At 44.5% G+C, this 60,948-nt stretch overlaps 4 protein-coding genes across 5 annotated transcripts in view; 1 reads left to right on the forward strand and 3 right to left on the reverse strand.

The window, feature by feature from the left end:
- si:ch1073-358c10.1 (peptide methionine sulfoxide reductase MsrA 1) overlaps positions 1 to 8,043 on the reverse strand; it is a 53,379-nt gene extending 45,336 nt beyond the window's left edge. Inside the window, exon 1 of the mRNA XM_042094137.1 lies at positions 7,527 to 8,043. Coding sequence (XP_041950071.1) covers positions 7,527 to 7,773 — 247 coding nt within the window. The 5' untranslated portion in view covers positions 7,774 to 8,043. The remainder of the gene's footprint in view (positions 1 to 7,526) is intronic.
- Positions 8,044 to 27,315: 19,272 nt separating this feature from the next.
- Positions 27,316 to 35,542, reverse strand: ythdf2 (YTH N(6)-methyladenosine RNA binding protein 2). The gene is made up of 6 exons (XM_042101719.1): positions 35,330 to 35,542; positions 35,080 to 35,104; positions 33,985 to 34,064; positions 31,527 to 33,197; positions 29,492 to 29,554; positions 27,316 to 28,612 (listed from the first exon to the last, which is right to left on the reverse strand). Exons 1-6 carry the CDS (start codon positions 35,354 to 35,356, stop codon positions 28,589 to 28,591), a joined length of 1,890 nt encoding a protein of 629 aa, XP_041957653.1. The 5' UTR covers positions 35,357 to 35,542; the 3' UTR covers positions 27,316 to 28,588.
- A 3,117-nt stretch (positions 35,543 to 38,659) lies between these two features.
- On the reverse strand, positions 38,660 to 42,750 carry taf9 (TAF9 RNA polymerase II, TATA box binding protein (TBP)-associated factor). The gene is made up of 7 exons (XM_042108870.1): positions 42,618 to 42,750; positions 42,091 to 42,172; positions 41,839 to 41,975; positions 41,237 to 41,371; positions 40,686 to 40,767; positions 39,773 to 39,883; positions 38,660 to 39,057 (listed from the first exon to the last, which is right to left on the reverse strand). The coding sequence occupies exons 1-7, from the start codon at positions 42,651 to 42,653 to the stop codon at positions 38,894 to 38,896; spliced, it is 747 nt and encodes a 248-aa protein (XP_041964804.1). The 5' UTR covers positions 42,654 to 42,750; the 3' UTR covers positions 38,660 to 38,893.
- A 10,327-nt stretch (positions 42,751 to 53,077) lies between these two features.
- On the forward strand, positions 53,078 to 59,632 carry vgll2b (vestigial-like family member 2b). 2 transcript variants are annotated; one of them, XM_042110235.1, is made up of 4 exons: positions 53,083 to 53,392; positions 54,022 to 54,373; positions 57,934 to 58,374; positions 59,448 to 59,632. In XM_042110235.1, the coding sequence occupies exons 1-4, from the start codon at positions 53,306 to 53,308 to the stop codon at positions 59,489 to 59,491; spliced, it is 924 nt and encodes a 307-aa protein (XP_041966169.1). In that variant the 5' UTR covers positions 53,083 to 53,305; the 3' UTR covers positions 59,492 to 59,632. The 2 variants fall into 2 exon arrangements, with proteins under 2 accessions (XP_041966159.1, XP_041966169.1); XM_042110225.1 differs by having other exon boundaries at positions 53,078 to 53,392; positions 57,934 to 59,632.
- Positions 59,633 to 60,948: the final 1,316 nt, after the last annotated feature.

A 60,948-nucleotide genomic window follows, 5' to 3' on the forward strand; every position in this document is an offset into this window, starting at 1 on the left:
CACACACACACACACACACACACACACGCACACACACAGGGCTAAGGACGAAGAGTGGCCACTTGTCTTCACACACACACACACACACACACACACACACACACACACACACGCACACACACACACACACACACAGGGCTAAGGACGAAGAGTGGCCACTTGTCTTCACTGGGGCAACGCGAACGTAAACAAATGTTCGGACAGAAACAAACTCAGTGGATGGAAGGTCTGAGGGGCACCAGATACCCCCGATGGCTGCCATGCATGGAAAACACACACACACACACACACACACACACACACACACACACACACATTTGCTGGCACGCGCCAGCTAAGGATATCAGGACAGAAATCACAGCAAGGAGAAACAAACTGACAAACACACACACACACACACACACACACACACACACACACACACACACACAGACACACACACTTTCACACACACGCACGTACACATACAGCATCCTGGGCACCTCACACCCTGTGCCAGCTCACTCCATGTCCGAGCGCACCAGCTGGCACTGGGGTTGGCATGGCGTTGGCACGGCGTTGGCACGGCACTTTGTGGCATGTGCCAATGCAACTTTTTCCTTCTCTTGTTTCGAGACGATTACAATCACAAAGGAAAAAGTTAATGAAACACAGAGACAGAGTGGAAGGGGCAGAGTGTGTTTATGTGTGTGTGTGTGTGTGTGTGTGTGTGTGCACGCGTGTGTGAACGTGTGCGTGTGCGTGTGTGTGTGTGTGTGTGTGTGTGTTTATGTGTGTGTGTGTGTGTGTGTGTGTTTATGTGTGTGTGTGTGCGTGTGTGTGTGTGTGTGCGTGTGTGTGTGCGTGTGTGCGATAAGCAACAGATGACGGAAGCAAAGGAACAGAGCGGCTCGTTTGGTGCTCACACGGCGATGCCTTTGGGCGGCAGATGAACTCTCCATCAGCCCATCCAAAAAAGCGAGAGGAGGAGAGGAAACACAAACAAACGGAGAGAAGGAAAGAGGGAGGAGAGAGGAGAGTGAGAGAGGAGAGTGGGAGCGAGAATGAAAGAAAAGAGGGAGGAGGAGAGAGGAGAGGAGAGGAGAGAGGGAGAGAGAGAGAACGAAGGGAAAAATAATTCTGTCCAAGAACACGCCGACACATCGCAGCATAAACAGAAACCAGATCCATGCCAACCTGCTGGATCCAACCTGCTCTCTCTCTCCCTCCCTCCTTCTCTCGCTCTCTCTCTCTCTTATTCATTCTTTATCTCTCTCATTCTCTCTCGCTCACTCACTCTCTTTGTCTCCCATCATGCACATACACAGACAGACACACACACACACACACACACACACACACACACACACACACACACTTGCCGACCTCTACTGTGGGTATGTCCCCTGCTGAGCGGGAGTGTGAGCGCGATTGCTGGCGTTGGTCCAGACCGTGCCAGGCTGGCGTTGTCCTTTCAGCCCACTCTTCCCCTGCCAGGCTGCGCCACCCTCGTCAACACACACCTTACAAACCGCTCCGCCAGAACGCGCCGTCGCTGAATGACCACACAAATAAAGGAAGGGGAGGACGAGAGGAGGAGTGACCGCGTCCAACTAACTGAGGAAGGAAAAGAACAAAAGTGCGGGAAAATAAAGAACGGGTCGGATTTTTCTTCTTTTTTTTTGTTGTGTTCGTTTTCTTTCTCGGGCTGCAAGTTCGGCGCTACAAAAAGGCGTGAGTGTGTGTCGCTCCGTGCCGTCTGGGCTTTGTGCCGTCCCAGTGGAGGAGGGAGGACGAGAAGCAGGCAAGTATCCACATTCAAAACACCTTTTGTTGGCTTCGTTTCTGAAGCATAAAGGGACCACAACCGACCTGCCCAACTCTAGCACACAGCTGCCCCAAACAGCCTGCAAATGACCAGCTCCCGCCACTGGTCCCGCCGCGGCTTGCGTTTTGTCTATACGCTATTTCCTGGATCGGGTTTTGGCAGCGGAGCGACAGCTTCTGTGTTGGCTCCGAACAGGTCCCGCTCATCGCTGGGCGTCCGCCATCTTGCTTTCTGGCTGTTCTCGGCCACCTGTGCGGAGTCCTTCTGGGGCGGGCGTCGGAGCCAGGTCCTGCAGATGCCCACCTGAGTGGCACCTGTGCGGGCAGGTTCAGCACCACTCCTCCCTCTGCGCTGCCAGCACCCACTGCCAGGGGCTGACCAATCAACACGGGCGGTCAAGGAAAGGTATCACAGCAAAGGATCATGGGAAAAAAGGAATCTGGTGTCTTGAAACTGGGGGCCAGCAGAGGTGGTGGTGGTGGGTACACTTGGATTACTGCTGCACACCTGGAGACTGAACACGGATAAATGTGTGTGTCTGTTTCGACACAAAACCCTGTTTTGTTTTTCTTTATTTGAAAATGATTTTGATATTGTGGACTATATAAGGATTCTAGAATGCCATGTTGATGCCCGTCCTGCGGCTATGCCACATCAGACATGTAGGTTTAATACCTGGAGTCATTCATTTAACAGGGCCACCAAAAGAGCATTAGATTTTATAAAGATATTATCACGTTGTTTTGCTGGACAAATTACAACTAAAGTGTAAACAAACAAACTAGCAGAAACAACTCTGATGTCTGAGGTCTGGAGCACCAGCTTTAGCAGCAATGGCAAGTGGCTAAAGGATGTAAGATCCAGTGGGAGCCAAAATAAACACAGAGAACAACTGGTCACCCAAGGGCAAGCAAGGTCGTATGAAGGTTGTTCCTCCACCAAGAGGAAAGAGATGAAGAACCGAGTATGTTCCCTGCGCCTTCTATTCAGCACGGGAGCCAGGCACCTAGTTCTGGTTACCATGGAGAGGACACACGCCAGCCAGCCAGTCTCTCCCGTTCCTCCACGGTTACAGTAACCAACACGGAGCTAACTGTTCTTCCACGGTTACAGTAACTAAGACAGAGCTAACTGAAGAATTCTAAGCAGTGACACCTACAGGCCTCTCTCACAAAGCCTGCTTAGTGGATCTGTGTGTGTGGAAGTACTAATGAATAAGCCTGCATAGTGTATTTGTGTGTGTGGAAGTACTAATGAATAAGCCTGCATAGTCTATTTGTGTGGAAGTGAGGGCTTAAGAATGAGAGGGTTCATCTATAACATTGAGTAGAAGCAAGAGTGGATATGTATGGAGATATTTATAGCATTGAGTAGAAGAGTGCATATATATGGAGATATCTATAGCATTGAGTAGAAGAGTGCATATGTATGGAGATATCTATAGGGTCATTCCACGTCAATTCAACCAGGGCCCACGCACTTAGGTCTCAAAAATTCTGAAAAAATTACCAGGTGTACCTATGTTACCTAGGAGACACACTGTAAAATTACTCTTATGTAAGATCAATACTTTCCAAGATACAGCCAGTTTTATAGGGGGAGGGGGTGTCGATTTTGCTCGGCCTCTTTTTTTTGTCAAAGTTCACAAGCCCACAGCGCAAGAACTAAACCATGTAGGAGGCTCAAATTTTGCATGCTGGTACATAAATAGGAATAGTATGTAGTAAAATCGTCACGTTTGGTCTGGATAATCCTGCATGGTCATAGCTGTCCCTCAAAGTTGATACAAATTTTATTGGAGTTTCTGGCTGGGCTCTGTTTAAGCCTTCAGAAGACATATTTGTACTCAACATAGGCTCTTGATTTATTTTCCTTACTGAGATAAGTAGAAACACTCTCACAAAAAACAATGAACAGAAAATAAATCATTTCAGGGTCTGAACAGCAGACCTTACAAGTCTAAAAAATCATTTTGGTTCTCATTTTCAGAGCATATAAAACATATTGATGTCAATGGGGCATTTTGCCCATGTTCAGGGTGGAAAATAAAAAAGAAAGATTTGCATAAGACAAGTCAAATTGGTATTTTCAAAAAGAAGGGATCATGGAGAATAAAGAAAAACCTATTTAAAAAATCTTTGTATATTCCCACAGGGTGTTTGGGTGCTCTGAAAATGATAACCAAAATGATTTTTCAGACTTGTGAGGTCTGCTGTTCAGACCCTGAAGGGATTTATTTTCTGTTCATTGTTTTTTGTGAGAGTGTTTCTACTTATCTCAGTAAGAAAAATAAATCAAGAGCCTATGTTGAGTAAAAATATGTCTTCTGAAGGTTTAAACAGAGCCCAGCCAAAAACTCCATTAAAATTTGTATCAACTTTGAGGGACAGCTATAACCATGCAGGATTATACAGACCAAACGTGACGATTTTGCTACATACTATTCCTATTTATGTACCAGCATGCACAATTTGAGCCTCCTACATGGTTTAGTTCTTGCGCTGTGGGCTTGTGAACTTTGACAAAAAAAAGAGGCCGAGCAAAATCGACACCCCCTCCCCCTATAAAACTGGCTGTATCTTGGAAAGTATTGATCTTACATAAGAGTAATTTTACAGTGTGTCTCCTGGGTAACATAGGTACACCTGGTAATTCTTTCAGAATTTTTTGAGACCTAAGTGCGTGGGCCCTGGTTGAACTGACGTGGAATGACCCTATAGCATTGAGCAGTATGGAGATATCTATAGCATTGAGCAGAAGTAAGAGTGGATATGTATGGAGATATCTATAGCATTGAGCAGAAGTAAGAGTGGATATGTATGGAGATATCTATAGCATTGAGCAGTATGGAGATATCTATAGAGAAGAAGAGTGCATATGTATGGAGATATCTATAGCATTGAGAAGAAGAGTGCATATGTATGGAGATATGGGCAGGGCTACTGCAGAGGAAGCACAGGCCGGTCATGTGGCCTTATCAAGGTTCAAAGTATCTTTATTGTCCCTAAGGGGCAATCTGGGGACAGCCAGCAGAGAGAACACATTCATAAAGAGACTCAAATACAACATGAAGGCTCTTGAAACAGTAAACATGAACACAACATAAAAACCATTAAAAAAATAAGAACATAATAAATGGTACTTGTAAAAAACACTCATGTGAGAGTGTTTAAAAAGCTAGTGACAGTAAGTATAAAATAGTTCTTGTATCTATTTGTCTTACATATCTTGGACACAAAGCTATCAACATTATCAGTGAATAAGCATGTTTATCATGCAGTTGGCCAGTGGTTGAGTTTCCTGAATGTCCACAGCAGTAAGTATGTCATCATCCTGCTTTGAGGATAAGCAGACCTGTTATGCCAGCCTGGCTTTTCTACAACTTCCCGAAGCAAACAGCACAAAATACTTGACCACTTCTACATCTTAGACTGAGGAAAAACAGCTATAGATACAGACGGCAAGGGCCTTGCAGGAGGTTTGAGTTCTGTCAAGAACAGCCTCAGTATGACCTCTGACCCCAGAGAACTCATTCTATGGTTGCCGTGGCGGCCCATGCAGCGTCCCCGAGCTGGCACGCCAGACGGCGCGGGAATTTATGAGAAAGGCGGAGCTGTCAAGCGCATAATACACAGATGGGGCTCTGGACATGGGGCACTACAACGACAGGAGAGGAGAGGAGAGGAGAGGAGAGGAGAGGAGAGGAGGTGGAGGAGGAGGAGAGAGGAGGAGAGGAGAGAGGTGGAGGAGTGGGAGAGGAAGAGAGAGGAGGAGGGGGAGGAGAGGATAGGAGGGGAGGAGGAGGAGGAGAGGAGAAGATGAGGAGAGAAGAGGATGGACATAGGACACGACAATGACAGAAGAGGAGGAGGAGGAAGAGGAGGAGGAGAGGAGAGGACACACACACACACACATAGTGGAGGGACAGCAACACACACACACGCGCACACACACCACACACACACACACACACAGTGGAGGGCCCCCGCAACACACAAACAAAGGTTTACAAAACAGGGCCAACAAGCAAACAAACAAACAACAGAGAGACGTTGACATGATGTCCATGAGCCGACACTTCAGCCAGGCAGGGTACAAGACAAGCACAACTCAGCCAGGGAACGTAAGCACAAGTCAGTCCTGAGGAGAAACACTGAGAGGAAAGCTCTAGAAAGGCCTTCTTCAGTGTCACCAGCCCCCCCCCCCCCCCCAACCACCCCCATCCTGTTAAAGGAGAACTCTGATCATTTTTCCCAAAGATCTCTATTTCTCAAGGTCACCAAGTACTGTTGGTAAGAAGAAAAAAAAAACGAAAACAACCGGTTCTACCTAGCTGAAACGGTTCTACCTAGCTGAAACGGTTCTACCTAGCTTGAGCTGCCAGGCAGCTACTGTGCTACATTCTGGGGGCATGTTCATGTTTACAAACAGATAGTTCGGTTATTTTCGTGTCACGCAAAGAAAGAGTTTAACAAGAAATCCAGAGGGGGGTGGGGGCAGAGTAGACAGCTTTAGAGTGAGGAGGCGAGCTAGAAACCAGCCTCAAACTAGAGAGAATAAAGAGAGAGAGAGAGAGAGAGAGAGAGAGAGAGAGAGAGCATAAAGCATAAAGAAAAAGAATTACAGTCCTAAAGCGCGTGGGCCTGAAGAAGGCTTTGATATAAACGCTGAGTATAGTTTTGAGCTTGTGGAGGACACTCTTCCCATAATGCCTACTAATTCCTCAAACAGACATCTTCAGCAGAGGCCTGGCCAGCAGAGCTCACAAACAAGCAAATGAGAGGAGAGAGAGTTTCAACTGCACTCACAATCCACCACGGAGGAGGTCAACCACAATAGCTGCTCAGCATGCATGACAGAAGAGGTCAACCACAATAGCTGCTATTAGTGTACTTTCCTGCTCATGTTGTATTTACGCCACAGTCACATGATTTAACTTATAAAGCCAGAGCTCCATGTTGTGTTTACGCCACAGTCACATGATTTAGCTTATAAATAAGTCCGGCTCCGTGTGTCACAGAGACAGGCCATGGCTGGCCACAAGAAGCTTGCTGAACCTGTTGTGCAGAAGGAAACTGCTACCAGTGGGCAGTGCACACTGATGAAATCTACTTTTGAGATGTCAACACATCCTGCCCCAGCAGCAGTGGTGGTTTACTAAATCCCATTTCTGGGGTGATAACATCACATGACTTAACAAGTTATCGGAACTTGTAGGTATGAATAAACCTTTTAACAAAAGGTAACATTTCACTCAAACATATTAATTATGTTTTATACCATTTCTCCTATTTTACACTGAGCAGTGCACTCAAATGTATTATGTCATATACCATTTGAAAGGGCAATTTCTCCTAATTACAATGGTGGCTATATTTTATTTCTGCCATGTAGGACGACCACCCAATAGGCCCCTAATAAGCCTTTTTGTGCCACAAGGGCATCGAGCATGAAGAATGAGAATGTCGAATGTCTGCAAATGGTTAAAGAAAGGCCGAGTTAAGATAAATGATTTATGTAATCCGTTACTATCATATGACTATGTTTATGTTTGGATTACGAAATGTATACATTTTGACAGGGAGTCTAACAGTCGTGTCATGAAATTGTAATTGTATTATACAAAGACACGTTGTTATTATTGGCTGTTCAGTAACTTATGTTTACATTCATATGCAGGCATGTGGCCAGAGTTTGTAGGAGAAAAGCCGGGTTTTACCTGCCACGACCATTTTCTCCGGCCTGCCTTTCAAGCACTGCTCTTTCGTGGGTAACTCTGTCTTGTGCGCCATGCTACAGTTTACAAGAGACACGCAGAGCGCAAGATATGCGAGGGACGTTTGAGCTTCACTGAACATCAACAAACATGGCTTCCTTGTAGCCGTCCCCATCGCGCTGTCTACGCGCCGCGCTGCGTGGTGCAGCTTGGGAGGAGCGGGGGAACAGCAGCGAATCGCTGAGCGCATGAATATTCATCAAGCGCGAACGACGTCGCGGACTGAATATTAACTAGGCAGAGGTTAATATGACTTTGGCACAAAAGCCGACCGAGCAGTGTGTGCAGCAGAGAAATTAAATTAAAATAAATATCCACATTAAGATCGCCGTTCGGCATGTAAATTAACTTACACCCCCATTGGACCGGCTGAGCATTAGAGCAGTGTGTCTGTGTGGGTAGCGAGACAAGGTGCATTTCTTTGTTCATTTTTTTTCAATGCAATGAATTAATGTTGGGAAAATGTCTGAGCTCGAAGCGAATTTACCCTATCTAAAATATTTATCTGGAATGCATGTAATTAATGCAAAAATAACAAAATAAATAAATAAATAAATCCAGTTCTTATAGGCTATGCATGTATTCTGACGGAAGGGGTTGGCTGTACTTTATGAAGACTTTGAATATTCAATTTAGTTCAATGTTGTTTATTTACATAGAACAATAACAATTACATCTTATCTCACAAAAATATATTTTTTTATTCTTCAGAGAATAGGCTAGGAGTGGCAAGGCCAATCTCTAAGTCTGTTATATTGGTAGCCTGTAGGCCTATATGTTAAGAATTGCACTTACGTAATTACAGTTTTTTACAATTGTTTACACACGTTTTGAAAACTCTGTCTATTTTTTCAAAACACCACACACAAAACCCATAATTGCTCACACAAAATGCAAAATGCCTCAAATCTCCAGCAAAATGACACACAACATTCAAAATGTCAAAAACACATCTTTAAAGCAAACATTCGCCTCACATTACAAACACTTTTGTCATAATTTGACATTTTGGATACATCATGTACACACTGTTGCTCAAAACCTAAAGCTCTTCTGTCTTAGGCTTTCTATATGTATTTCCATACAAGAGTGAAAGTTACGGTATCAACAAAGAGAAGTTGAAATACACAGTAAAAATGCAAGCAGTATTGAAACCAAAAATAGTGATTTTTCCCAAATAATTTGCTGTTGAAAAAAACTGTAACAAAACATTTCAGGTGAAGACCGAAGGCTTTCTAAGCTCAAAGCTCTCTGGTGATTAATGAGCATGTTCTAGAGCCTACTTTATGGGTATGCATCATGTGCCAGTGAGCTATTGATATTCACCATACAGTCTGGAGTCAAAGAGAAATTATATTTCCTCTCTAAGTGTGTGTGTGTGTGTGTGTGTGTGTGTGTTTGTGTACATATGTATGTGTGTGAGAGAAAGAGTATTATCTTTGTGTGTGTGTGTGTGTGTGTGTGTGAGAGAGAGAGAGAGAGAGAGAGAGAGAGAGTAATATCTGTGTGTATGTGAGTGTGTGTGTGTTTGTGTATGTGTGTGTGTGTGTGTGTGTTTGGTGTGTTCTGCAGAGGAGTTCACTCATGATGATATGAGGGGTGCAGAGGGGTCATAAAGGGGAATCTGTGAAGCAAATGTGACAATTAGACCCACAGCACAACCAGCACAGCGTCACCACAACCAGCACAGCACCACCACACACAACCAGCACAGCACCACAACCAGCAGATAGATGATAGATAGATAGATACTTTATTGATCCTCAAGGGGAAATTCATGTACAATTCAAGCACAGCACCACCACAACCAGCACAGCACCACCACAACCAGCATAGCACCACCACAGCACCACCATACACAGCACCACCACAGCACCACCATACACAGCACCACCACAGCACCACCATTAGGTGACTATGAGGTCTGTCCTGCTTGCTCTCTCCTCTCTATAGAAAGTAGGTTTGTTTAGTGAGTCATCTGGACTCAGATAGACAGTGGGAGTAAGAGAGAAAGAGAGAGAGGGAGAGAGAGAGGGAAAGAGAGAGAGGAAGAGAGGGCGGGAGAGGGAGAGAGAGACAGGGAGAGAGGGAGAGAGAGAGAGAGGGAGAGAGAGAGAGGGTGGGAGAGGGAGAGAGAAGGAGTAACAGAGAGAGGGAGCGAGAGAGGCAGAGAGAGAGAGGGAAAGAGAGAGAGAGGGTGGGAGAGGGAGAGAAAGAGAGGGAGAGGGAGGGAGAAAGAGAGAGAGAGAGAGAGGGAGGGAGAGAGAGAGAGAGTGCACTGTAAAAACCCCAGGGACCACAGCCACTGCTTTCCTGACATGTTCCACTTTCCCATTTATATCTAAAAAAACACACAGGGCCATTTATCTGTGTGGTGTGAAAATGTGATTAGGGATATTTAAATGTGGGCTACGCCATGAGTTTCTTTGAAGTTGTAGGGCAGAAGGTAAGATGGAGGCTAAATGGGGAGTTTCCACAGTGAGTATTGTTGAAGACATCTGAGGCTCTCAAGAGAGGAGTACATCTTATGGTTATGGTTATGGTATTTAGCAGACTCTTTTGTCCAAAGCATATAAATAACAACAATACAAAGTTAAATTTAACAGTAAACAATTAAAAAAGTTGGTAGGAGAATAGCAAACAACAACGTCAACTCAATCAATAGCCTAATCTTATGTGACTATTCAGTCATAAGTTACAGCGACATTTTAGCATTTGTTTAGCATTTTCTTTGTTTGTTAGTTTGTTTATTTATTAATTTATTTATGTATTAACATTGGCTGTCGCATATGCAAAGAACTAAATGGTCTAAAAGATTTGTGTGCATGCACATGAGTGTTTTGTTGTGAATGTGTGTGTGTGACCGTGTGCATGTGTGGTGTGTCTTTTTGTTTCCCCAAACCAATACATAACGAAACACTTATGGGTAGTTTCATGTCTCTGTATCTCAGTGCATATTATTAATGAACACACTTAGCAGCACAATATATTGAAAGTGCAATAATACCATATGGCGATATTTTTCAGTCTTTAGTCTTTTTCATACTTAAATTGATGTTTCAACTTCCACACATCATATGAACTCAATTTTACTGTGGGAAGAAAACTGGACCACATATGTTATTTAATATGTTACAACTCTGATATAGAAAAAAGTGCAGACATAATTTTAATAGAAATGGTGGGTATTCGAAATACAGTAGGCCAAATTTCTGTCAAATAAATTAAATAAATTAAAAAAATAATTAAATTAAACAATTAAAAAAAAAAAAAAAAAATCAGAAATATAGCTGACCTAATTGAACTTATTTATCAGAGGTCATACTTCAGATATGCATCAAGCAACAGTCTACTAATAAAATGTTGAAATACAATTCAAACATCATAACTGATATACAGTTGTAAAAATGAATAACTAGTTTCCCGTCAAACATTGTTGTCCACTGCAACACATTTTCTATAAATATGTTGTTCTATAAATATTCAATAACCAGTTGCCAGATTCAACAAAGAAACAAAGAAATCTAAATAATGATACTGTAAGAACGTTTCATTTTTGGGCCTTGTGAGAAAACCCCACTCTTCCCACACCATAACCTAATGAACACCTCTACTGGAAGCCTTTTAAGAGGGCAAACAAATGAACATACCAAAAAAGCTTGCTGCACACAGCTCTGGCATATTGCTGCACACAGCCTTTGAGCTTTTGGTGCTCTGGCATCTGTGGCATAATTGTGGCTGTTTTGGTCTCTCATTGACGACCCGCACCAGACAGAGATGGGATGGATGCAGGAAAACAAAGGAGTTCATCACACACACACACACACACACACACACACACACACACACACCAGACAGAGATGGGATGGACGCAGGAAAACAATTGAATCTTGAATTTCCCCTGGGGATCAATAAAGTATCTATCTATCTATCTATCTATCTATCTAAAACAAAGGAGTTCATCACACACACACACACACACACACACACACACACACACACACACACACACACACACATACACACACCAGACAGAGATGGGATTGACGCAGGAAAACAAAGTTGAGTTCATCATCTGAGCAGTGGCCTTCTGGTCCATTCACCTGCTGTCAGATGCTTACGCTGAACCACGTACACACACACACACACACACACGCACACATGCGCCCACAAAGACAAAGCTCCATTTAAGTGACCTTGCTGCTATTTTGTGTGTCAAGTTTAGAGGTCAAAGATAATCCCATCAATTGTTAGAATGTTGACAGAGCGCGAAGACAATCACACACACACACACACACACACACACACACACACACAGAGGGCCAGCCTGAGCTCCACACACACACACACACACACACACACACACACACACACAGAGGGCCAGCCTGAGCTCCACACACACACACACACAGAGAGGGCCAGCCTGAGCTCCACACACACACACACACACACACAGAGGTCCAGACACACACAGACACACACAGAGGACCAGACACACACAGACACACACCGAGGTCCAGACTGAGGTCCAGACACAGCTGACCCTATTTGGGCTCCACTTCCCTGGAGTTGTTCATGTACAGGTTACAGGTTCACTGTAAAGGTTAAAGGTTAAAGGTTACAGGTTAGTCCGTCTTACATTTTCCAGTGCCTTCTACTGCACACAAGAACAATGGACAGCAAACCCTGACTAGCTCAGCGTCAGTTGGACGATTACTTAAAAGCAAAGCGCTCTGAGGTGTTTATTTTTAGTGCGTTCACTGGCTGTGGAGGTCACAGTGTCAGCAGTGTCCGCCTGCTAGTGGTGCCACCACCTCATGTCCAGCACCTCTTCCCCAATCCCATTTGGGGATTATCTGGACAGCCTGTTAGCTCGTTAGCCAGGGTTAGCCAGGTAAAAACGTGAAGGAGCAGTGGACACACACACACACACTCACACACACACAAACACACACACACATACACACACTCACACACACACACATACACACACCTTTGTACGCATACACACACTCACAACCTCTCATACAGCACACACTAACGGACACACACACACACATGCACACACACCTTTGTTCGCATACACACACTCACAACCTCTCATACAGCACACACTAACGGACACACACTCACACACACACCTTTGTATGCATTCACACAGTCACAATCACTCATGCTAGCACATACTCATGGACACACACACACACACACACACACCTTTGTATGCATTCACAAAGTCACAATCCCTCATGCTAGCACACACTCATGGACACACACACTTACTCATGGACACACACCCTTACTCACGGACACACACACACATACGCTCACACACACGCTGCCCCTTTTCATTGGTTGGCTCTCTCTCCACGCTGCTGTGGTTAAGACAGTCTTGCCCTACATACAGCAGGCAGATTACACCGCACTGATAATCCCACAGTCATCCCGGGCATGTGCCATGTTTCATGCCCGCGCCACCACATCCGAAACTACCCCTCCAGTCCCACCCACCTTTAAGGCCTCATTGCCCTCCCACGTCCCCGTAACTGCCCTCCCATCCTCTCCAACCCCCACCCCACCACCTGGTGGCAACCCCTCTTCCCCCACAACTCAATCCCAATATGCTGGTCCCTGCTCTTAAACCCTTTCCTGGGACATGGGTCCAGAGATTAGGGTTAATCTGGCCTGGTGCTGCTGGTTGCAACCCATTCCCTCCCTCTCTCTCTCTCCCTCCCTCTCTCTCTCTCCCTCCCCCATCAGAGGAAAGAGGCTTTGAGGCGAAATCCTTTTTGGTTTTCCCTGTTCTCATGCAGGACTAGTGTGTGTGTGTGTGTGTGTGTGTGTTCTCATGCAGGACTGGTATGTGTGTGTGTGTGTATGTGTGTGTGTGTTCTCATGCAGGACTGGTGTGTGTGTGTGTGTGTGTATGTGCTCCAAAATGAACATGCAAACATTCAAATATCTCAAAATGCATCACGCTGTGCAGAGCCTCCCATCATGCATCCTTTGTGTTCACACTCTTCACTCCATTCAGTCAACTCATCATGTTTATGCTCATGTATGTTGATGCTTATGTACATACCAACACCACCACCACCACCAACACCACCACCAACACCAACACCAACACCAACACCACCACCACCAACACCAACACCACCAACACCACCACCAACACCAACAACACCAACACCAACACCACCAACACCAACACCAACACCACCACCACCACCAACACCAACACCAACACCACCACCAACAACACCAACACCAACACCAACACCAACACCACACATGCGTTCAGTTGCAATGCTTGCATTGCACCAACATTCCAAAAACGCTGCCCCATTTAAGCTACTTCCTGCACAGAGGTCAGTGAGTGGCTTGGCATCGTCATGACGATATGACGGATGGTGGGACCCTCTATACCCCCCCCCCAACCCCCCCTTTTCTGTCTCTCGTCATGACGATATGACGGACCCGTCAGGAAGCATCTCTGTGTCCCTACAGTCCCAATGTCCCCGGCACAAAGCCCAGCGTGGAGAGGACAGGAAGCATCTCTGTGTCCCCACAGTCCCAATGTCCCCGGCACAAAGCCCAGCGTGGAGGACAGAAGCGCAGGACCAGACTGGACACTGTGGCTCTTTTCACTCGGCCCTCTCAGGCCCTGAGACTGGGGAAGGGCAAAGGCCAATTCAGCCCAGAGCGAGGGCAACGCAGCGAGAGCCGCTCCAAAAGGAGACACATAAAGAGATGCTGGTGGGGTGTGTGTGTGTGTGTGTGTGTGTGTGTGTGTGTGTGTGTGTGTGGGGTGTGTGTGTGTGTGTGTGTGTGGGGTGTGTGTGTGTGTGTGTGTGTGTGTGTGTGTGTGTGTGGGGTGTGTGTGTGTGTGGGGGGTCAGGGGAGTATAGCAGCCCCAGATATAGGCCAGCGTTTAAGTGCTCTCCACTTCAGGAGAAGAAAGACATATCCCTGAGCTAAGTAAAGAGATAGCGTGGGCTGCTGGCGTAAGAAAAGGATTCTTTTTTCATTCACTGATGGTCCCTGCTCAGATTGTTCTGCGTCTAATGTCATAGACTTATTACTACCATGAATGAGTCATGGGCTGATATACATTAGACCAAAGAACAGGGTCATTGCATTATTGAAAAATAGTTCCACCACCTGGCATGTCTATACTTAATGTAGTCATTTTAGCCATACTGTATATAAAGTACACAGAAGAAGCTTAGCTACATTACATACAGTACTTAGCATGTATGATCGCTTAAATACACCTCCCATTACATTACCTACAAATGCACAGGATGCCATTGTGCACCATTGTGGAAATAATCCAGAAATTCTTCCACAGCCTAGCAACTGCTCTGAATTTAGCAAACAACTGCACGTCTCTCTTGAGATGTACCATCGAGTGGGGAATATGTATAAGGGCCGTGGAAGAGGTCATGTTTTAGTTTAAGAGCCTCTAAATAACCGTTAGAATCAATTTGTATCTCTTCTGTCTGTGGATGCCGGAATATTATGATTATTATTGGTAAAATACTGTAGGTATGTATATTGGATTTATATTTTAATTTCAGAAGAGTACAGGAATTTTGCCCCATTGAGTTAATGCATCTCTGGAGTATATCACGCGCATCCTGAAAAAGTCCAGGTGTTGAGCCCCGGTGTTGAGTCCAGGTGTTGAGCCCAGGTGTTGAGCCAGGTGTTGAGCTCAGGTGTTGAGCCCAGGTGTTGAGCCCAGCTATGTTGAGCCCAGGTGTTGAGCCCAGCAGGTGTTGAGCCCCGGTGTTGAGCCCAGGTGTTGAGCTCAGGTGTTGAGTCCCGCTATGAATGCAATCATCTTTTTTTTTTTGCGGTTTTCTTCCAAGCACAAGTGATTTCAATGAAATGCCACAACATTGTCTTTTTCCATTTCATTTTGACATGGACGTTGAATTAGTGACTGCTTGGGTTTGCGTGGATTTGCTCCCCTTCTTCCGAGCGAAGACAGATGCACAATTTTTTAACATGGCAGAAAAAAGCCTGGTGCAACAGCGGAAGTGGGTCAGAGAGTGATTTGTTTAAAGATGGGAGGGGGGAATCTGGGTCATGAATGTGGAGGCTGCAGGGGTGGTGTGTGTGTGTGTGTGTGTGTTGGAGTGGGGGGTGGATTGGGGTGTGGTGTGTTTTTGGAAGCTGTGGTGTGTGTCTAACTGCAACACTGCAGTGCACCATGTTACAGGACTCTCTCTCTTTGTGTGTGTATGTGTGTATGTGTGTGTGTGTGTTTGTGCGTGCCCCCTTGCAACCTAAATGTGAGGGTGCAGTCGAGCATCACACACATCACACACACATCACACACACCCACACAAATCACACACAGACACACACACATCCACCATCCCATGTCCCTCTGGTATTCCTAAGTCACCTCCATCGTTGGGATGGTGGTCTCTTCCAGAGAGCGAAGTGCTTAGTGCGTGTAGAATAGAACCATGGCATACATGGCATCTGAGCGTGAGCACGAGCGTGTCTCTCAGTCATGTGCACCCAGTGACCTTGCTCATGACGGGCTCCCATGCTCATGCCAACGGGGATGTGGGGAAGCAACCAATGGGAAGCAACCAAATGGCCTGAACAACCAATAAGAAACAACCCAACCAGTGAGGAGCCAATGGGAAACAATCAAACCAGTGACTGAACCAATGAGAAGCTGTGAGAGCATCACACTGAGGACCAACTCTACAATTAGAATAGAAAGACGTGCGTGTTTACTGCATGTTCCTTAAATAAACACATTTTTCTAACCAGGCTAATATAACAACATACATATCAAAAAATATTATCCTGCTAGTTTACAGATGCCCTGTGCAATAACGTATCCATCCTTCACAAATACACGCACACACACACACAGGCATACTGTATGCACATGTTCTTGCACACACACTTTTACCATGTGTAAAGAAGCTTGTAGTTGTAGTATTGAGAGGTGTATGAAAGAAAATGTTGATTGCGTACAGGGTCATATTGTTGAAGGTGAGTGTGCGTGTGCGTGTGCGTGTGTGTGTGTGTGTGTGTGTGTGTGGCATCGATCAGCTGGCAGTGAACTGTGTGTGTGTACCCTGCACCCTCCCAGCAATGGTAAAGCATCCGTGGCCAATGTGCCAAAGGCTAAATGAAGAGGAGGAGCTTTTCATCGTGAAAAACAGATTTGTGCCTCTAGATCTCAAACCGTTCTGAAAATCTGAAGGCACAATTCAAATATGGATAACTCATTATTCCGTTTTCAATATTCTGTGTTGAATTCTGTGAAGGCGTCTGCCTTCTTCAGCCTTTGATGCACGTTATGGCCCTAAATAGTGTGACTCAGAGGCTCAGAGAGCGAACCTCCAGATCCCGCATAGCAACCATCTCTCTGCTCCACACCCAATCACGACGGGGCCCAAATCTGCTGCTGCACATGCGATCCACATACTAAGAGGTGACACATATAGGAACACAACACGGGATCTACTGTACATATTAAGAGGTGACACATATTTACAACAAACATATTTAAAGGAACACAACATGCAATCTACATATTAAGAGGTGAAACATTTAAAACAAATATTTAGAGGTGACATATTTACAACAAACATATTTAAAGGAACACAACATGCGATCTACATATTAAGAGGTGAAACATATTTAAAACAAACATTTGAAGTTACAAAAACAATTCGGGAAATTCGCTTATTTGCTGTTATAGCCCCAGAGTTGTATAAGAGGATACAGACCCTGCTCTTCCCTGTGCGTGTAATAACCCAGTCGGACACCGTTAGCCTAGCTTAGCATAATACTCTGGAAGTGGGTTAGACCAGTGAGCCGAGCCCATAGCTACAACTAAAAGGGAACTAATGAGCTTATTTCCCAAAAGGCTGGCGTGTTCCGTTCAGACAATACTCAGGTATACATGCTGTAAATTCATGTCTGTGTGAAAGTTTTTCACTTTTCACAACGTTCATGTATTTATTAGCTACCTGATGCAACGCAGGACTATTGAATGCATGTGTGCGTGTAGTTGAGAGAGAGACAGAGAACATGTGTGTGTGTGTGTAGGTCAGAGAGAGAGTGAGAGACAGAGAACATGTACGTGTGTGTGTGCGTAGGTCAGAGAGAGAGAGACAGAACATAATTTATTAAGTATCATAGAAGGCCGTCTCTGTTCATTACATTTTTAGTCTTAGTTTGTATTTTATATTTTTCCAAATATAATTATGTATATATGTATTTGTGTGTGTGTGTGTGTGTGTGTGTGTGTATGGGCCCTGATTTTTCTTGTTTGTGCATGTATTAAATACGTATTAAATACATGCATGCATTTTATTTACAATCAAGTGTGAACAGTTGTTATAAACCAGAGTATGTTGCTACCTCTCACCCTACACGCACACACACACACACACACACACACACAAATACATATATACATAAATATATTTTATTTTTTATTTTCTATAAAAATATAAAATACAAACTAAGACTAAAAATTGAATGAACCGAGACGGCCTTGTATGATCCTTAATAAAAGAGTGGAGCATGACGCAGTGCTTGCTAGAGCCGACCCCGGAGGTGGCTGTGTTGCTGCTGCTGCTGCTGGCTACTGCTGGCTACTGCTGGATTGCCCCTTGAGATAGCCACAGAGCTGCAGCACTGGTCAAGGACAGGATTCAGAACTGCAGTACTGGTCAGGAACCGGATTCAGAGCTGCAAAGTTGGTCAAGGAAGTTCAGGTTTCTGAGCAGAAGCAGGATTTCTGCTATGCCCCCCCTCCCCCTCCTCCTCCTCCTCCTCAACGGTTTACAGAAATATCTAAACGGTGCTTTTTCATTTCAGACGGCCTTGTTTTTGTTGTCCTGTCTTTAAATAGAATCAAGGAATCGACGGCCCTGAACCTTCTTATCTCATCATCTATTTGAAGTGAACAGTGACATTTGAATATTTGAAAATATTTGATCAGATTAAATAATGTAAATGTTTCTACTGAATGAAATGCAACAGCAAACATAAAACACCACTGAACTATTATAGCTACATACTGTGAGTCTTTACAGATATAAATGCTGTGACATATTATATGAAGTCAAATCTCCAGGCAGATGGTGAAATTTCAGTTCACGGGGTTCAGTTGCTAACCCTTTCTACACTGCTGACACTGGCCAATGGGGGACGGAGTAAGAATCTGTGTGTGTGTGTGTGTGTGTGTGTTTCTCTACGTTTGTGTGAGTGTTTGTATGCATGTCAAGCACAGTGTCGTCTTTACTGCGACCAGGCCAGGCCAGGGACTGAACGCTTGTCTTTTCTAACGAGGTGGTAATCCAGCTCAAACGCTCCCCATTCGCTAATCCCCCCCCCCCATCAGATTACATGTTCTATGGAGAATGTACGAGTCTGTGCGTCGCAACACAGGAAAAGATGCCGCATATTTACTGTGTGTGCTACCAGCAAATTGCAAATAATAATAATAAAAAAAAAGATGTGAGATTATACATAGACACATTAGGTTTGCCATATTTATCTTTTACCAAAAACATGCATAGAATATAATTCACAAGATGTGGAGGAGATTTTCATTGTTAACAAAAATGTACCTTACGATTTCAAACAATGATGCAGATTTTGGGGGAAATTAAAATTGGGGAAAATTTGAAATTGCATTATCAAATATTCCAATATTTGATAATGTAATGTTATGTATAATATTTGATAGTTTTTTTTTTCATTCAATATTCAGTGTTTAGTGTTGATCTGTTTCAGGCATTTTGGCCATATTTTATATCTGTTAAAACTGCAAAACAAAGATTAAAAACACCTTACAACTATGAATCAGGACAGAACATAGTAATATTGTTTAATATAGTAATACATAGTAATAAAAACACTTTTTTGATTGCTCTTTTAGAATTATATTATAATTGTAGGCCAAGATGTTTTTTTTAATTTTCAACAAAACAAAACAGTACAAAAGAAAACAATAATTTCACATTTATTTCACTAATATTAAAGTAAAAAAAGGAATTGTAGTTGTATTGTGTTCCTATACGCGTGGGAGGGAGGGGGAGAGCATTTGGATCAAGTCTGATGTCAGGTGGGGGGAGGATGAGCCAGCGGACAGCGGGACGGAGGAGGGGGGAGGGGACGCGTGCCACATCATAGGAGACCCCCCCCCCCCCTCCTCGGCTCTATGCATCAGATCAGCTGATCGCTCCGAATGATGGAGCGGGGCAGGTTCAAAGGTCAACCCCCACATTGTCAAAAGCCCTGCTGCCTCTTCAGAGACGCATGCATTAATATACATTCATCAACGCTGTCAGCCTGCAACACACACACACACTCCCCCGTTGCAGTCCAGTGATACGTCTTTGTATTGTGTGTGTGTGTGTGTGTGTGTGTGTGTGTCAGTGTACGTAAGGGTATAAGTTCTGTGCGTATGTGTATTAATCCTTCCAACCATGTATGCATGTATGTGCGTGCGTGCATGCTTCCATGTGTGTGTGTGTGTGTGTGTGTGTGTGCGCATCCCGGGCAGAGGGGCTCTCCCCTCCCCCCCTGCATCCCCCCTGCCTGTGTAATCCTGGCCAGCTGGCCCTAGTGGCTAATCTCCCCGCACAGATCAGCTGGGCTACGCATCCAGGACAGCACAGGCCAAATAGGGGTGGGACAGCCCGTGTGTGTGTGTGTGTGTGTGTGTGTGTGTGTGTGCGCGCATGTGCGTGTGTGTGCGAGGTGAGGGGTGGGGGTGGTGTTAGAACAGAGAGCATAAATTGAGACGGGAGCATGTGCATCGCGCAGTGTTTCTCTGTGTGTGAGTGTGAACGTGTGCATGCGTGTGTGTGAAGCTGTGGATGTTCGTTTGTATGTATGTATGTATGTATGTGTGTCTGTGTATGTGTGTGTGTGCATGTCACCTTCATCCTCTCCTCTTTGGATCGCTATACATATATACCTCCGCGATTATATATGTATACTCAAATGGGCTCGTCCTCCTTTCTTCCCCAAAACAGCTGGATTATTTAGCAATGCTTTAGGGGTGGGGTTAGGAACCAGGAATTCTGCTTTTTTTTTCATGGGTGGTAGGTGGTGGGCAGTATTGATTGAAATACCCCCATCTCCCTCTCCTCTCCCTTTCCCTCTCTTCTCTCCTTTCCTCTCTCCTCCTCTCCTCTTGCACTGCATGCGTGGCGCCTACCTGAGCCCCAGTGTGTGAGCGCGCTCCATCTCTGCACCTCCAGTCTTTGTGCGTCCCCTCTCTTCCGCCCTTCTCCCCAGGAGGAGTCTGGGAAGGGGTGGGAAGGCATCTCCAGGACCCCCTGCTCGGATGAAGGAGAAACCAACAGAAGAACCGAAGAAGATCCAGGAATTACAATTACATCTCTTTCGCAAGGATTTCAGTGCTGCGTATAGATGCACACTTCCTGCATTGGTTTTGATTCGACTGTGTTTTTTTTCTTCTATATTTATTTATTTTTTTTAAAAACAAGGTGTTTTTTCAAAAGCGAGAGGTCAGTAGGAGAACAGGTTTTGAGGGAAAGGAATTTGCGGTTGATCTGGGATGTAGGACCAATCTTGATGTGTTTATGTATGTCGGATCCTGAGATATTTTTATGTAACAAACAGCAGATTGTTTCTGTTCTGGCTTGTGCGTGTTTTTTTACCCTTAGGCTGGTTTTGAACTACCATTCGTACGTGTTTACGTGAGATAGAGAGAGGATGGAGAGAGAGAGAGAGAGAGAGGCTGTACTGAGAGATGCGAGAAGTGGGGGAGGGAGAGAGAAAAAGCAAGAGAGCGAGAGGGAGAGAGGGAGGGAGGGAGAGTGGAAGAGCGAGAGAGATAGCGACATAGCTAACTGATATGCAGACACGCTAGCTTTTGCTGTTGATGTTCCTGTGGACTTGCACGCACTGTAGAAATCAGGCAGACAGGTCCAGTGAAGGGAGAGGGAGCGCAAGAGAGCTACAGAGCTGGACATCTTTATGTAAGCCTCTCACACACACACACACACACACACACACACCTCACGCCATCATCCTTTGTTTCGCTACCAGCAAGAAGCTCTGCAGGAATGAGCCACTGTAGCTACCAGGTACCAGGCTACTCTCCTCCTATATAGGTTAACAGAAGGAGCCTCGTCACTCTCTCGCTCCCTGCCTGGTGCTCGCCGCTCGGCTCGGCTTCCTCACGTTGGCGTAGGTACGTCCGCCTGTTTACAGGGGGAAATCAGGATGCGCCTGAGACTGGAGGTCTTTGCTGCAGTAGCCTGTATTTACATAGACGGGGCTGGCCGCTGGCGGCGCCTTCCTGTTCCAGTGCATGCGTGTGGATGCAGGAGGGCATGCAGGAGCGCTACACGACTGTGTCTGTGACAGGGCTAAGGTTGCACGGCATGCTGCTGTTCTGGGAGGTTGCTTTAAAAAAGGAGAGAGATTTATATGGGACACATTCATGTGTGCAAGCTTGCACACACGCATACATGTCACACACGCACGTACCAACGCATGCCGGCGCACACACGCATATACATGTCATGCACACGGACCAACGCATGTATGTGTAGCGGGAGAGGGAGAGGTGCGGACAAACAACAGTAGCAAAGCTGTATATATATATATATATAGATCCAATGTGTATTTGGATCCACATTTGCTTGTTTGTGTTTGTGTGTGTGTGTGTGTGTGCGTGCGTGTGTGTGTGACTGAAGACGTGAAGACCGCAGAACAGCAGCAGAACCGAACACAGGAGGACAGGTGAGAAGGGTAGAAGGACAGGAACACACACACACACAAACACACACACACAGGAAGAATTAGGGTATAGACCAAAACCTCCATGTGTAAGGCAACGCAACCTGAGTGGGAGGCAGAGTTAGTACAGGAGGGGGAGAGAGGAACCAGAGGCAAGGGGCAGACACATGCATATCCTGTGTACATAGAGGGAGATGGAGAATATATGGATGGAACTTGGCTGGAGCTCTTTGTGTTCACAGTGGACCTTGATTTAATTTCAATACAATTAAGGCACGCGGTGAATGCCAAGAGAGCGGCCGGTATAGCGTCTCGTACCTGCGCGCGCACGCCCGCCCGCCCGGCGGGGACGGATCACCTGGACTCGCTTGTCAGTCAGGACAGTGGACCGGGTCAACCAACCATGTGGCAGGATATTCTGCTGGTGCTGATCAAATCAAAGGATTGTGTCCACACAGATGACCTCCATAGCGGAGACACACACACACACACACACACACACACACTGCTCTGAATTGTCCTGTGAATATCATCTTTGCCTTCAACTGCCTGCTCAGGCTGAAATGGTGAATTTTGCCGTTTGAATAAAGTATTTTCTATGATATACCCGTTTGCATTGCAGCTCTGTGTATTAGCAAGAAATTATTTCCATTCAATTATTTCCACCACGTTGTACATTCCCCCAATTACTTGTAAAGTGTTTTTTTCTATACCTGCGATATTTAATTTGCCCATTTCCCGAAAAAAAAGATCACGCAGGTCGCAGCCTACAATTGCTAAGAGAGGGCCATATGATAGAGGTGGCACTCTGAGATGCACTGGTTAAACATGGACATTGATAATAATGAAATGAAAGAGTATGGTAGCCTACATTGTACTACATTTTTGAGGAAACTGCAAATCCGGGATATATACCTTAATTTTGCTTATAAATAAATTTTCCATCACGCAATCAAACAATGTTTCGGAGGTTGTGGGTTGACCTACATTTCTGCTGCACGCGGCGCATTATTGTCGTGCTTGTGAGCTAGGGTAGCCTACGACAAAATAATTCCATCTTCATGTCTGAAAAATGTTATGATTATTTTCTATAACATTATTTACTGGTAAATTGTACGACTTATTTATACACACAACGGTTGTCCAAGGCCTCTCAGAGCTCTTTGCCATAATGTCGCAATCTGAAATACCTACCCCAAACAAACTTTGGCTTTGATAGCCTACGTTTAAAACGGAAGCCTAACGACAGCCCGCCTTGTCGATCTAAAATAGCTAAAAATAGACTGGGCAATCCTATTACATTCGACATCATCCTGCTTCATATAGCTCTTGGTGTGATGGGGAATATTTTGGGAAATATACCCGTTTTTCCTCTGAAGCGAAGGCTACGTTAGGGAAGGCTTTATTGATGTATGCTTTATTTTTTAGGCTTTTATTTTTCATACGCAATAAATCTGCAAAATATAAGCAATGTGATGAACAAATGAGGGTTGCGCGGCTGTTGTCGCCATGACCCTTCCGACGTCAGTGACCTTTCCAGGCGAACGAATAACTGAAAAGTGATAAATGCATTATATGAATCACTAACTGCGACACTGCGTTCATTTAGAGCCCTACGCTCTAAGAGCGTGACATTAAATTCGGGCTCTAAGCAATAGGCCAGTTTAGGCTGCATATCTGTCCGCGCCCCTGTTTGGACAATGAACGTCAGATACGCTGAGCACAAAGACAAGTTGACGTGGCTTGGTGCAGAGAACTGAGCCTGAAATAAAATGTAAAAAAACAAAACAATGCTCCCGTATGTAGGCTATTGTCTTACACCGAACAGCTAGTTATTTGACGCATATTATTTTTGCAATAAAAAATGAATCAGCTCTATTTTCATGGGGCCTAGCCTATTCCTCTCTAATGTTCAACCCGTTGCACCAGTCTTCACCATACCATACCCACCACACTATTTAATAGCCCTAAGCCTTAATTTGTTCTACTAGGCTACAACATTAGACACCATAGACTATAAGCAACTCTCCAATCTCCACGTCTAGGTTAGGCTATGCACAATTCCAGAACATTTAGGATCGAGTAGGCCTAGACCAAAAAAACATTTTGCATGAAATGTATGATACAGTTTAAGATAGGCTATCTCTGACTCAAAGTGTAACAAACTGGCACATTTAATTACAAGCATGTCAGACTAGGCCTAGCCTAGGCTACATGATGCGCAATGGGATTTAGATCTTTTTTTTTTTTGTAAAAGGCGACAAAACAAATCTGACGCTTGTTCCGAAAACAAAACCAACCTGGCAAACCGTTATGAATTCGTTATGGAAATATAGCTCGGGCGAAGCATGACCAAGCGGTGTTAATGGGAGACGAAGATGGATGCGTTTATGGTAATGAACCGCGCTTGCAGTGTCTGCATCATGCATGGCGCATTTTAAATCAGCATGTCAACTGACCGACGGGGGCGGAATTAGGCCACTCGGCAAATTGTCTGTCCCAAACCAAACAGTCAGATCGAAGCTTTTGTTGGGTTACCAGCCGTCTCCTGAGATAATCAGCATCGTACGAATCAATAAATAGGCTAGCTTTAACCAATGCATGGGCCATGCCGGTCACCAACGACATATAGGCCACGATTTGATGAGCCTCTCTCGCTCTCCTTACAAACAGCAGTGAAGCTCTGAAGCATTTGACGGGCGGCGATGCTCACAAGCCTAAGCCAATATTAGGGCACCTGTCTGGGGGATGAGTTTACTCAGACTGTTCAATCCTTGCGTCCCCTTGCACAGTTTGCATACAACACCACCGTGTCAAATTATGAAAATAGTCAGGATAGGCCTATAGCATAGGCTACTTTATCCATTATCTGATTCCATATTCCAGTATGTAGCCATCAATACCTGGCCCATATTAATAGGCTAGTACATTACTGACTATATTTCTGAACTCAGGACATTTTGAATTCTTGCCTAATTTAGATTCACTGAAAGAATTTTTTTTTAATTTACTTTAGGCTACATCAGAACAAGCCTACCAGAACTTGTATCACACACAAAAATCCTTGGATCCTACCATGAACATATCCCATAGCAAAGAAATATGGTCCTTTAGTGAATGAGTTTACAATATCATGGTGATTTTATAATACAAAAGACTAGTAGACTCTTGGGTCTACACGAGAACATGTTTTCTGAAATAGCCTGGCCATGCTATGACTTGCTCAGGAAAGGCAGGACATTTTAATATAGGTCTGTCCCAAAGGGTTGAGTTAGTGATCTTTTATGAAACTAAAATACTGTAAGCATCAGTAATATTGCAAGTAGGCCTACCATGTCTAAACTAGGCTACACAACAGAGGCATGTGCCAAACTACCAACCCCAAATTGCCCTCCAAAAAGCTGACATTACCACCATTACTACCAAAGCTGAAAAGAGTACCGAATCTGCCTCCACACACACCCTTTATTAATGCGCTCTGGGATTTAACTATGGTCCCCCTTCCTCCATTTCATTTTGGATCTCCCGTGGGACAGGAAAGTCCCTGGAGATGAACAGCTACGGGTCGTGAGGGCTGTCTCCGAAGACTATGGCACGTGCCGCCCCCCTACCCCCACACACAGATCCTGAACCCTGAGAGGTAGAGAGCACTTTGTGTCATTGTGCAAGACGGCTGCAGCAGACTGATGTGTGGCACGTGTGACCCCCGCCGACATCACGCGCACCCATCACCACAAAGCACCCATATGGCAAGGTGGCGTCCCGGGCAACAAAGGCCTGCTTTGAGGACAAGAGAATACGCAAGCTATTTAGATTGTTTGGGGCTTTTTTTGGGGGGGGGTAAATATTCAAGCAACTCTCAAATCAAACACACGGGCCCAAAGGCAAGGCCCATGGGCCAACTGATGACTAGATTAACCATACTAGAAACACAGTCACTCTCTACTTCATTCATCCTTGATGCATCATAGATTATAATCACATTTTTGGAGCTGAATAATAACATATTTTGCATTTGCCCAATCAGAATTTTCAGAGAGCTTTATAGGCAACTGTACTTTGAAGAAAGCATTTAAATGCCACCCTTCAATAGCCAACATAACTTTATTAGGATATGTCGCCCTCTATTGGCCATACTTTGTTAATGCACTGACCCACCGCCATTTTCCTCTCAGAATTCATCAGCCCTACATGGGCAGACTCGGGTGACAAGTTCTGTGGAATATTAAGAGAATTTGTGGACGTTTTACTAAATTGGGCCCCCATTTAACTAAATTGTGGGCTCATTTGCTAAATTGGGCACCCGTTTAATTAAATTGTGCCCTCACGAGTGTAAAATTTAGTAAAATGAGTGCACTATTTACTGAAACAAGCGCACACGTGTGCACTCTAGTAAATCGAGAACACAATTTTGGAAAATGATCACAGGATTAAGTAAAACAAGTGCACGTTCCGTCGATATACAAAAATAAATCTTGTACAAAAAAAGACACCTCGCCAGCTTCTGCCTGCACCTGGATCAAAATAGAAACATAGGACTCCTCGAACATTCAAGATAATAACAAATTCACGTTTTGCTTTCTTGCTCACGTTTCACCTCATGTGGAGTCCGTGCAATACTGTATACCCACCAGGAGAGGGCAAAGGTCAGTCACATCCCTTTAATTAACCCATGAAGCGGTGCAGAACTGGAGACGGCACACACCTTTCAATTCCACATCAAGCTACTTCTTTGCATTAAGTTTAATATAAAACACGTTCTTGAAACAGATCCTTTTATTGAATCCCACTGTGTTTTATTTGCAGATCAAACATACCTAAGTTACCAGCATTTGAGACCAGCATGCTTGGGGACATCTAGGACTTTTACCAGGGGATAACAGAAGGCATAGAATCGGACTCTAACAATCAAGTGACCTGTGAACTGGGTGCTTCCATGATCAAGAAACAACATCCAAACTGCCATGGCGTAGCATCTTTATTTCAGCCACTGCAAACTCGACTAGAAGTTAGAAACCTATGCAATGACATACCATGGGGAAGAAAAGTATAAAGGGGGGGGGGGGGGTTAGACAGGTGAGTGTGAGACGTGGGGGGTGGGGTTAGACAGGTGAGTGCGAGACGTGGTGAACCAGGTGTAAATAAGGAGGTTAGGGAGCACAGGACACAGACAGGGGCGTTGTTATTGAATTATTACGCATTCAGTTTTTTTTCTTCAGAGTGAAAGGATAACCAAAATGTAGTGCAAGACGACTACACGAACAAAGGTGAACGCACACACACACACATTCTGCTGGGTATACACGTTTATTACGTTGAACTGATTAATAGAAAGAATTGGAGCAAGACCCATCCCAATGCAGACTTAAGAAACGGAAGAGGAAAAACAAACGAAACTTAAGGAAGAGATCACCCCCGGCAACAGTTTAAATTGCCCAAGAGAGAGGAACATGGAAACTAAAAGTTCAGAAGACCCTTCCGCTTACCATACAAATTATACAATGACCGATGCCAACTTAAATCTTTTCCTTAAACCAATTCCTTCTCATCAACACAAGATAAACAAAGGACAATGTCAAACATTTCTTGTCTTGTTGCCTTCTGACTGTGGCGGGAGTGATTAAGGACAAAAAAAAAAAAAAAAAGTTATGTTTGAAAGGAGATCATAATGTGCATGGTTATCGTCAAATTACCCAACGATGCAACATCCACTACAAGTGATGGGAGAAACCCCCAACTCTGCTTCTGGATTGGTTACTTCAATCTCCAATGGGGAGCCAGTGGGGGTTACAAAGAAATGATACAAACTGCCCATGCTGAAGAGGGCAGTAGTGAGCCAACACTACACAACTCCTCTAGATGTGTGTGACACAGAAGCAAAGCCTTGCCTTGCTTGGACTGTAAAAACTGAAGATGATTTCTTAAAAAAAAATGGAAAAACAGAAAAAAGGATCAAAGCAACAGGAAGGTGAAAGGGGGCGGAACAAAAAGGAGAGCTTGAGGTTCACCTAGGATCCTATAGAATTATTAACTTGTTCAAGTCCTATGAATAATTGTTTTCTTCTTTTTCTTTTACTACAAGTTCCAAGTCTTTTAAGTCAACAGAAATCAAGAGTCTTCTTTTTTTTTTTCAAATCCTTGGGTATTTCTCCCCCTTAGACTTTGTGAAAAGATCTGGATGTAGACAGGAAAAAAGTAGGGCCATCGCAGTCTTTTGCCCAAAATGGTGACTGTTACTTGACCCGTCCTTGGCGATCCTACAAAAAGGAAAAAAAAAACAAAAACAAGACACCATTCAAAAATCTACAATTCTGGATAATCTAAATTAAAGGTTCCAAAAGCTGGGTATAATATTCACCATATATTCAAACATGATCCACCAACGTCATCATTTGGCATTAAAGGACATGAGATAGCATGTGCCCAAGAGGATTAACCTCCTCACCCACCTATTAAGTAGTGACGACCAAGTCTGAGCAGTCAAAACATACCCCATCTCTACTCCAATACACATTTAGTCCAATACACAACTGTATCACCCGGAGAGAAGAAATACTATTTTCTGATTGGCTGGTGGGGTGGCTATTAATTCTGAATAACAGGACACCTATGAATTAGATCTGGTAAAAAAGAGGTATTAATCACTGTTCCATATCAATGCTTATGAATGGTAACTATAACAACCATAGTAGGACGATGGTTGAGCCTGGAAGCAGGCTTCGCAACAATGGAATAAACTGTAAACAAGCTAACTGTCCATGCTATCGCTGTTAGGGCCAAAGAAAAATGTACAACAAACTGAACAAGTCGGCTTCTTTTTAAAACAGAACCACTTGTTTCCTTTGTGTGCTATAAAGGCATGACTATTGCCTATAGTGGCAACCGGGTGATGAGTGGAATAACGGACTTTGAGGTGTCCACTCAGTTATATGGAATTAATGGACTCGGGCGGAGGCAACTCCCCTCAGCTGCGGGTCGGGGAGTTCTTTGCCTCCCTCCTCGTCCATTATGCAACATGTAGCACGACAACATCTTCTAAAGGACCCTTCCTGAGTTGACTGCTATATTGCCTCATGGTTTGTTTAATGTGTTGGTGTTTATTTATTGTGCTGTTTATTTATTGTGTTGTTTTATACCTGCATTCTGTAGTGGGCCCTGTTGGTGTTACTGGTGTAGGGGTCCCCAGTCTGAACTTCCACCTGAAACACACACACACACACACACACAGCAGGCAGTTAGTATACATGGGAACATATACATTATGTATGAGTTAAAAATAACACAAAAGCATCTTAACAATGGACCACAATATTACTAGTGATCAGATGACCTCCGCCATATCATTATAAATCTGTTAACTTTCCAAAGCTTCCTGTTTATGCGTATGCTGTCCAAAAGCAAAGAGCCTTTGCCTTCAATTGCACCAAGCAATAGTATCTCATGCTGTGGGTTTTATTCAGTCAATAATTTCAATAAACCAATAAATGAAAGAAATCCATTATGTGTGCTGGACAAGGTGTTGTAACTGCTGTCAGTCCAGGTCAGATGCAGAGCACTCCTTCGTGTGACACTGACCACAACACAAGGCCATTTAAATCGTGGCGTCCTTACTTGCTTATTCATTTGGCTAATGCTTTTATCAAAGCGACTTACATACAAGCACCATTCTTCCCAGAGCAAGATAGGCTAAAGTGCCTTGCTCAAGGGCACAATGGCAGCCAGGAATCAAACCCAGAACTTTTCTGCATACTAGCCGAGCTTCACCCCCCCCCCCCCCCGCCATGTTCATATAGCATGGCCTCATACAAACACCAGGTGAACACACAGGGGGGCCAAGCGCCAAGTCAAGTCACGAAAGCCTGGATAAAAAAAAAAAAATTACTGCATTGAACATGTGGGGAAGGCTCTGCATGATTCATTGTTTTCCAATAACTTGGCTGACAGTATTAATGACAAAAGACAATGGTAATAATAATAATAAAAAAAATCCACTAAAATGTGGAAAACTACTGGACCTATTGGCAATCTATTTTGTTTATAAGAAAATGATGATGTGTTTTTCAGATGCAACCCATTCACCAATTTAAATAATAGATGCAGCCTTTGAACATACAAATGTGGACACAAAACAGTGTAATACAAGCCATCACTGACTTCAATGGCAAAGTGGATCATGTGTCAACACCTGACCAACCAGCTGAAAGGGGGAGCAGAAATTATTCAGCTCGAGAGCACCCCCTTCAGCAAGGAATAAGAACTACACGTGTTGGGTCTCGAGACAAAAATGGCTGGCAATTGAACCACTCACTACATAAACACACACCAAAGTGTGCCCTCTGTGGGAATGACTAACGCAGGAGCAGCGCGGTGGGCTGGGAACACATTTCCAGCTACAGCTTCTCAGGTTCATTCACATTCTGCTCAGATCTATAATTTAGTCTAAAAAAAAAGTTTCTTCAAAGAAACCTGCTTATTCAAGGAGTTTCTGTGAAGTGTCAAATAAATGGACTTTGAACTGGATTGAACATGCTGCCAGAGCGGACATCAAAAAGATCGCTCTAAACCCTTCACCATCTAAATAAAACATGGACATGATGCTCGTCATAGGCAGCCATTACACCTTCATCTTCTGCAGCAGAGTGAACATTCAGAGGATTTATTGGTTATAGTCTAATGATGTTTTACGTATGCCTTCAATGAAAATAAAAGAAATCTGACTGACTTCTGGGTAAAAATAAGTACACAAACTATAAGGGTAAATATCAGGTCAGGTCTGCAAACACATTTCTGGCAGCTATGGAGGAGAACATGCTCCCAATAATGTACTCGCTGTGTCTCCAATGAGGACCTGATTGGTTTGTTTGTAATGGAACATACACTCACAACCAAGTATGCACTAGCATCACAATAAACCATCATCGCCCAAAGTTACTTAGAATAACCTAGTAACAGAGAAATTGTATTAAACAAAGTGCATTATGTCATTTATCCAAATCCTCACAATTCAGACAGATTCATGGTTCAGATTTTTTTTTCAAAAGAACATAAATCTAACAGACAGCACAACCCCGATCCCACACGGAGAGCAGGTCATCTCCAGACCCCTGCGACCTTTAACCCCAACATCTTCACTCTGTAACTCCCAGGTGCGGGCGGCCGCGGCGCGGTTACCTTTCTCACACTCTCCTCTTCCTCCTGACGCTTCTCGTAGTGCGAGAAGTCGTCGAAGATGGAGGTGGTGTGCTTGTAACCGGCGATGATCTTTAGGACCTGCCGCGCCTTGTCCAACGGCACCTCCTGCGTGTCCCGAGAGTTGGTGACCGGCTTGTTCTCGTTGTTCTCCAGGCGGATGTGCCGCAGCTGGCTGTTGGGAACGTCCTTGACGAAGATCCAGCGCACGTCGAAGCGGCCCTTCCACTTGTCCTGCGACCACACACCGGCGCAGGTGTTGTAGTCCACGGGCGAGCGCATCTCGGCCACGCCGCAGAAGTGCCCGCTGCCGTTGACGCTGAAGAGCAGGTAGAGCGGGCCCTTGGCGCCCAGCGAGCGGTACGCGGCGTCCAGCCGCTTGTTGCCGTGCTCGGTGCTGCACCAGATGTTGTACTTGATGGAGCGGTGGATGTCGTCCTCGGAGTAGCTCTTGATGATGAACACGCGGCCTTGCTTGGGGTTCCAGTCGAAGTCCTTGGGGTTGTAGTTGTTGACCAGGCGCAGTTTCTCCAGCACGGGGTGGGGCTCGGAGGGCATCCCAGGCACTCCGCCCGCTCCCGCCGCGCTCGGCGGAGACTGACCCGGGCCCCCGCCGGCGTCCCCGAACCCGTTGGCACGGTTACGGGGCGGCACCCAGCGGGTGGGTTGGGAGGACTGGGGGTTGGGAGGGGGCTGCTGCTGCTGCTGCTGCTGCTGCTGGGCCACCATGGGCTGCTGCTGCTGCTGCTGCTGTTGCTGCTGGCCGTTGGGCGGGAGTTGGTGGGGAGCGAGCTGGGAGGGGGGGTGCATCAGCTGCCCGTTACTCATGGGCAGCTGCGGAGTCCCACCGGCCATGGCGCCGGGCTGCGGGGAGGCCTGATTGGACGGTTGGCCGTTGGGGGGCATGGGGACGTGCTGGGGGGTGGTCGCCTTAGGCATGGTGCCCTTGTTGTCCCAAGTGCCAATGTCCATGTTGTGTTTGATGGGCGGAGGCGGCAGGTTCGCCCCCACCAGGCCGCCCTTGGTTTTGAGCTTGGGCTGCGGCTTGGCCGGCTTGCTGGCGATGTCCGCCCACGAGGCTGGCTTGACCGGGGCGATGGACACCGGGGGCGCGGCGGGCGGGCCCGACACCTGGCCCATGGGTCCCCCGGGGAGTCCTGAGCCCACCACCTTAGGCGCCATGTTGCCGCCGCCACCGCTGATCTTGAGCTCTGCCATGCCCTGGTCCAGGCTGTTCATGCCCACGGCCTTGTTGAGCGGCTCGCTGGCAGCGAAGGGAGACTGTCCGTCGATCATGGCGCCCCCTAGGGAGCTGGGCGCGTAGGCGTAGTTGCTGCTGTAGCCCGAGCTCTGAGTGGACTGTCCCTGAGAGCTGCTGCTGCCCCAGGCGGAGAAGTCGATGCCGCTGGGGAAGAAGTTGAAGCCGTGCTGACCCAAGAAGGGGTTGCTCCCCAGCGCCCCCGACTGGCCAAACATAGCGTCCGGGAGGAAGTGGTGCTCCCCGTTGCTGAGCTGTCCATAGGAGGCCAGGTAAGGCATCGGGGGGTCTCCGCCGGTAGACCATGCTGCCTCGTTCAGGGAGTAGGTGAAGCCTATGGAGGGGCTGTAGTAGCTGGGCATGTAGGAGTCCGACATGGCCGTGTACGCATTGCTCTGGAGAGAGGAGGAGGAGGAGGAACGCACGTTACCATATAGAGTAGTCAAGGGCTGCACATACAACTTCACTTGGGGCCAGTGAGCACAGAGTAATTCACACAGCAATTAAGGTAAAAAATATATCAATAAAAAGATGAATGTCCCCTGATTAACATGTTCAGGGTCCAAACCTTGAATTTAAAACCAAATGTTGAATATTTAAACATTGTGTGTGGCTTAAAACAAACAAACAAAACAAATAATAAAAAAACCCATCTTCATCTTAGTTTGCCAAGTGAATGAAATGTAGACAGTACTATTTCTAAACAAAAGAGTTTACATGTGAGAGCAGGTTCACACACCCCCTTCTGCATTGTGGTCGTGGCAACAGAATCATGACAAAGGGATGACATTCCATTGCATGCAGGAGGAAAACAGTCCCTTTCATACCCACGGTGGCCCATTTACTTGTGAACCCACCCCCACTACCATGGAGCATCCAATAAAAGATCACCCTCATTACATCGCCATGACTTACACACACTTAGTCATGGGTATTGTAATGCACTCAGGAAAGTTTTAGAATTTTACAATATTTTTTACTCCATCTCGCATGATTGGATAAGAATACATTATAAACGTAAGTGAGACAAGCGTTAAACTATGAATGTGCATCACTTAAACAAACATATTTCTTGCACATAAAAAGTGTTCATACAGTTGGTCTAATTGATCAATGTAAAATCATTGGACATACAAGTCAGTTTCTGGCATGTTGTCTTCAATAAGGACTTAACAGACATACCTGTCTGGTCTGAGTGTTCAGGTAAGGCTCAAACTCGTCATCATTTAACGTGTCCTTCTGTGTGACCGTCCCGTTTTGCACTAGGGGGAAATAAACAACAGGTACATTAGACAAGTGGACAACATGGAGAACTACAAAGACTAAAGACATGGGGGTCTTATACGCCTCTAGTAAGGGTCTTGAATTAGTTATTGCGTCATAGGATACGGTAGGTATCGGCCTGCCTAAATAAAATGTAAAACAAAAACTGCAACAACATTCAACTTGTTCCTTGAAACTGCTAGTGACCACAGCGCTCCTCGGTTCCTCGTGTGTTCAAGTGCTGACGTAGCTGACGCTGGTTTCGTGTGAATTACCTTCCATATTAACTTCAGTATTGAGTGCCCATTTGAAAGCAGACGGCGAGTATCCAAAGGTGAAATATAATTTTATGGCTCTTTAAATTAATACGGTGAACATGATTTACGGTCAGTCAGGAGCACGCTGTTGGCATGCAGTGGTTGAGTCTTTCCCGGGCGCTGAACTAAATTACAGTAACGTAAACGTCACATAGCCGCTGTCTTCACTTAACATTTAATCGTGTTTTTAATAAAATATTAAACACGAACCTAACCGATGCTTCTTATGACAAACAAAATAAAACCCCCTTCACTCGCTTATCACTTTGTAGAAAATTATCACAATCCCTTGACACCCGTCTCAAATTTCCCGTCCAGACTGTAGGCTAGCTTGCTAAGGAACATGCATCACCAAGTCTACTTCCTTAGATTTATCACGAAGCTATCGCTAGCACAGTTAGCAGGCTAGCCCAACTTCACTGGCTTCCTGGAGCGTGAACATAAATAGCACGCCATTTCGAAGAATAGAGTGGGGACATTGTTCACATCGAGAATATAACGCAATGAAAATGCATGTTCTGATAGGTATCGTTGAGACAGTCTCAGTCAATTTATCAAAAACAGCTTTAAAGAATACGGGCCTTCAATAGCTTGCTTGCTAGTGGTTATCATTGAACAGCGCAAGCAAAACCTAAGGTCTCCATCGCACACGGACGGATAACTAGTGAGAAGAACTAGTCATAAAAACAAAACTTACCTTTATTTCCTTGGCCTTTCGGTCTCTGGATTGGGTCCAGGTGATTCATGAAGGTTTGAGTTATGAGAGGAAAAGAAGGGAAAATAAATAAAGAAATTTATATTCACCAGTCAGTCCTATAGCAGGTGGTCAGGCCTACTGCACTACACAGGGAGAGTCACTGCTGCTCTGGTGCTACCTAGCCAGCTAGCTAGCTACGTCTCGGTGGAATTTTTGGTCTCGTATTAGTTCAGAAAGTGACTCTCTTTACCTGTTCAAGAAGGCTGCTGGCTGACATTTCTTTCTCCCTGGAGCCTGCGTGTTTAAATGATTTTTAAATCAATTCGGCAGGGTTAAGAAATGTCTATCTAAGAGTTAGCCAAGTGCCCTGTCTCTCTCTATATAGATTGGATTCTACACAATGGCGGGCTGCAGTTCCTTCGCTCTGAGAGCTTGGATGAGAGCGACTTATTTCAACATGGCCGAGCCGCCCAAGTGTACGGAGAGCAAATTTATTTTGATCAATAAGCGCCATCTATGGGATTGGAGGTACGAAGTGCCTGACAAACCTTAGTACCTGGCTGGCACTTTAACATGTTTACCAGGCCTCAAAGGTCATAAAAAAAGATATGCCTACTATTTTCACCCCTTCTTTTTATTATTTGGCTCTCATGCATGTATTGTTGTTATTCTCTGCTTTTTAATGGTGTAAAGCACATTGAAGCATTTAAGCTGAACAGACAGAAACTCTTCAAAAAAGCTACTCATTTGTATACATTATGGTTATGGTTACGCTTTTGTCCAAAGCGACATACAAATACAAAACAATATAATTATATATAATATATATAATTAACAGGGAACAAATTAAGATGGTGGTCAGAATAGCATAATAGGAGAATAGCAATAATAAACAACAATGTCAATTCAATCAATAGCCTAATGAAATAAACAATGAAAAAAGCAATAATAAACAATAATTTCCATTCAATCAATAATATAAAAACAATAACATGGTAAGACTACATTAAGGAGAATATCAATAATAAACAACAATGTCAAATTAATCAACAGCCTAATGGAAATAAAACAATATTATACAAACCATAACACATATGAAGAGCTTAATGAACTAAGTGTATGTTGAACAGATATGCCTTTAGACCCCTCTTAAAATTACATTACATTACATTAACACTAACAACACAAGAATGAATATATTTACAGATAAGATACATTGAATCATATCTATGCACAGTTGATTGATTGAGGCTTATCTGTCTAATTTGTCATCTTTGTCATTAGGCCTAACAGGATATATGGAAATGTTTGTTTTCTAAATAAGTTTTCTAAGTTTGTATTTCTTTGCAGGACCTGTGGACTACTGAAACCACTGCTTCAGTTTCTGATTGTGACCCACAGACCATCATTCTGACGTAGGAGGCAACCTGAGGGCCACCACTGTACAAAAATTACACATTGAATCCCACATTGAAACTACATTACTGAATCCATGATCAAGGATCACCAGCAATGTCCTCACAGACCACAGGTGGGCTGCAAACCCCTGGTTGATCATCGTTGCAGGCAACAAAACAAATCTATGTTTGATACTGGTATATAATAATTTGGTACTGGTAACTAAATTGAATGGCAGTTGTAATCACTAATATGATATGGTTTAGTTCTCGGTATCTTTACTATTTTAATGTCTTATACTGTAGGCTTTACCAGTGCTTGTCCACTAGAGGGTGCCATTGCTCATGAATATTTTTCTAGGTTTTCTAGCTATTGACCATTGAACATGGAGAGTGGTAGAATAGATAGATAGATAGATACTTTATTGATCCCCAGGGGGAATTCAAGATGAATGAGAATGAGAAGTGGTGAGTTAGTTGAATATTGTACTGCTAGTGAAGTGAACAGCAGGAAGGCTGCTGGTCAAGATGGCATTACTGGTCAGCTGTTAAAATCCTGTGCTGTTCAGCCATCGACTGTACAGTATAATTAGTGTTTATGTCCTTTCCCAACGTGCCACCCAACTGCATTATCACCAGTGGTTATGAAAGCCCACCCCCCCCCAACTGCATTAACACCATTGGTTATGAAATGCTTTGAGATAATTAGAAATGCTTTATCTGATCATCTTTGATCATTTTGTTTGTGTGATTACTTTTATTCTTATTTTGCTGTATTATTCCTGTATTTACCCATCTTAACACATATCGCTTTAATATCTGAGCTTCTTGCCATATCTTGCCATATACATATCTTACAATCTGCCTCAACAGTATTATGCACCTTCCTTTGAGGCCTGCAATATATCTCCCACCCATTTGAACTACATCAACATGATTGCATATGGGTGCTTGCTGGTTAATTGCCTTGTTCAAGGGCACAACGGTGGAAGCCGGGAATTAATCCCACAACTGTCAGGCCACTGCACGCTAGCCCAGCACCTTCACACTTTGAGTGCCAGAAATGCAATATTGCGTTTTTTGTTCCGATGCGTGGAGTGCCAAAAGCGCAATGTTGTGTTTTTAACTCTTTTTTTAAATTACTCAAACACACCTTATGGGCGATTTTAGGAACTCTAATGAATAGAACTGAAATAGATGACAATCAAAAACTCATGAAAACGCACAATCTGGGCATTTTATCATAACTTGGCTTTTGATGGTTGCGGCTTTGGGTCGAATCAGTGACGCGTGCACGTCAGATCAAAACCAGGCCATTTATTTTCGTGGGTTTATCACTAGGTGGCAGTCTTGCCAGGTCTCTTCCCGGAAACTTTATAGGCAGCACTTTATGCAGCCCTTGCCACTTAATCTACTACCCCCCCCCCCCCCCCCTAAATGCACAAATAGGCTGACACTAGACATAATTTCACTGCATTTCTTACATCCAGTAACTATATGCATGTGACAATAAACTTCCTTGTATCCTTGTTCTTGTCAGGTTGAACTTTTTCTCCATTTCTAGAAAGAAAACAGGGATTTTGATGAAAACTAGCCACTGTTTAGATTGGGATTTCTCAGGAACAGAGGCATTTAGAAATAAACAGTTTGTACCCACTGAGAGCTTAAAGTCTCACCTGTCAAACGAGCCATAGTATGTGTCCCTAGCTATAACACAGAATACGCTGTGGCTCTACAAAAATCGTCAACAATGATGTAGATTGCTGGCACTCTGGGCCAAAGCTTCCGAAAACAGTGCATCATTCAAAATGTTAACCACTACATTACACTACCACCACCCACAAACATGTAGGTTTGTATTATAGACCGGTCAGGAGGTGGGTATGGGGTGGGCGAAAGGGTTAGTTAGGGCTGAGGGATGAAGTAATCTGTACCAGTTTGTTTTCATAAACTGTTGTACACTCTTATATTTATGCAGTCAAAATAAAAATCACTGACAAAAAAGTGAATAAATAAAAAAACAAATACTGGTAGAAAATTCTTCTACATTTCACTGACTTAATCCATGTAATTTAGTCATGTCTTGCGAGATTTGGACAAAACCCAAAAATGACAGAAACATTGTGTGCATATGACAAAAGGTTAATTCAATGAGACATTTTAAAATAATGAGCATCCAAAAGTATTTTTTCCCAAAATTTATTTATATAAACAGAAAAGAAAAGAAAATGGGTGAAGATGATGTGTTCATAACCTCACTCAGTGATTGGGATCTGACGAAATAATAACCAACAATACATTTCTATTTCAACAGGATCATTTTCAACATTTGAAGGACTAAAGACGGCCATATTTTAAGAAACCATGTACAAAACTTTTTCTGCTTTCAGAACACTTAGACTTCACTATCTATGAGGTCAAAGGGCGTCGTAGTCATCATCATCTTCGTGCTTCCTCTTCAGGGAGCCCGATTCTGCTGCTGAATTCTGGGACACCATATTCGTTGTGATGAGGATGTTCTTGGAGCCTATGATTGACGGGTTAATGAGGACATTCTGAACTGTTGGTGTGGATGGGGTGGCTGCATAGGAGAAAAACAAACAAACAAAAAAAGCAAAACAATATGTAAGATCAACTGATTTTGAGATAGCAAAGGGGGGGGGGGGGCTCAACCCCTGTTCTACTTTTGTTTCCCCTGGATCATCAATTATATCTATAGACACTTAAATGTTGCAACATGTTGGACTACTGTTGGACTACTTTTTGCACCTTACCATGCACACAGTATTACAGGCCCAGTCCAGGCCTGTCACTGCAAGCGCCTCATGCTGATCATCCTTAAGCACACTGTGGATTTTTTAAATTTAATTTATATAGTATATTTAGTATTTAGTTTTTTAGCTTTTCTTATCTTCTACTGTGTCTATTGTACAGTGGAGTTTTGTTATTTGTATATACTTATATTTACTCTTTCTGCTGTAAGTGCATGTTGTGTGTGATGTCTGTATGCTACTGAGACCCTTGAATTTCCCCTTGGGGATCAATAAAGTATCTATCTATCTATCATGTGGGTTGAACTTTCCCAATCATCAAAATCAACGCATGAATCCTCAAGAGCCTTAAGTTATATCCATCGCCAGCAGAACTGGCCCACAGGGAGGGCAGCATCTTACACATTTGAGTGCATTAGCAATGGATTAGCACCTTAGCCTCCCAGTTGACTTATAGAAGCCAATCTTCTTAAAATGGCAACCAATGCTTTAAGTTAGTCCCCTTGTGTGCCCACTGGTGCCTACCTGACTTCACAGTTGATGCCTGTGAGGAGGGGATCTGAACGGTAAAACGTTGGCCAGTTAATGACACCGGCGTCCCCATTTTGGAGGCCACCGTCTGGACAGAGGGCGTACCTGGTGACACCACACCACACCACACACAGACGGGAGAGAAATGCACTCTGGTCAAACACACTGCAGCTGCAGCTGGCGTCTCAACAGCAATAAAGGACGGAGCAGCAAGCTTTTCACTTGTGGCCATCTGATGAGAAGCACTGTGTGTCGCCAGTGTGTTGGTACGTTTATGATACACAAGGTAACTTTTTGAATAGTGTTCCTGAGCCATGGTGTTCAAGCATATTCCAATTCATACTGAATGACAGATTTGTATCTGGAGAACTGGAATCATTGGGAAGCAAATTGTCACGATCATCCAATCAGAGAACATGGAACCGATTACGTGACTGCCCGGCAACATTCTTGAAAGAGTTGCCCCATCTGTCATTACCTGTAGTAGTATGGTCCTCTTTGAATGGGCAGGGCAGTCAAGACACATGAGTTAGGAACTAAAGTAGGTCTGCACAGTTATCGCAATCGCAATATGAACCAACGCAATTATCTAATCGCAAAAGCTACAAATAATCGCACAGTTAATCTGTCACATTTATGGCTTTTATATTCATTTCATCCTCCTTGACTGTGCAACTTCTGATTGGTGAGCTTCACAGTCAATCAGGAGTGCTGTGGTTCTCATCCACTAGGCATGCTCACCAATCAGAAGTGGTACAACTTAGAGAGACATTTGATGTATTGAACTAAATCAATAGATTGACTTTCAAAAATCATATCGCAAAATCTGTCAGAAAAATCACTATGAGATATTTCCCCCAAATCGTGCAGCCCTAAACTAAAGCACGTAATGTAAAGTATCTCTCACCAAGAGTGGGAGTGCTCGGTCGGCTGGACACTGCTCCGACACTCAAACGTGGGACTGTGATTCTCCCGGCTGAGGACGTCACCTACACCACAGAGATTAAAATAATACCAACGTTAGATGTTCTTTCCTTACAAGTGCATTGGAATAATTTGCTTCAAAAACATAACTTGCATAGAATGCAATAACTTAGTGGTCAGAAAAGCTTCTACAGGCCAAATCTACATTCAGTGTCAGTGACTCACCATCAACCCTGACGCAGAACTAAGAACTAAGGTCTGTTGTGAAAGTGTTGTTTTTAAGGGTGATTGTGTTACTTGTTTGTTGTATTTATTGTGTCTGTATTTTAGAAACCCAGCTGTGGAGTCAAAGACAAATATCCACTCTTGTGGACAATAAAGCTATTATTATTATTATTATTATTATTATTATCCAAGTCCACTCAACTTTTATTTTTATACAGACTTTTCTTTTGACGTTTGACATAAAAGTCTGTGTATAAAAAAAGAATGTTATTGCCTGAAGGGCAGAACACACTGTGTGCCTTGACTTACTTTCTTCTGTAGGGACTTGAGTCTGTAGTTTGGTGCAGTCAGACAGTAACGGTCAGGGGGAAGCCGTGGCCCCGTGTACGGCTTAATGAGCGGGAGAGGAGTCTGGTTCTTCTGCCGAGCAATCTCAAGGAGGAACTAGTCAGGGAGGAAGTGTGATGCAGAGAGATGAAACATGCTGGTTAATGACGTACAGATTACACAGACTGAAGTCATCTCCCTATCCTGACCAACACAGAGGAGGACACAACATGCTGACAGTGACCTTGTGGTGTTTGGCAGCTGTTTATTGTGTTGAATTGAACAGTTGTGTATGTATAGTTATATTTTCTCTTTTATCTATCTCTGGTGATATTTAGAATTGTCAGTGCAGTACAGTAATATATGTATCTACAGTATACTGCAGAATAAACAGCGATAGACAGCAAAGTAAAGTAGAGCCCTTCCAACATTGTTTCTTGAATTCAGCTATATCAGATGTTAACCTAAAATATAATATGCAATGACATTGTTTCTGGAGTTCAGCTATATCAGATGTTTTAAACCAAAATACAGTATGCAATGATTCTATGGTAACTTTGACCTTGATGAAATATGTTACATACATCTCGTGGAGGAGGGGATGTGAAAGACTGGTCCATCCGGCATTGGATGGCTAGCCTGATATCATCGGCGTCGACATTAGATTTCTTCGCATGTGTGGCATATATTTTGGCGTCATCTATGATGGTGGTTACATATCCTGGTTGAGAGCATAACACGCCATACGTTATACAAAAGTAATACATAATATGTTAGAATAGTTACGACTGCAACCCCAACGTAAGTAATTCCTGATCACACAACACTTCACTTACTGTATGTGAATTCCAGCATCTGATTGATAACTCTAGGTTCGTACTCCGTGATCCCCATGTCTTTCAAAATTTGAACCATAACCTTAAACCGGGGGGAAATGCAAGGTTATCTACATGGAACGCATAAACGATGACTTGAAGTAGCCCATCATCGGCAGTGACATGTTCCCACCGACGTCAATGTGGTAGGCTAATTATGTAAGCTAGGTGCTAGCTTGTTAACTTTACTGGCCAAATGCATTCACTACAGATTAATGAAGCAATGCAAATAAGATGAATACGTCGAAGGATGTTACCTATCCATAACACTATTGTGCACGCTACATATGGGCTATATTTTTTAATGATTACTACGATAACAATGGCTAATAGTTAGCATAGATCGCTATATACACGTTACTGGCGGGTCAATATTTAGAGTAGTACAAATGCATACAACACATATTGCTGCATAATGTAGAACTACTGCTGGAATTGATATGTTCTCCATCATTAATGTAAAGCTAATGAATTAAAGCGTATCTTACCTGTGCATCTTTAGGTATAGTTTTCGGAGACGCCATTTTTACTTCCCACCACTCTTCCCATCAGCCCCGCGCTGTTGTTTTCATTTGTCGACTTCCGTACTGAGCTGTTCGTACGAGCGCGCACTGAGCAGTCAGTTGCCTCAGGTGGGCCTATGACGAGCTGACCATTTACTAACGACATTAATTTAATTTAGAAATATGTCAGTTGTCAGAAATATGCAAACTGATTTGTAACTCAGCCAGGCCATCTACATTTATTTTTGTGTATTGTAGATTAATAAGCAAAGAAATAGAGTGGCCAGTGTAGGCTAAAGTGTCAAAATCTACAAGTTCGGTATAGGTAAGCCTAGGCCTATTTAATGCCGTATTTTTAACAATGTGTTTCGTTATTTTTGTAGAAATTATCCTCACATCTGTAGCCTATATTCCTGTCTGTCAACATAGTTGGCCTGAGGGTATGCATTGGAAATGCCCCTGCAGGTAAGTCCTAGCCTATAATAGCCTAGAAAAAAAAAAAACTGACTATAAGCAACCTTATAAAACTCAACCATGAGGAAATTAATTTCCCCAAGCTGAGGATGGCTATTGCTGGAATGTGTGCAGGGAAAGAGACTTGCACAAATGCTCGCCAAGTCTCAGATTGGCCTAAACGTTTGTTTCAATTTCCCCTTCATCTTTCACACTACGGAGCTACAGGACTATGGTGGGAATTGACTATGTGGGGGATTTATTTTTAAAGACCCAATTGCGTTCCCTTGCAATACTTTTGTGTTCCCTCGCAATTTGTTTTGCGTTCCCTCACATAGTCAAAAGTATTTTAAACAAATAGATTGAGGGTTTGAGGGAGTGTTTGTGACTAGACCTACTGTAAAAAATGGCATCATGATATTGTTATTTAATTTAAATATTTAAATTCTGGCTTATGATTTTTGAACATTCTATGTAGCTTACATATGTATGTCACTGTATCTCTACTCAACCACTAGATGGTCTCATATCAATCCTGTCTCACATAGAGTAGCCTAGTGCATTGGGGAGAGGTCTGGTGTGTGTGTGTGTGTGTGTGTGTGTGTCTCACATTCTGGCTATACATTTGTAACTTTGGAAATGTTCCCTGAACATCACTGACAAACAGATCTGATCCAAATATGTAAAAATGCTCTGTGAAGTATGATGTCAGGGCGCAAAAATAAACTCATCCTGTGTATTCGCAGAAAGCCTGAAATGTGAAATATAGATAGCAGTAAGTCACTTACTCAGGGCTGCATAACTCACATGGTGCCTCCAGCATACTTTAGCAACCTGTCAAGAAGCCAACACTTAACACCTAAAGAGAAATCAGCCCTGCTTAGACAAGGTATCCAGCTTAATCTCTCTTACAGGGCTGTACAATGGGAAGTAATAATAAGAATAAGAATAATATTGTTAATAATGAATTGAATTTTGAATTCTGGCCACCGCCACTCGCAACATCATGTACTTCATCATCATCATCGCCATTCACCGCCATCTTTAGCACCATCAACAAGCAGAAGAGTCATTATCATCACAAAACATAGCTTTACAATAAAAAGCTAATGTATAAAACCAAGTCTGAAAAGGTTCGGCCAGCCTCATTAGGGCCTGTGTCCCGGGGGCATTATGTGCTCACTGTTCCCGTCTCTGACCATTGTGTCCAGGGCCTCATTATGTCCTTTAGAGGCTCCTGCCCCCATAATTAGCGCATCAGTTTACTGTGTGCAATGCATACACTACCTCGCTCTGTCGCCACACTAACACAGGTGAACAAAAAGAAAGCCTTTTATAATGGGTAGCTGTGTTGGACAGTAGCCTGTTAACGCTAAGTAGCTAATCAAGTCATTGTTAGCGCACCAAAGTGGATAGGTCAATGGGATTGTGTCGATATTTAAATGTATTTTTATAACCTTTACCAGCAGTCATACTTTCAGTCTGGCCTTGCATAAATAATGCACTCAGATTACTGCTGCCTGTGTTTGCTTTTGTTTCCAAGAGTTAATTTGTCGTAATTGTATGAAGAGCACACACGCATGGTGACATCATCTGTTTGGTGGTAAGTGACTCTTTTAAAACAACGTGTGACAAGCACTTGAGACTGATGGGCAGAGGGCCAGGAAGAACAGCACATACCCCCCACCTCCCCTCTCGTCCCTATGCACAGAGTGGAGAGTGGAGCGGGGTAGGGTGTTCTGGAGCATTGGAGGACTGTGCGGATCATGAGGCTGCTCCAACAGGTGGACCTTATATTTATCTGATCATCTGGACCGGCCAGTGTGGGCCACACAGAGATAGCCCCAGGATGACGTTACCTCTCTCAGCTGCCAGGGCCAGTGCTCGCTCAGAGCCCTAACGCATGACATGGAAAAGAAAACAACGATGAAACATGTTCATATTAATGACCTGCAGTGGGCAAAAAAAAAAACAAGCCTCCATGCAGAGAGGGATATTCTCTGTACCGAGCAGTGATGTCACGTGGTTGGTTGCATTATTTGAATAATTATCCTAAATCTCTAAAAAAGTGGCAGAAGTCCATTTTGCATTTGTACATCGGAAATAGTTTGAATGTACAGAGGCTGCCAGTACTTTGCAACTGTCGTTGATAGTGTTGTGTTTTTGATGTTTTATTTTTGGGTTTGGTCAAGGCTGCTGGAGAGCAGCGAAGGTGCAGTCGGGCTGCTTACCAGCCAATAAAAATAGCTGCGGTCTCCATGATGTCACCGCTGAGTAAATCAGGACCCAACCAGCGACTTGGGCTCCGACGGCAGACGAGACCTCTGCTTCTCTCAGGACAGGACACTCATAGCAACACACATACGCACACACACACACACATACGCACGCATACACACACACATACACACACGCACACACACATACACACACGCACACACACACACTCATAGCAACACACACATGCGCACATACACACACACACACAGCACCATCACTTCTGTCGTGTCCCAGCTTCCTCTTCTCTCCTGTTCTCTCCCTGTGTATTTACAGGTCTGCTCAGTCATGTCATTTCCAGCACTCTGTGTACTTGCAAAGCACTGCAGCTGAAAGAGTCCGTCTTTCCCTTGCATTTCCCTTGGGGATCAATCCAGTCACTTTCTTGCCCTACTGTATCTCTTTACTTTTCTGCTCAACCAACTTCTCCTTTTCTCTGTCTCGTTCTCTCTCTCCCTCTCTCCATGCATCACTCTCTCATCACTCCTATTTATGTCTCTGGCGGACCTTCTTGTGATCAGCCCCATGCTGAGTTGCTCATGTTTCACTGGGCCTCCCCGCACCGCTAACCTTGGTCGCACTTCTCCTTTTAACCGCCATTGTCGTGCAGTTTTGAGCGGTGGGGCTATTATCACACACAGATGGGTCAAAGAAGCAGAGCCAACCCAACCTGGCCGCTCTGAGCACCAAGGACCAAGGGACCGAGCCCTCTCCTCTGGGCTTGACCCCCCCTGATCACCCCACTGTCCCCCCGTGGTTGTGTGAACGAGGCAGCGGTGACCTCACTCTCATGCCTGGCATTCTGAGGTCCTCTCGCCATGTGGTTGATGTGGAACTGGATCACTTGTAAATCACCACTCTTTGACCATGTGACATGGCAGCTCGGAGCGCCGAGCAAGGCAGCCCCCCCACCCGCCTCCTGAATTACCCTCCTCTTCGGTCTCGCGGGACGTACCGGTAATGTACCAGTAAGCACACACTGAGGAGACCCCCCCCCCAACAACACACACACAAGTACCCCCACAATACCCTACCCGGCCCCAACACACACACACACACACACAAATACCCCCAGATCCCCCACAACACCCTACCCAACCCCAACACACACACACACACACACACAAGTACCCCCAGACCCCAAAAGCATCGTGGCCAACAATGTTTGATGTGGGGGTGACAATCCCCCCGCAGCACCCCCCCTATCCCAGACTGGGTGACATCAGCTGTCTGTCTACAATGTTGAAAGTCTCTGCAGTGTGACACGGGGAATGTGGCACCCGTAAGCTACCTCTGGGATGCCGTCAAGTCGCATTCTGCCCATTTGAGAGGGTTAGCTTTTAATAAACAGGCACCGGGGCAAAGAGGGGTATCTGTCATCCTCTAAGCAAGTTTGTAGTTTATTCACACATCTCGCCCACACTGTGTGCAGTTAAAGGGTAGTGTTTTGGCTGGTGCACAATCAGAAGGTCAAAACCTAGCTAGGATCGGAAAGTGAAATGGTATATACAAATGTTGTGCAATGCTATGCACAGCTCTGCCTGTCTCCTATTCAGATTACAGGGAACGTCTCCAATGCTCTGCTCAGCTCCGCATGTCCTATTCAGATTACAGGGAAGCCATTTGGGGTACAAATGTCTCCAGTGCTCTGTTCAGAACACTGCAAGCATCTCTGGCATTGGTTCTTTTCTATCTGACTGCATTAGAGTCAGTGTCAAGAAATATATTAAGATTCTCAATTATTTTTGGAAATAGTGAAATTGATTGTGAGAGACTGATAGTATTTGATTGCTGCACCTTTTGTTTTTAAATGATAAGTACTGTAAATGCTCAAAAACTCCTTTTGAAGCTATCCATTGCCACACTGTTTCATAATGTGCCTTAAACACAGACAAAGGAAGAACTTCAGTATGGATAGCATATTGACCAAGTTAACATGTGGCTTGTATGTGGTTAAACTCTGGACAGCACTGTATTCATTTTGGGTTCAGATTGAAATTGGTACAATATATTCTGAATGCAATTACGTCTTTGAATCAGGGAACTGTTCAGGTGTGGACATTTGTATCTACCCTGAATGATCCACAATGCATTTGTTTTCTTGTCAAGGAGCATTTGATCAGTGGATTTGATCAGTGGTCAAAATGCTGCCACTTCACCTTTTCTTGTTCTTGAAGTCTTTTCTTTTTCTTCTCCATGTTATCTTAGATGTTCAGTCTCAGATGTTTTGTGACTGGTTGAGAACTATCCATGGGGCTGAAGCAGGGGTGCTTGAATATTCACGGAAGGAGCTGAGGAATGTCTCTTGAGGGGGAGATGATGAGCAGTGGCCAACATAACCTCTGAACCTCCCTCAGCTGAATACTGTCAAGATAGAGCCAGAATGAAGTCTTTGGCTTTTAAGTGACTTTGTGAGCCACCAGTAAGTTCTTGGAATGAATGTCCCCATTCAGTGAAGGTATGACATTACGAAACATTCACCACTTCATCACATTTAAATTATATTGCCAGTCCTTTTTAAAACACCAATTAATATCTAACTACAAGTCTATAGTACATGCAGCCATATTCTGTGTAATCTTGTTTAGTGCAGTCCTTCAAAAATAAAGACAGTACTAAGATTTCGTATCAAAGTCATGTTTTGGAGGTAAGGCACTGTGTAAGGATGCACAAATTCAGACAATGTCTTGTGCTCTCTTTTGGTCCTGGTATGTTTATTCATGATGAGCACACACACACACACACACCTGTGAAGAGACCACTGCTGGGTGAGTAATGCTTAATGTCTCCTGTTTCTGTTGCACACACAGGGCAAGCCTCAGACCAGCTCCTCCGTGACCCTCCCAGCACTAACACTAACACCTGTGTAATGTCAGCTGTTTTCTACTCAGACGACTGGAGTCGTGAAGAAGCATGACTACTCCAGTTGGGTGGTAAAAATGGACAGACAATAAGTTGTGGATGGTGTTTATGTTGATGGTGTTAGGCAGATGTTTTTGTCTAACGTGACATCCAGTATATGAACACATTAGTTAAAAATAATAGTTGTAATAAAAGTTGTTTGATGCCTGATGTAACAGGCTGGAGTAGTTGGATGGAGTAGTATATGGGGAGTTTTGGTGAGGTAGCTGGTTGGGAGGTGTAGACAGCTCTGGGATGCTGGATCTAACATAGGTGGATGGGTTGTTGGATATATTCTAGGTTGGTTGGCTTTAATACCTGTAGGCACATTTGGTGTTGAGGTTTTAAGGTTACCCAATTGTGTGGCTCAGCAGACTGGTTGGGTAGTTGGGTTAGTTTGGTCCCTGCAACTGCCTGGCTGATGGCTTGGTGTAGACCGTTCAGACTTGTTGATAGCGTTCTTAGGTGATGTTGACAGGATGCAAAGCTAATCACAGAGTAGCCTGGCTGTTGTATGCTAAATCTGGCCTGTGCAAACGGCAACTGTTGGATTGAGAAGGTTGATCAGATAATTTTTTTATTCTTTACTTTTTAAACTAGCCTATTCTTTGACTATTGCCCGTCTATGCTTTTATTAGCTATTCCTGTTTGCTTTTATTTATGTAAAGCACATTGAATGACCTCTGTGTATGAAATGCACTATATAAATAAAGTTGACTTGACTTGACAGATTGAATTGACAGTTTAGCCCATCTTCTGGTGCTCCGAAGTGATTTGACAATTAGCTGCCTGGGTAGAGTAGATGTTTCATGTTTATTGAGTGTGTAACACACAGCAGCGTATGTAAAATGATGTAGCATTAAGAAGCTGACTGAGTGGTAGGGCTACTGTAAAGCTATCGGGTGGTGTTGGCAGTTCAGGCTTATTGGCAGCTCAACAATCAAATAGGGGCGGGTGTTTTTGCAGCAGGCTAGTGAGCAGCAGCATCATTAGCAGCAGGCTAGTGAGGCCGTCTGGGTGGGTGGTGTCTCTAGCCTGGTCAGATGGTTTCATTAGCAGCAGGCTAGCAGGCTAGTGAGGTCGTCTGGGTGGATGGTTTCTCTAGCCTGGTCAGACGGTTTCGGACAGCTGGTAGCATGGAGCAGTGCGCCTCACATGAAGCGCTTCGCTACGTTTGTCTTGTGCTAAACCCGAACAGGATACACAACAAAGCTGACCCCCTCCATGCGTAGGAGACTACAGACATAATGGAGGAAGGGATGTTTTAGGCCAAGGCTTTTCGCCATTTGGAGTCGCTGAAGGAGTCCTGGTCGTGTCACGAGGACACGATGACAGATGCAGTGTGGAGAGGTACACAGACAAGATGGTCTTAGTCGTATGTCATTTGTTATGAGAGCACCAAAAATAACAAGAGCAGACAAACATAAATTAAAATGCTTCTACAACAACTCAACTTCCCATGTCGTGCTTGTGTTTGCTTGGCACAGTTTTTATGGCATTTGTCTCGTCAGCTACAGTATCTAAGAGTTATCACATTATCAGTGGCAAGACATTTTGAAAGAGCAGTCTTATATACAGTACCACTTGCGATGGACTTTGAGATGGCCAGTTTCCCAGACATGGACTAAGTCTAGACTAACAGATATTTCTCAGTGGAGATCTAGATTGAAGTTCTTTTTTAGTCTGGGACTATCACTGCATAATAGTCATGGGACTATCACTGCATAAGTGCGGTCATGCTAAAACCAATGGGAACAGGAAGTAGCCTACGCTGCACATACTCATAACATTAAAAAAGTTGAGTGTGACATGTTTCGCCCTCAACGTTGACCATCTTGGCTACGTAAGTCAAGGGGAGGGACCATTTTCAAACTTTTGATAATCGTTATCCAACTCTTGATAATGGCCGTTTAGAAATCTGGAACAGCATATGTACAAGCAAAATACAACATTAAACTGTTCATGTTTTGACAAAGTGCAACTATGTTGTTGTTGAATAGAAGACACCAGCAACGCTCTGTTTACTTTTTGCGATCGTCATTCCCGCTTAGTGCACGGAGTTGGTGTTCGATTTGAGACGACACTACCCTGTTGAAATTCACATGCTATGCTAGTCAGTAGTTCACATGCTATGCTAGCCAGTACATAGTTCACATGCTATGCTAGTCAGTACATAATTCACACAGCGCACTGCATCAAAGTGTATTGCTGGAAGTAAGCAGATTTAACCAGGGAACCAGCCCCTATGGTTCTCCTGGTCGGAGGCCTCCGGTCCGTTCTCGTACAGAGACGGGGGGAGGGGAGGAGCGGGAGGGCTGGCAGGGGGATGGACTTCGAGGTGAGATGTGAGAGGTCATCACCAGGCAATGATGTAACCTTTGTTTATTCTCAGCTTGTGAGTACACAAATACACACAGTGGCTCTCAGATTCACAAATAGCAAAAGCACAAATGAACACACACACACATTCTCACTCAAACACACACACACACACTCATACACTCAAAGACACGCAGATGCATGCACGTAAACATACATACTGTACACAAACACACACACACGCAGGAGGATAAAAAGTAAAGAAAGAGAGAGAGTCACAGGGAGAGAATGTGTAAGAGGGAGAGAGAGAGAGGGAGACTTATTTTAATCTTGCTGTCTCCTAGCCCGCCGCTCTTGTCCAGCTGGGGAACTGCCTCGTCCCCTTCCTCTGTCCTGCCTTCCCTAGTTTGGTCACTGTGTGCCATGTGCAGAATCAGGGACTCAGGGGTCATGTGTGTGCAGTTGCAGCCTTTCACCGCCAGACAGTGATAGAGCCGGGCTACACCAGGTGCAATAGTGAAGCACTCCATTCTCGGAGCGTAAAAATCATTTTAGAGGACTGGTGTAATTCTGTCTCATCTGGTGCAGCCAGTTCCATGTGATCATATCGGAAGCTGATTGTTGCAGCAGACGCTCTGTGATCGGAACACTCCGCGACCGGAACACTCCGTGACCGGCTTCAGTCACATTCTCAGTGTGGCCTGTCTGATAGACTGACCTGTAGCTACATACAGCGCCAGCAGCGAGCTCATAAACAAGTGCACAAGCATATGTCCTTTCTCTAGCCAAGAAATATTACTGGACACAAATTCCTACAGAGTGAGTGGGAGGGGAGGACTTGGTGTGTGTTGCTGGGGAGGACTGAAAGAGAGTGAGAGAGAGAGAGAGAGGAAAGGAGAGAAAATGAGAGAGGGGGAGTAAGAGAATGAGAGTGAAATAGAGAGATAGTTAGAGGTGTGTGTGTGTGGGGGGGGGGTCATGGTCATTAATAGTGGTAGCCAGAGCATGTGGTCATGGTGTCTGTTGTACACTCGTCTCTGTCACACACACACACACACTCGTCTGTTTCGTCAGGCCCAGCTGTCCCTCACGCTGCAACTGGGAGCTCTAAAGTATTGCATCACTCCACCACCACCACCCCTCCTGCTGCTCTAACACACACACACACACTCACCCACACACTCTCTCTCTGTCTCTCTCTCACACACACACACACACACTCACCCACACACTCTCTCTCTCTCTCACACACACACACAAACATACACACACACATGCACACTCACACATACACACACACACACACACCCACACTCTCTCACACACACACACAGTCACACACATACAGACACGCACACTCACACATATACACACACACACACACTCTCTCACACACACACTCACACACACTACCACCTTTTTTCACGTAGGCAGTCCAACACACCAGTTCTCACCAGTGACCCAACAAACTACACAGCAATCCAGACATATAAACTAGTAAACCACTACACACCAATCCAGACATAATGTATGCAAAAACATAAGTGGTAATCCTTTACTCTCTTCTGCTCCTGAGAATCTATTTATCCTGAGAGAAACTTGGGCTGTTCTCTGGCCAGTGTAGTCCAAGCTAACATCCTCCGTGCTAGGCCACAAACCAGACATCAGAGACATTCCACATCATATGACACCAGTGGATGGAATTCTGCAAATATTCTACACAATTCTATCTGCCGTTCTAGAGTGTCTGTCAAAAAGAGTGGCATGCTGGCCAAGCACGGCCTCGCTAAACCCAAGAGTCCGTCTTCATAGTGAGCATTCTGTCTCACAAGCCTCTAATCTGTAGGGAGAACTGTGACTGGCTGTAAACGTCCTCAGAATGCAGCTTATCCAGGAAGATAAACAATGTTTTGTAGCACTGTTGAGGGTTTTCATGTATAACCTCTGGATAATCACTAGCCATGGATCTGTGTAGAGTATCTCTCTCCGCTCTAGTGCTAGTGTGGCCAGGGTATGTAGTGTGCAGCTCACACATATGTGCCACACTGAGAATCCACCCAAGAGGTAAATGACTTTACTCCTGTCAGTGCAGGGATGTTCCCACTAGCTTCACATATTTGAAATCAGGCTTTGACTTCTCAAACGGAAATATTTACCAAAAATGTGTGGAACCGCTGAACAACATCACTGAGATATCTTTCCTCTTAAATATGAGAGCAGGAAATGGACACCAGCATGTGTGAAGCGTGGTGGAAGAAACATTCTATGTCTTGTATATGCAAGTAGGCTAATGTGCATTATAGTGCATGATTCCTAAGGTGGATTATTTCACGTCTATTAAGAGTAATACACATAAGTGCATACGGAGAACAAAACGATGTGTAGTGTAGGCTTACACGCAGAACTCCACGGTATGCGGCCACGGTTATGTGCACGTGCTGGAGATGTGTCCGAGGGAGTCTCCGCGCTCGGAGGGGTGGGAGGGGTTGACATGTAGAGAACAATCTTGTTTGTCATTCTCCACTATAAACCTCACTCACTGTCTGCCGTGCGCAGCTGTCGTTGCGCGCACTGGTGACTCCGATCAGCGCCCTTGTTCGTGGCGCACTGATTGACCGAACTCTGGCGCTCGGCTGCAACCGGAATGTTGTCCCGCGCTCGTTTACTTCTTTAACACGAGCGAGTGCGGCACTCGAAGCCCGAGGGAGTGGACAGAGGGGATCATGAGTTGTTTGGATGTTATGTACCCAGCTTATGGACATTACACACCGTACGCGCCAGCTGCCTCCGCTTTCATCAGCAGTTTGCCGGTATGATTGTAATTTATATTAAATATCAGTGTGTTTCGGGAAAAAAACTGTTTGAGCAGTAACTTAACCCGTTTTTATATTGCTATGTTAAAACCTGAGCCAGCATGTCTGAGAGGACATTATATCATTATTTGGAACACGGATTAGTGTATTAATTGCACTGTACATTTTAGCTTTTTAAAATAGGCCGTATTAAATGCAATACAAACAGCAAAGTTGCAAGCAATTAGAGGTGCAATACACAGGTCACCCAAACACATATCACTAGGTGCATATATTCATGCATTCACACTAAGGTAGAGGTAAGATAAAAGTTACTCACATATGTATAGCCATGTGCATACTCTCTTTGCTTATTGTATTTAAATGTTTCCTACACACACACACATGCACACATAAAAAGACAGAGAAAGAGAGATTGACAAACACACACACACACACATGCAAAGATCCACATAGAAGCTACAGTTATCTCCTGACAACTGTCCACTAATCACTTCCTCCAAGTCTGTGCATGTGTGTGTGACAGAGTGTGTGTGTGTGTGTGTGTCTGTGAGAGACAGAGAGAGTCCATTTCATCACTCCTGACAACTGTGTGTTTCTCTCTCTCTGTCTGGCTCTCTGTTCAGGCTCCAGTTGGAGTGAGAAGCCCTTCTCCTCGCACGCGGGAGTTCATGGAGAGCGTGGGCTCGTCGCAGTGCACGGACAGCACCTCTGGGGCGGCCGCTGCCTCCGCCCCCGCCGCGCCGCTACCGCAGTCCTCCTCCTCTTCCTCCTCGTACACGGCGGCCACATCGCCAGCCGATGATGGCCCCAAGGAGAAGCAGGAGTCGCCCGAGGCGGAGTACCTGAACTCCCGCTGCGTCCTCTTCACCTACTACCAGGGAGACATCAGCAGCGTGGTGGACGAGCACTTCTCCCGGGCACTCAGCTCCTACATGGAGGGCGAGAGCAAGCGCAGGACAGCAGACACAGGCACAGGTGAGGCTCAGGCACAGGTGGACAGGTGAACAGGGCAGATTTGCAGGACAGGTGAAAACATCTGAGCCAATGGGAAGAGGGACAGTTTTTCCAGTGGAGACATATGAGTAGGTTATGCTGCATGCTTCCTTTCAGCCTGACATACAACTGTAAACGACAAGACTATTACATTACTATTACAATACAGCTGTAGACAATACTGTATGTAAACAACAACACTATTACATTCTGTAGATATGTAAACAACAACACTATTACATAGATAATATGTAAACAACAACATTATTACATTCTGTCAATAATATGCAGAGATGGAGCAGAAAAAGATGGTGTTTATATACGCAATAACATTACTATATTTGGTAGAAAAAAAGACAGAAAAAAGACTGACCAAGTTGCTGGAATGGTAGCAACTTGGTCAGATTTGTTAATACTGGTTCAGAGGCTGGATTAGAGTGCCAATGAAAGATTGGTTAGTGCACAGATATAGTCCATCGATTGGCATACACCATCCCGATATCAGCTCTTCACTCTGACATCTGGGCCTTGCACATCATAAATCATAAATCAGTTAAGCTGTCATGGCTTGCTTTTCTGATAAAGGGAATGGCGTGATGCATGGCCACTCCAAGTGAATGAATGAAAAATGTCGCCAGTGTAAGAAATCTCATTCTCTCTCTCTCTCTCTCTCTCTCTCTCTCTCTCTCTCTCCGATGACATCTTCATTGAGCAGGCAGACTCACTTCCTGCCCTCCAACAGATACTATGTTTATACGTGGTTGTAAGTGCAGAGGCGCGTGGGTGTATCACGTTCAAATACCCCCCCCCCCCCCCCCCCCCCCCAACACACACACACTCTACCTCGCGTCCCCACAATCCTGGAGGGCTGATTTATTGCCCCCCCCTTTCCTCTCTGCTGTTTGATTTGAGGCAGCATCACGGGGCCTTTTTTTTCAGTGGAATAGGCTAAATATAAAAGTAACGGCTAAAAACATAAAACAGCCTGCAGCCATTCCACAGGGGGGAAGCAGGGGGGCAAAGAACACAACAGGTGGGGCTTCGGCTTCAGGGAGGGCAGTGGTGTGTGTGTGTGTGTGTGTGTTGGGGGGGGGGGGGTAGGATTCAGGGAGGGCAGTGGTGTGTGTGTGTGTGTGTGTTGGGGGGGGGGGGGTAGGAGTTGTGGCATTGCAGATCTGACACAAGAGTGAGACATGTCACCACAACAAGTGATTTAGGGCACGCTGTGTTCAGGTTGAAGCTGCTGCCGCTGCTGCCTTATATAGGCCGGCCGGTGGCTGGACGCGCTGATGAGCCTCTCCGCACCTCCCTCCTCTCTCTCTTCTCCTTCCTCCTCTCTCTCCACACCTCCCTCCTCTCTCTTCTCCTTCCTCACTTTTTCACTCACACCTCATGCATTTCTGTCTATCTATGTATCTATCTGTCTGCCTGTATGTTTATCTATCTATCTATCTATCTATCTATCTATCTGTCTGTCTATCTATCTATCTATCTATCTATCTATCTGTCTGTCTGTCTATCTATCTGTCTGTCTGTATTTCTGTCTATCTATATCTGTCCTCATTAATTCTTTTATATCCCTTTATCCTTCTACTCTCTCTCACTCATTCTCTTCCTCTCACTCTCTCCCTCTGTTTCTTCCAACACAAAACCTTCAGCCCCCCCCCCCCTCTGCATTGTGTGTGTGTGTGTGTTATTTTGTTGCTGTGTGGTAATGGCTCTGGAAGGAAGCAGGCTCCATATGATTTGGCCTGGAGGACATCTGGCCTGGAGTCAGTCACGTGATGTCTTGTGATACCGTGACCTCCATGTCTTCTATGAATGCTTTCGGCACAGCCACGCCAAATCCAGTCGACAGCAAACAGAATATGCATTTCGTAAAAATATTTATATACTGCATGTAGCACCATCTTTAAAGCAATAAATAAGAAACAAATACAACATTTATTTGTATTCTTACAGTAAAATGGCATCAATCAGATTTACATAAAATGAACATGCTTAATCTGCAGCATAAAGGCTTGTGTGCCTTGACAGGTTTTTACCTACAGAACCCTTTTGCGCATGTTGCTGAGAATAGTAGCACATGTCTCAATTAGCCTTTTTATTACAGCAAGATATGTGCCCATGAGTACGGGCAGGTTATGCAGGCATATAGGTTTGGGCATATAGGTTATGCAGGCATATAGGTTTGGGCATATAGGTTATGCAGGCATATAGGTTTGGGCGTATAGGTTATGCAGGCATATAGGTTTGGGCGTATTTGCGTGTGAGGTGACATGTCCGTGTGTGTGACTGCATAGCTGGAATAGAGTGCTGTTGCTCACAGACATGTTAAGCAAGAAGGTATTCTGTGCTCCGGCTTTTTAAATACGGGCTGTCACTAAGGTGATTCGGCTGGTATCTAAAAACAAAACCCCCGTAAGAGCGATACGCTGCAAGCTCTTCTGATCCTACATGTTGTTGCCATTTTTATGAGACCGTCCTGATACCCGAACCGCAAGCTGGCATCAGATGCGTCTTGTAAAAATCACTTTGACCCAGATAATATTTTCAGCATTTATCGTAAACGATTGAACAACATGGTGGAAAAAGTCTGTGGGATACATACGCTGCTTGTGTTGGCCTGCGTAGTTATAGCATCATCTGGAATGGCATGGGCGCATTGCTAGAGGGGTCAGGCCATGTGCCTGATGACTGAGTGTGCCCTTGTAATCGGCCTTGTGGAAATTACATTTATTCATTTGGGACCACATAATCATCTAAAATGTTGTATGTGCAGGACCAACAGTTTAATTTCATTACAAAAAACAGTAGTAGTACTATTTATTTGCCGAGATAATTACTTATAGGCAGCTTGCAGGTAAATACAAAATTAGACAATATGCAAAATAATATAAATAGCTATTTAATCATGAATAGTGGAAATAATAACCCATAAACATAGTTAGATAGCATATCCCGATGCATAACCAACTATATAATAAATCACTTTATGTCTGGTGACCATAGTGTAACACACACTAAAACCCCTGTAGCACCTCACGTGGAGATTTGCACCGTTTCTGGGATGCAGAATAAATGTCCTGACGGTAGAACTATGGCTGACATCCCCTGCCCGCCAGGTCATAAAAGAGGCTTAGACTTACAACATTACTGAGGCTCTCCCTCCAAATCACTTCCCTCCCAATTCCAGCCACCCAGGCCAATGTAACACAGGAAAAGTGGGAGCAGCGATGAGAATGTTGTGAATTTTTGGAGGTTGGTGTGAATTTAAGGTCATATGAAACCAGATCCTTTGTTCTCACCTTGCAGCAAGTGCAATGTTCTTGATGTGTATAAAGTTCTTCTGATGTGTATAAAGCATTTATGTACCTCAATTTTTTTTATCTGTGCCATGGTTCCATTTATGTAATGATTCATTTCATCAAATGGTGTTGATTTATTCTATCTGCATGCTGTGAAGAAGCTCTTGTCTAGCCCTGTGCTTCACCATCTCTGCTTCCTGTTGCAACGTTACCTCATGTCTTCTCTCTCTCCAGCTTCTCCAATCAACCGGCGCAGTTTCCCCCCGTCGTTCTGGGACAGTAACTACCCCTCTGCGTCCGGTCGAGGTCACTGTGACCCCGGGGTGTCCCCCTACTCCATGGACCCCTACGCTCACAGCGCCCTGCACCCCGGCCTTCCTCACCCTCACGCTCACGGCCACGCGCACCCGCACGCCCACGGTCCCTCCGACTCCTGGAGCTACTCGCAGAGCCAGGCGTACGGGCCGCCGCGGGCCCTCCACGAACTGTACTCGGCGCCGGGCCTGGAGGCGCACTACGGGCCCCTGCTCATGCCCGCCGTGCGACCGCCGCCGCACCTGGGCCCGCTCCCCGGCCACTACGAGGTGGGCAAGCTGGAGCACACGCCCACGTGGCCGGGCCTGCTGCCCGGCGGCGGCGACGTGGCCCAGACGCTCGCCCTAAACATGGACCCAGGTGAGAGCGACGTCCCCTGGCGCAAGACGAGAGCCGCCGCAGAGGCGCACCACAACAGTTTCATTGTTGCTGTGAGGACAAATCAGGCCGGTTTCCTGTACACGTACTAAGCCTAGTCCTGTAGTCCTAGTCCTAGTCTGAGAGTGAGGGGAAACGCCAACGGAAAAAAGCAAATTGGATAAAAAATGCTTTTAGTCTAGGACTAGGCTTAAACCATGTATGGGAAACTAGCCTATAGAGTCTAACCAACTTTTGCTATTTCATGAACTGTCAATGTCAAAAGAAATGTCAATGAACACAGATAGGTCATTTAGGTTTCAGGAATTATTTTTAGAAATGTGTTCGTTGTCTGAATTGCCAAAGAGGTATCATTTCAATACTAGCACAATATGATACTATTGGGAGTCTTTACAATTTACACACAGTATACTTTCTCAAGTATCGCAGTTGGATTCTGTGATAGATAGGAGAACATAGCTTTGAGTGTCCCCAAATAAGATCCTTATCCTTACAATTATGAATGAGTATGCACATCAAATCTGTGCATATTGTAAAGCTAGAAAATGTGTTTTATTTCTCAGCTTGTGAGGATCAGGTGTAAAGACATCTTAAATAATATTTTGAACTCATCAGCTCTTCTCCTTATGTAGTGTATGTGATACTCACACTTGCCATCACATCAGGCTGGAGTCTGAACTATGCATAGCCCACACTGTGATGGCGTAGAAAGCGATGTCCTGAGGGTTTATATGTGCCAAGCCAAATTTATCATTTTTGATATTATACATATTATTCTATAATTACAATGTGACTCTCCCTATGACCATATATGGCATATTAACCAGCTATGGTTAATGTCAGCCTGGTTTCTCCCTAACTATATGTAATTACGTTGTCAACAAATCAAACGTGTCCATAGCATGTAAACACGCTAAGCAGCATCATGTTGCGTTAGCACAGCGTTTTGTTTCCTCTTCCCGACTGAGTGTTTGGATTAGGTTGCAGCCATGGCGACCGCTGTCCCTTGTCCTCACGGCGGGTTCTATTGTGTGCGTCTCTGTGTTCCGCCGCAGGCCTCCAGCACCAGAAGAAAGGCAAGGAGCTCTACTGGTTTTAACGACCGGCCGTGGCATCGACCCGCTATTCGCTCGATCCAATTAGGCCTTGGAGCAGGTCCTGCTGAAGAGCTGTGTCCTTTCATCCCCCCTCCTCAGCCTGCCCCCCCCCCCCATGAAGCCACAGCAACACTCCAGCTTTGCACCCCCCCCCCCCCCCATGAAGCCACAGCAACACTCCAGCTCTGCATGTGTGCACCATGGAGATAAACCGGGGGTCGGTAGGGGGGTGAGGCAGGAGCCAGCCCTGGAGACCGCTGGACTCTCTTGCTCTCTCGTTCTCTTTCTCTCTATTCCTCCCTCTCTTCTTCACCTCCTCCACTTGGCCTGTGTGTGTGTGTGTGTGTGTGTGTGTGTGTGTGTGTGTGTGTGCAGGAGAGAAGCTCAGCAACCCCCCCAACATAATCCACTTGGACCCAGAGACCAAACAGAGACACTTTCTGTTTGGAGGAGTTAAGAGACGATACAGAAGCGTACCGTGATAACCGACTCAATTTCTGCCTCGATCCTGGTGGCAGTGCTTACTTACACTGTACACACTTCACAGATGTGGATGCTCCGTCGGTCTGCAGATGTGTGTGTGTGTGTGTGTGTGTGTGTGTGTGTGTGTGTGTATGTGTGTGTGTGTGTGTGTGTCATTGTTTGACCTCCCTTTCTCTTTTTTAAACAAAATATTTTATTTATATACATATTTATGTGTATTTTACTGAAACTCGATTACTACTAGGCCAGTGTATCAACAACGTATGGTTAAGACTGTGTTCTCTGTTGCTTAGTCCTCGTTGTTTCCTTTAAGAATGTAAGGAGCAAAGCGACAAGCTAGTAAATATGCACATGTTACATTTTGCAGCTGTTAAAGATGATTAGATTCATTCAAGTGAAGTGGTTGATGGAAAAGCTTGTTTTGATAACGGATTAAGAGCCACTCACACTACACATACCATAGGTTCGCATTTTTGACAAGGTTTCTCTGATACTGTTTTTAAACTGTGTTTTTCAGTCGTTGGTTTGAAATGTTTTTACAGGGCATTTTTTGTCTTGTTTACCTTGGACTGTATTGTCAATAAATATTTGTATTGTAAATACACATACATTCACTTGACTGTATTGTTGGGTTGTGGTTATTTACTGAAGTTTCTTGAGTCACTTTGGTGTATTTTTCAGATCAGAATTGACTCTGACATGTTGGTTTACATAAAACCTCAGAGGTACACTTTACGTTTAAAGGAAAGTTTGTGGGTTAAAGCACATGATGTCATCACTCACATACAAATCTGTTGTGTTGGCTTCTCCTCTGAACTTACTGCACCCTTGTTATTGCTCTTGTGGAAATTACATTTATTCATTTTGTAGACATAATCATCAAAACTTTTGAACAATGCAAATATGACAAGAAATCAATGCAAATATAAATATGTGACTGAGGTAACAATTTTGCCAAAATTGACATGTACTTCAA

This window comes from Alosa sapidissima, chromosome 1, assembly GCF_018492685.1.
Source record: "Alosa sapidissima isolate fAloSap1 chromosome 1, fAloSap1.pri, whole genome shotgun sequence".
Classification (NCBI taxonomy): Eukaryota; Metazoa; Chordata; class Actinopteri; order Clupeiformes; family Clupeidae; genus Alosa; species Alosa sapidissima.

Coding starts and splice junctions, on each gene's coding strand:
- ythdf2 (XM_042101719.1), bottom strand. CDS start 35,356: ATGTCAGCCAGCAGCCTTCTTGAACAG. Junction 29,555..31,526: donor AAGAGGAGAGTGTGAGAAAG/GTAACCGCGCCG, acceptor TGTGTGTTTCAG/GTGGAAGTTCAGACTGGGGA. Junction 28,613..29,491: donor GGGCCCACTACAGAATGCAG/GTATAAAACAAC, acceptor TCCTTTTTGTAG/GATCGCCAAGGACGGGTCAA.
- taf9 (XM_042108870.1), bottom strand. CDS start 42,653: ATGGCGTCTCCGAAAACTATACCTAAAGATGCACAG. Junction 42,173..42,617: donor CTATACCTAAAGATGCACAG/GTAAGATACGCT, acceptor CCCCGGTTTAAG/GTTATGGTTCAAATTTTGAA. Junction 41,372..41,838: donor CATCCCCTCCTCCACGAGAT/GTATGTAACATA, acceptor CTCCCTGACTAG/TTCCTCCTTGAGATTGCTCG.
- vgll2b (XM_042110225.1), top strand. CDS start 53,306: ATGAGTTGTTTGGATGTTATGTACCCAGCTTATGGACATTACACACCG. Junction 53,393..54,021: donor CTTTCATCAGCAGTTTGCCG/GTATGATTGTAA, acceptor CTCTCTGTTCAG/GCTCCAGTTGGAGTGAGAAG. Junction 54,374..57,933: donor GACAGCAGACACAGGCACAG/GTGAGGCTCAGG, acceptor CTCTCTCTCCAG/CTTCTCCAATCAACCGGCGC.